Raw genomic sequence first — 66,706 nt, 5'->3', positions numbered from 1 at the left:
GAACAACAGTCTCAAGGTCACATCTAGATAAAAATGGCTTTACGCTTTAAGCCAAACGTCTTAAATGATAAAATGAAGAGGATTCTACAGTACCCACATGAGCATTCATGCAGAATGCACTGTCCATCTTCACGCCAAGGTTGACTGCTGAAACACCCAAATTGGAGTTCAGTTCATCACAGTCTACGTTTGAAAAATCAACATGTCCACTCGGACCAAACAACAGTGCCTCTGTTTTTTCCCATTGAGACACAGGAAGTTTTCTGCCAACCTTATCTTAATTTCTGCCAGACAATCCAAAAAAAATTTTTATTGTGTGATCACCGGCGCCATCTAGAGGTAAGTACAATTGGCAGTGGTCGACATAGAGAAGGAATCCAATTCCAAACTTTTGTAAAATGTCACCATATGGGAGAATATAAATTGAAAACAGCAAGGGTCCCAGTATTGAACCCTGCGGTATCCCCCAAGGCAGATGTGAGAAGCCCAATAAGAAACCACTCATCCTCACACAAACCCTCCTGTCACGTAAATATGATCTAAACCAATTTAGGGCTTGCCCAGAGATTCCCACATATTATTCAAGGCGATGGAGCAACACTTCGTGGTCTATGGTATTGAAAGCTGCTGTAAGATCCAATAGGACCAGCAGCACTGGACTGCCACCGTCTGTTGCTAAAAGAATGTCATTAAAGACCTTGATAAGGGCAGTCTTGGTACTATGCAAGATTTTAAAGCCTGATTGGAGGGTCTCTAAAATATCAAAGTCCTTAAAGAAGTCCATGAGTTGAGTATAGACACATTTTTCAAGCATCTTACCCAAAAAAGGGAGCTTGGAGATTGGCCTATTATTCACTGGTAAGGAAGCATCCATCCCAGTTTTTTTTAAGTGGATGAATAACTGTTTTTTTTTATCTGTCGGTACAAAACCAGAAGCCAAACTGTTATTGATTATGTGCAAAATCAGTGGTGCAACTGTTTGAAAAACTTCCTTGAGCAAACACGGGGGTAAAATGTCTTCTGGTGACCCACTAGGTTTAGCCTCTTTAAACAGACTGGTGAACTCGGCAAGTGATACTGGATGAAAAGAGACCAGCCGTTCCTCAAAAGACGTAGAGGAGCTTAACACACTAGATTTAGGCAGGGCGTCTCGCAGCATCGTCACCTTGTTGATAAAAAATTGTAGAAAACTGTTACACACAGAGTCGGAGGCCTGTACAGGTGAGTGATCTTCCACATTCAGCACAGAGTTTATAGCTGCATTCAAAACCCGTGGTTGGAATAATAGGCAGTCTTTGCGGATTTGACAAGATCCTGATAAGATTTACAACTTTCTCCTACTTTAACCCTCCTTTAACCCTCTCAGGCTCAAAATAAGTTTTGATAAAAGGATGAACAACTAAGTCCTCCAGGGGTATTTCTGAGTTAAAAAATGTTCATGAAATACGTATTTGGAGAAACCAGGTAGGTAGGTTTTAACGTTGCAAATCTGCAATGCCCGCCTCCAGAGGGTTAAAAATAACAATTTGAGAAATTAATTAAACCAAAGTAGAGCTGTCTTAGATAAACCAAACATATACAATTAATCCAAAAGCAGATAATGATCCACCATATCAAAAGCCTTTGACAGGTCAGGAAAAAAATATATATATATATATTGGCAGAAAACTTCCTAATGGGAGTGTGTGGTAGGTCATCGGTTATCTTACTGGGAGGTATTTTGCACACTAGCGAATGTTCATAGACTTTGACCACTCTTTGCAAACGACCACACTGACTTTGCTTTTTCAAAAGCATGTATGTGTGAAGTTTGATCATTTTGACTTTTCACTTTCTGTTTTGTCTCACACCATAACTAATGTAGCTGTGTAATAACCATGCACTTGTTCTTTTTGCACACATATTCACAATAATAGAATTCAGCATACGTGACGAAAATGAAGTTTCAACAGTTACTAAAAAGGTCAGAATAATCCTCCTGCTGTAGTCTAAGGTTTTCTGCCTTGGGAAATGCTTTGTGAGGAAAACCTACTGTCAGCATGAGCTTCGGTCATCAGGAAGTGCCCATCTTGTTTCTGACATCACTCCACTACACCCTCTTCCTTTAATGCTAACACACTGGCTATGAACTGCATTAAACTGTTTGCAGGCCATTATTTCTACGATGGCACCTATAAAAAATAGGGTTTTGCAGCTGTACTCATTTACCAACGAGTGACAGAAGAGGTTCAGAAGTCAAAGACAAGGGGAGAAAACGTTTAACCTTCTCTAATAAATCCTCTCTAGCACCTGTTGCTTACTGTCCCCTGCTGGCTTGACCACACACTGAGACTCTTGTGGACAAACGCTGACCATGCACCTACATTCCTAAACAACATTTTTCTCCGAGTTAGAGCTGCGTCTCTGTCTTATATAACAGCTCATCTTCTACTCTACTGCAATCTTCAGCAAAGTCTCAGTCTGTGTCAGACTTACTCAACGAGAGAAAATTTGTGCAGAAAGTTATGAGAAAAGAGGTTAAAGTGAATTGATCTGTGTCCGTTTGTGGTCATAAAACCCCCACAGAGAGGGAAACTCAGCTGTCAGTTGCTGTCAGACGCTGGGTCTCTCTGTCTCCCTTTTCTTTTCTTTTCTGCTTCTGCTGTAGATAACCTCAACCCCCCTTCTCTTTCCTTTTCACCCTTCCTCCTCCTCTCTGCCATCCAGCAGCTGAGTCTGAGGTTGAGGTGGAGGCGCTTCTCGTTACAGTGAGCGTGTTGGCCAGAGATAAGGAAATATGGCACAAAACCAACAACTTTTCAGTGTTGGAAACACACAAAAACACACACACACAGAGAGCAAACAAGTGTCAGAAACATTTTGGTTAAAGGTCATCTTAGTTATTTTGTAATGTCTAGAGTGGCTCAGATGCAGTGGAAACATTTCTCTGCAATGCTTTTATTTCATGTTTGGTGGTAGTGAAACTGTGTGTGTGTGTGTGTGTGTGTGTGTGTGTGTGTGTGTGTGTGTGTGTGTGTGTGTGTCATAGGCATGAAAGTGACTTCTACAGCTAGGTAAAATGTGGGGGTAGGACATGTGATGTTGAGTTGTCAGAGCCATCATTGACCAGTTTCATGCCAGTTTCACCACAGAGGGGGGTACTCATGTGCAAAACAAAAAATATTTTGGTGCATAACAAAAAATAGTAAAAAAGTAAAATGTGATAATTATGCACCTAATTTCTGTTACAGTCAGGCTCAGGGTTATTTATTTATAAAGCACCTTCATATGGTTATCCGGTTTGAGCTCCATATCCAACTTCACCCCCAGACGAGTCGACTCCTTGTGAGCCTCCGTGACTGCTTGTCAGGCCAAACAGGAAAGACTCCATAGACTCCATACACAGATAGGTTTGAGACATTCGTAGTTTGACCTCCTCCAAGCAGTCCAATAGTGACTGAAGGGAGCCCGTGTTATTACGTCTTAATGAGAGGTAGACTTGACAACCTTCCACATAAAGATGAAACTTGGCATTGTGCTTATGGAAAATGTCACCCAGAGGTAACAGATAGAGGAAGAAGAAGAGGGGGGCCAGGATGGAGCCCTGGGGTACTCCCCAAGGCCAATCAGCCCTAAGAGATGAACAATCCCCTAGTTTTACACAGAAACACCTTCCTGAAAGACTTAATCCTCTGGAGTACCAAGCCAGTGTTCCAGTCGGCCAATCAAGATATTATGGTCCTTTGTGTCGAATGCTGATGTCAAGTCCAAAAGTATTAAAATCACTGCTCCAGAATCGTTGGCCAGTATGATGTTGTCTAAAACTTTCAACAATGCTGATTCTGTACTATGGAGAGACATAAACCCAGACTGAAAAACCTCTAAGATCAGTCATGCTGTAAAATAATTTTTCATAATAAAACACCTCATAGACATTAATACAATTTTTATCTGTGATTTAAAGAAAGGAAAAACCCACAATGGTCACTGAAATAACTTAAACTTGACCAATTTGATAATAAATAAAAATCTACCAATATTAATTAATTAAATTTTTGGCATTGCTTTCTAAAATAATATTTGTAAAATCAACCAAATACAAACATTATAATAGAAAAAATAAAGAATAGGACAGAGGAGACAAAACTAAAGCTTTTAGTGAGTCACATCACTTCTTTGTTCATAGACACAAACATCAAGCATCCAATGACAAAAACAATTGTTCCTACAGAGAAACATGGAGGAGGGTTGGTTCTACTCTGGTACTGCTTTGTTGCATCTTCCAGAAGGTGTGTTGAATCTGTGCAGAGTCCAATGAGAAGAGACCCAGGACTGAAATGTGCTGGCCAGGGTCCAACAGGACAACAGCCCCAAATACATCTAAAAAGAAGTATTAACCCTCTGATGCATGAATTATGAAATCTTCAACCACGATTTTTTAAACAATTTTTTTCATTCGTCTTTAGGTGTGAATGAAACAAATTTCAACAAACATTTTTTGTAAAATTTTATAATTTACAAATAATTTATTACATGTCCACCTCAGTGGACAGTGTGCATTCTGAGCATGAAATATGTTGGCTTGGCTTACTGAAGTCCAAATGGAGAGGCTCAAATGCAATAAAGTCTTCAACAGCTGTGCTTACTAGCAAAAACAAATAAATAACAATTTTGAGTACCTGTCCACTGTAGTGACCATTATGCATCAAAGGGTTAAGAACAAACCATTGGTGTTTTCTGAAGTGGCCTAGGAACCCTCATCAAAACCCAGTTGAACATCTGTAGAAGGTGCTGAAACACCTGGGGATGGAATCTCTTCTTGGTGATCAAGTTTCACATGAAGATTCAGTAACCTTTCGATCGCTGCCAATGGCTCAAAACGTTCTCCAACTCACTAGATCTTAACAGCTTTTCCTCAGTGGGGTCACAGGGAGCTGGGAATGATCTCCAGCAGTCACCAGACAGGGAACACCCTGGACAGGTCAAACACACTCAAACATTGGGACAAGTTTGGATTGCCAGTTAACTAAACTCATGCTTTTGGTCCGTGGAAGGAAACCAGAGAACCCTGAGAAATATCCACACATGCATGAGGGGAACATGCTAAAACCATGAAGAAAGGTCTCAGCTGGGATATGAAACTGCCACATTTCACTGCAAGGCAACAGTGATACCAATTGTACCACTATGGAGAGACATATGACACGTGCTTATGGTGTGATACCAAAACTGAAGCAATTCTATATAGACATCAGCTCAGTTTCCAGTTGTTTGTCTTTTATAGTCCCATCAATACATAATCATGTCGACCCTGAAACCCGTTTAAGCCGATGTCCTCTGGCTTTTCTTGTTATCGCCACCCTCTGTGGTGGTGCTGTGAGAGGTGGAGGTGGCCCATGGAGCTGGTGAGCAGTGGCTGATGGGTTACAGGCCTGCTGTCAGATTCTGTCTGCCACAGCCCTTAAAACTCACACAGAGAACCACAAACATTTCAGGCTTTATCACACATACCCCACGGCTCTGCTTTAGCTATTTTCAGCAGCTCCTCCCACTTCTCATTGTCCATCAGAGCCAATAAAATAAAACTTGACTACCACTGATCCTTTGTCTGGCTCTTGGTTGCATAATGAATTAAAATGTTGTTAATTATTTGCAGGGGCGGCGTTAGGCCCGGCTACTTGGGCTGAAGCCCCGGATCTTTCATGATAAGCCCCGGATCTAAATCGCGGAAGTAACATGCAGTACCAAAGTCACACAGAGAGGACGCAGCTGGCAGTAGTTTGTAAAGTCCCATTTAGTCGTCACACACACAGGTGTGTGGTGAAATTTATTCTCCGATTTTGACCCATCCCCTGAGTTGCAGACACGCCGCGCTCGGGAACTATTTGGTGGTTTAACCCCCCAATCCAACCCCAATCCAATGCTGAGTGTCAAGCAGGGAGGCATTGGGTCCCATTTTTCTCAAAATCTTTGGTATGACCCGACCAGGAGTCGAACCCCTGATCTCCCGATCTCCGGCAGACACTCTACCACTAGGTTACTTAGTCAGTATACAGTTTACCTGAGACTGAAGAGAAGCCCTTCAGCAGCTGGCTTCTGCAGTCTCTGTCTGAAACGCATGAGTGAAGATGGATATAAGGACGTTTTTTTAGACCAAAAGTACAACGACAGAACCCCAGCTCTGATGAGACTGGTGTTGACTCAGGTTTGTGAGTCTTATTTGAAAATATTTGTTGTGCTGCTGGTTTGCCTAAAGTTAGCTTACTATCAGGTAAAGTTGTTGGAGAAAGAAAGGGAATATTCACTATCATCTCACACTAAACACTAACAGGAACAATACTCTGCCCTGAATATGCTGAATATGTAGCTTCAGATTAAACATTATGTGGTACAAGACAAATATATATGATGTTGACTAGTGCGTGTCACGTGTGTGCGCGCATGCGTGTGTGTGCGCGTGCGCGTGCGCGTGTGTGCGCGCGCGTGTGTGTTAAGCCCCGGATCTTCTTCAGTCCTAAATCCGCCCCTGATTATTTGTCAGGTGAACTTTCTTCGGGGAAAGAAACTTGCCCGACAGAAAACAGTCTGGATGGAGGCCTGTACACTTTGTTTTGTGTTACAACATCTACAGGATGTGTACCTTCATGTCCTCATGAATGTGTGTATTGACAATAAGCTGAGTTTCTGACGGTTTAACTACCTGCTCACAGTATTTACCACAGTGGTAAAGTGAAACCCTCTGCTTTTGTTGTCTTCTAAAGGAACTCTACATCCCTCACTCTGCCAAAACTGTAATTCCACAAATGCAAATGACGAATGTCTACATGGAAGAGGCTCTGGTATGTGTCTAGTCCTACTTGTTAAACCAGCTCGATTCTTCTGAACCAATTTTTCAGTTATCTGATCTTTGCTTCCTTGTTTCTTTTCAACTGCATCCAAGGATTGTGGGAAGTCTAATTAGAAGCTGCTTTACTTCAAGAAAGCACTAAACTCGCTTCTTCGTGTAAAGAAATAGTTTGCAGCCTCTCAGCTAGTGTTGCTCTATCGCCCCTTCATCAGAGTTAATCTCATTAGTTTCAGAGCTTTTGGTCTGACACAAATGCAACAGCTACATCAGTATTTGCCCTCAAATCAAGTCATCTTCCAACCACTGGCTTTCTCTGTGGGACCACTCAGATCTTTTAAAGTGAATTTCTATGGAAAAGTTGTGAAAATTTTATATTTTATGCAAACTTATCAACATAACTCTCTGGGCCATTTGCAAATATTTATACACATATAATTTTAGTCCTTTGCAAGTGAAAACACATCAGTGGCAACCAATACATGTGAACCACAGTGATGGCAGTAGACCGATGTCAGCTGTCAAAAAGGTCCTCAAAGGGTGAAAAACATTTTCCTTAAATTCCAACTGACATCACATTCAATTCATTTCAACTCAATTCAATTTTATTTATATAGCGCCAAATCACGACAAGAGTCATCTCAAGGCACTTCACATAAGAAACATTCCAATTCAGGTCAGTTCATTAAGCCAATCACATGGTCATGTACCCCTGATACCGGAATGCGCAATGACAGAAAACAAGAGACCACATAACATCTGTCACCGTTTTCTAGGTCCAAACCATATTGGACAATTCGTGTCCATAGGCTCCAAATATAAGTTTTTGTGCCAAAATGGGAGGTTCCCACCATCACCATTTTGACCGTGTCACAGGTTCTGTCAAGCCCAGACAATTCCAAAAAAGGGAAAAGAGGTGGAGCTGAGGGTGGGGCTGTAAGCCTGGGATCAAATGACAACACCCGTTGAACTGAAGCTAATGTAGCTACAAGCTAGCCCAAAGCTAGCGCGGAGGTGGGAGCTAAGCTAACGGAGGTAGCTTCCTAGCTACAACCAGAGTTAACTGTGCACAACACCAGAGCTTCTGAGTCAGAGTTTTTTTAAACTCCACAACATATTTATAGCTATATTAGAACGTTGTTAAGAGGACTGAAAAAACTGTTTCAAGCTGTTTTATCATTGTCTAGATATTCCCAGAACATCCTTGAGTGTTACTGGTGCTCCGACATTCTTCTTTGTTGTTTTCCTCGTCCACCATGTTAGCAGTAGTTTGGGCCAGTGTTAGCTTGACCTAGCATTTTCCTGCAGTTAGCATTACCACGGCCATCCGTCTACTCATTGTCTATGTCCGCTTATCCACACATGGATTACCATGACCAATGTTTATGTATCGCCAAGGCGTGTCTTAACTTATGACATGTTAAACCAGCTTTTCTCAGAAATGTTATGGGCCTAGGAAAGGGGGTCGGAGATGGCATAGAGTTTTTGATATGCTAGGTTAGACATCCCAAGCTGCCTACTCAAGAACAAGATAAATATGGTTTTAAATTCTAGAAGACTTTTAAACTAACAATAATCTCTGTTTAAACCTGTTAAAATCAGGACATGTATTTGATATACAGATTAAAAATCAACACAATTAGAGGAAATTTGATCTTAAAGTCAAATATTTTCAGACTAAGTTATTAAATCTTTATATTTTGATCTATGAAGTCTCGTTCACACCAAATGTGGATTGGATATGGTCCAGTTTTCATACAGCTTCCGTAAGGACTGTCGTTCACACTGACTGCAGTTTGTGTGCTGAACGTCTCCAGATATCTGCTCTCACAAGAGCACCAGACGATTAAAAATTTAACATAATGGGTGTAAAGATATGCCTGCAAAAACAGTGAGAACCATTACCCACTGTGGACTGACAGAAAAGGCAGAAAAAAATGTAACACAAGTTGTATTTTCAAACACAACGGATGCACTTTGCTGTTCCGCGTTTCACTTCCTGTCTGACTCATGTAAATTCATTATTTTCATGGCAGTCCACATGCGGAAACTTTCCAGAGCTCCACCTTCAGATCCGATACCGATCCGCGCCACAGCCGGTATGAATGCTCTGGATGGACTCAATGATCTTTGAACAATGCTGAAGCCGTACAGAGTCCGGACCACATCTGTTCCACATTCAGTGTGAATGAGGCTTTAGTGAGATTAAATAATTCACACTTTCTTGTGTTGTCCAAATACGTAACAATATCATTTTGATAATTTACGGCCAAACTTCTTTATGTGGTTTCCAATGTCGGGGTCGGGTCCCCACTACGGGTCACAAAGCATTTAGTTTAAGGTCTCAAAAATGTCCTAATACGACTGCAGCATGCTTGAGCACTTCTAATGAGCTATCTGCTACAGGTAGGATATAAATTATTCGTCATTTTTCCACAAAGTCACACTTAAAAAAAATCTGCTTAAACTCCAAGGTCTTTTGTACCCGCTGTCCGTGATTCAGTCGTGAACCTGGCTCCGTCCAGACACCTTGTTATCTGTGTTATCTGAAAACGGTTTTGGTGTTGAGTAAAAGCAACACAGGACAGCATGTGATGGGTTTCTAGAGTCATTTCTAAAGAGGGGCAGGATAAATATAGTCCAAAGCTTATCAGAGGCCACAGCACCAACACTCCCCCAGGCTGGCCTGTGTTGGGCTGGACTCTCAGACATGGGAGGCTCCACAAATAAGACCAGTCAGGTGTGACAAGCCTGGCTTTAAGGTTCAGGGAAATTTAATATGAGCGTGTGACAATTTGCATAAAGTCAAGTGAATGCCAGGTTACATTAAACAAAGCTCTATAGCTTTTAGGATCTGTGAGGGAGAAGAGGTACAGCAATACTTAAATATTTTGTTTTTAAAGAGTTTTAGGTTTGTGGAGCTGTTGGAGATTTAAATGTTTGTTTTTGTTAATTAGACAGAAGCTTAAAACATCTTATTCTGTTCAGGCGTAAATTAAAAATATCATCATGGTTTGTTTTTTTCATTTTTAAATGATCTTTATTCATTTGAACGGTTTTGCTTCGAATTATTTATTTTTTATTTTTGGTCTAATAATCATATTTTTTATTGATTATCTTTGCAATGTCTGTGATACAAATACAACTAAACTTTACTTAATTTTTATCTTTATGTATTGTAGGACAGATTAATATAATTGACAATGATAAGATATGATTTAGAGAATAGCTGACAGTTACTGAAATGATCATGATCCAAATAATCAAAACATTTCCTTCTTGATGCGTTTGTGATCATAAAAACAAGTTCATCTTTATTTACATTGAAGTTAAGCTGCTATGTGACAAGGGACCGTCTATTGTGGACGTCAGAGTTACACGGCATGGTGAGAAGCGTGCAAGGGGTGAGACTTGACCTGTCTACTTGGTATGTACACGTGAAAGTGAGGGGGGTGGGGGGGCGGGGAGGGAGCCCTTATGGTGACTCAGCATAAACACGGTCTGCTGGGCCTGTGTGACCTCGTTCATCAAGTTGACACCCGGTTCTGTTTCTGCTCTGTGATTCACAAGGAGAGGACGAGGGAAAAACAGAAGAAAGAAACAGGATGGAGAGAGCTGAAGAGGGGGGCGGTCAGGGTGAGAAAATCCACAAAATAAGTACAAGTACAAGAAGTAAACACACGTGTGAGCGCGATCACAACCAGACTGGATGGGCCGAGATAGCGGGAGATAAACAGTGGCAGCGTGACGAGGAGAGGGGGGGACCAGAGCCGCCTCGTTTCAGTATGCAGTAAACACATCCGCACACACACATCCATTCTGCTGAGCCGAGTGTTTAAAAATCTGACATGATTCAGCTATATTTAAACCGCTACTTGTCTTTAGGTGTTGGCATCCTACAACATGTCCCAACACACAGCGTGGCTTCCATCAAGCTTTTGTGTCTACGAGCTGTAAAGTCAGCGTGTCCTCTTTTAAACACAAACACTCAGCTGTCAACATGAATGATGCAGATGTATTAAACACTTTCACTGACTAACCAATACCGGGGGTAAAAAAAGGACTCCTAGCTTTAATTTTTTTAATTTCTACTACTTTTGAATCTGCTACTGGACTTGACCTCTGGATGCTACGTTTTCTTGCTGATGGTGAAAGTTTTTCATATAAATAATGCTGTAATACTGCAAACTTGAGCAGTTTTATTTTACAAAACAATTATTACTGTTTGACGAGAGTATGATGCATGCTGTTTGGACTAGCCGTTAGCTCATCAATCCCATTGGAGGTAAATATGAACAAAGCTTGTCCAGGAAGCTCTCTGCGATGGGCAAAAGTAACTTAAAAATTACGTTTGACAGATCAAGAATAGAATCAGGTGAGTTTAGCTGAAAGAAATCTTGACCCCATGTCTGAAAGCAAATGATCCCATGAACTGAAACTCCCTGTGAGGATGGGTTAAAGGTCAGCGTGGAAAATTCCTGGAGTTAAAAGTCTTAATGAACATTAATCCAAACAAAAGGACCACAGGAACGTCTCGTCAGCTCATGGCTGTGGATTAATTACAGCCCATAGAGGACACACAGAAGATGAGTTTATCGTTTCTCATAACCCCGCCTCTGTTTTTGCCTGAAGTGGAGCTCAGAAATGAGGCGTCGTGTAAAGAAGCTGATGTAAGCACCGCCGTGTTTGAACACTGGTGATACGGAGCCAGATAAGCTAGTTAAGCAGTGTTGAAAAATAAAAACGTCTCAGGGCTTCAAACCACTCCACGTGAACTTTATCAACTTTTTTTTTTTCTGTAAACACTAAAGTCTGAGTGAAGTGTGCAAGCCAAGGGAACACCCAGCTTCGATGCCAGGTGGTGGTGGTGTGGAGTGATAAAAAGTCAGCCCCCCCCCCTCTCTTATGAGCTGGATCTGACTGCACAAACAACCTAGAAAACACACACACACACACACACGACGAGCTTCATCGGTGACCGAACCAGGCACGGTGTTAGCCTAGTTAATCACTAAAAGAAGAGATATAAGGATCTTTATGTACAAATTTTATTTTATGGCTTGTTTGAACGAACTGTAAAAAGACATTTTTATTGGACAGAAAAAAATGAATCCAGTCACAGAAATTTACGAACGAGCACAAATCGACTGGTAACATAAAAACAAAACACTTGTTCCTGCAGCTTTGAGTCTGCAGATTGAATGACATCAAAAAGCCATTTAACTTCGTACCATTTATAAATACCTACATATAAATATTGAAAATGTGTTTGATGACTGAGGGTGACAGTTTTAAACAATCTCAGTGAAGAAAATGAAAAGGAACAAAACAGGTGTTTGAGCTCAGTGTTGACAACATGAAGCTCCTAATCCCCACATACCACCTACATCCATCTGAACCCAAGGTCAGTCACATCGCTGTGGACTAGTCTCAGCACTGAGCTTCAGTAAGGCCTCTTGAATTTTACTACAATAAAATAAAGTGTGCAGTCCTTAACAGATGTTGTTAGGAAACTTTAGTCCTTGAGGTGAGATCTCTCCCCATATTTCTGCATGGAGCCTAAAACCTGAAGTTTCTTTATGAAGCAGGGCTCTGCATCATCGTGGAGACGAAGCCTGATGGATTTCCTCCTTGGTCGTTTCTCAGACCGATAACAGCAGCAGTGTCCGTCAGATCCAGACCAGACCCTTCGGGCTGGGAGTAAAACTGTGTCAAGCGTCCCAGATCTGTCCTACCAACAGGCGCGACTTCCTCTGACTGAGCCAAAACATGCCAACATGGATAATTGCATAAAAAACATTAATACAATAAAATAATAATATTAATAATAATAAAAATGAAGTGTCATCTTCTGGAAGCCCTTGGAAACATCCACATATTGTACGTCGTTTAGCTTCCCAACTCCCAACAGTCCTCTCTACCCAAATATCAAGGAGCAAACAGCTCACACTGATCGTATAGTGCAATCACCCCCCACCCCCGCCGCTCAGGACAGCCGTGTAACTCTGCAGGAGTTTCACCATCCTCCATCCAAAAGTCTGCCTCCTCCTCACTGCATGCGCTCAGGCTGGATGTGCTGCTGTGGGGCGTAGTGCAGGAAGGCGGGGGCTTGGCCCGTGGCGGAAGGGAGGGTTGGGTGTACGGTGGCGGGGGCGGCTGGGCAGGCACTGGCTGTGGGGCTGGTGGCGTAGCTGTAGCTCAGGAAGCCAGCGGGGGAGGCAGCGTACGGGTACTGCTGGTCCAAGGTGGCGTGAGCATACTGGCTGTAGGCGGTGTTGTAGTCCAGGTACGGGCCGGTGCCCACTGATGCCGACAGCTGAGTTGGGAGCACCAGGCTGGGCTGAAAAAAGGCTTGGGGGTAGAGATAGGACTGGGCCAATCTGCACACAGATACAAGAAGTGGAGGTTAGACCAAACTCCCAGGATCTGGCTTCTATTGTTTACATGTCTCACAGAGGACATGTGTTCAGAACACAGGTAGCCTTTGTCTCCACTCATATTTATAATGAAATATTTACATTATGAGCAAGTGACAACAAAAAGTAGAGGAGGTTAGCAGACGGAGGTGACTCAACGCTCTGACAGTTGGTGAAACCTACAAAACCTGTTGGGTCGGAGCTGCTGGGCTAGACGGGAGGGAACAAGTGGGGTGGGGAGGTTACTGGCAGGTTCTCAAACTCAGCAGTCAGTGTTTTAACAGCTGCTGACACACACACACACACACACACACACACACACACACACACACACACACACACACACACACACACACACACACACACACACACACACACACACACACACACACACACACACACACACACACACACACACACACACACACACACACACACACACACACACACACACACACACACACACACACACACACACACACACACACGTTTGGCCTCAATGACTTTGTAATGCTGCCACAGTCTCACAGGTGATGGGGAGTATATTGGGGGGGGGGGGTCTAGGGAGCTCATCACTGCTAAGACCAACTCGGGCAAAGCTGATGAACGCTGTGGGGGTGAGGGAGTCACCAATCAGATCGCCTGAAGAGTGTAGCTGTTAAAATCCCACCTGTTGTATATGGCTTGTTGAACAACCTCAGTTTGGAGAAACAGATGAAACCGACTTAATAGAACTAGCATTACTGATAAATGCCATTAGGCTCAAACCGATGCCGTTTGACCCTTTAACATCATCGGTCTCATGTCCATGTCTGGCAGAAATATTACAAAATGATGTCTTCAAGTGTTACAGTTGTCATAAGAGTTAGTTATGTGCACCTGTTGTTTATACCCAAGTTCTTGTTTCTCCAAACTGAGGCTACTCTCTGAAAACCCTCCCCTCCGAACCAGTTTGGGCTTTCGTCATTTATCAAAATATTTGAGATCATAAAGTCAGCTTTAAACAAAGTTGTTTAAAGAAAAAAAGAAGCCTCCTTATCTGTTCAAGTTTCACTCGGCAACAAATCACAAAAGAGCAAATTTCACCAAATGAAAGAATGAAGCCTCTGTTACCAATCAACTGGAACATGACTAGCCCATGCCTCATCCACCCAGGCTGTAGCCATTGGAAATTAAACAAACTATTTTTTGCAAACTAAATTCAAGGATTTACAATTAAATGCTAATAACCTTCAACCAAAAGCCCATGAAGAAGTCTAAGCTATCCCTTTAAAGGTTCTCTCTCCCATTCCTCCCTAAACACATAAGACACAAAACGTTTCATATCAAGGGTAACGTCGCTGGCTTTTGAGAAACCTCGCCTCTTGATTTCAGAAATAAATCAGCTTAAATTCATAAATACCTTTTGTTTTCTAGTGATCCATTAAGATATGCGACCTAGAATTCAACAAAAGCAAAATACTGAAACATGCATGAAGTTCATTACGCGGAATACACACACACACACACACACACACCTTTATCCCTGCCCACACACCAGTTACCACAGCAAACTTAAAACCATGCCATAATAGGGAAGGAGTCACACCACAGTCAGCAGAACCTCTTCTGTTCATATCACACAGATAAGTAAAACAAAAGAGATGAAGGCACTCCAATCCATCACAGCACACTGCACTCTGAAGCCATCACTGGCACCTTGTGGCGAGGCCGGCTGGGAGGGAGGAGGGAGGCCAGACACCCTCCCTCCAGTCCCGACATCATCTGATCCTCTGCTGGAGCTCCGGTCAGCTGGTCAACGACGGCAATTGTGGCACAAAAAGGTGGATAAGAAGAAGGAAGTTAAAGCGATTTCTGTCAGCAGTAAATATCAGATCCACCAGCAGCATCACACTTTTTAGAGTGTGTGTGTCGGGGGGAGTCGTACAGCAAAGCAAACAAACTGGACTTGGACATGAAACTTTACATGACCGTCTACGGAAACTAAAGAAATAAAACAAAGAAGGCTTTAAGAATCCCCCACCAACACAATCTACACGTTACAACGGCTACCACCCCTCTCACATGTGCAATCACATGTGAACTAGTTGTCTTATAGGGTTGGAATGTTTCGCCCACTCTCACGTGAACATCCAATCCAGACCGAGTTTCCTTTTTTCCCCTGCTAACATACCTTAAACCATAAACCTCCAACCTTGTGTGGAACGAGGTGCTCGTCTCTTTGTGAGAACAGAAAGGTCAGCTGCACATTCAGCTTTTATCTAAAAGGAACTTGGGACAATTTGGGGATGAGCGCGAGCCCTGAAGCTACGGAGTTGGCAAAAATACAGCAAAACCATGGCAGGAGGGAGAACGTGGATGACAAGAGGAATATCGTTGGTCAGCTGGTTTTGTGCTGACGGATGGTGGGAGCGTGCTTTGACACCAAGCCGCCCTGAGTGGCAGGCTGAGCCACCAGAGGGACAGGAGCTGACCATGAGGAGGAGCTGGAATATTTATCATTACACAGACACGTAGTGAGTTCCTGTGAAAAGCCTGGGCGATGTCACACGGAGCAGCTAAATATTTCTGCAGGATAACACAAATGACCTTCAGCGCACGATGCAATGCAACGCTAAGTGTGAAAACAAATAAGACCAGCTTGGGCTGGGTGGTGGGTTTAAACGCCTCCCAAGAGCAGGACTCGAGTTTCCTGCCATCCTCTAAATAACTCGTGTTGCTAGACACCTGCAGAGGTGAGGTCTCCACCTCATTATACAATGTCTAGAAACCTCCCCTCCCCATGACTCTCCAGCCCAATCCCCTCGGCTCCCTCCAAGTCTCACAGAGGTGTCGGTTTTCAGAGTGTCTGACTCAGTGATGGTGGCAGCACGCTAATGCAGACAACGATGATTAAATATCTACAGGATGGAGCGCAGGACGTGATGCACAGAGGACAACTCTTCAGCTCTGCATCAAAACAAGGTTCATGACCTGAGTGACCCCCCCCCCCCCCCCACACACACACACACACACACAGCAAACAGCATCTGCCGACTACAGTCTCACTTGCTGCTTGGGTGGACCTCCCAAGGGACTAATCTAAACTACACCAAACCTCTAAAACCAAGCTTTAGGGTGGTTAGCGATGTGAGGACCAGCAAAATGTCCCCACAATGTGGAAATGTCCACACCTTACAGGTTCAAGTAAAAAATTTGTACACACACACCTGTCCAACCCCAGTCTTCCTCGCAACATATGTCCACAAGTGTTGGGAGGAGGAGGGAGGGGGGGCTAAATGAAAAGCCACTTGTTGGCTCTAAGTCTTAGCAGTCCTCCCCCCCCCCCCCCCACACACACACACACACACAGAAGAACCTCAGAGACAGGAGAACAGGTGTTCCAAGTGCCTTGTTGGGTCTCGGGGGTGGTGGTCATAAGAGATTAAGGGAGGGGGCGTTGTGATATGAGCCAACACCTGTCGGGCACACAGCAGCACTGTGCACCACATTTCAGGGATTTGGCAGCCTTCCACGCTAGGGAAGGGAGGGAGTGTAAGAAGGGGCTTTCCTGCGTCTTCCTATGGACCTGGGACACGACGGGACACGTCCCTCACAGAGCTTTAGAATAGCCTAGCTTAGCAGTTTCTAGTCTCATCTTATTAAATCAAGTTCCCTTTTATAATTAATCTCCCACAAACTAATAACTACGTCTAAGTTGTTGATGTGAGTTTTTGTTGTGTATAAACACCAACTCATTTAAATAAATACACCACGTTCCTATTCGAAGTAGACTAACGAGTCAATCAGCTGTTCCCAAAAACATCAGCTAATGGCATCAGACTGAGACCGAGGTTAAAGGACTTTACCTGAATAAACAGATGATAAAAACTGGTCTCTTTTCCACACATTTAAAAGCTCAGACATATTTTTAAATGTGTTTAAGTGAAAACGGTGTGAGCGGTTACCAGCTCACCTGTTGCAGCTTGCTTTTGAAAGGCTTTAGTTTGGAGAAACACAGATTAGGTCTCTACTGCCTACTCTGATTCTGTGACCAGCATCAGCGTTCCTGCTCCTGCAAAACCAATCTAAAAAATAATTCATAGCAGTTGGTGCCAATTTAGTTATATAAACTTTTCATTGTTTTCACATGACACAGTTATGGACGTAGAACTGAGTTTATTAGCAGCTGAATAGAATAACTGGTTAGGGAAATCCCAGTTTATGATTCACCAAGAAATGTGAATATATAAAAAAAAATTCAACCTAAATAGTTTCTATTAAAGGTGCTGTAACGCTTTTTCCAAACAAACTAGGCCAGCTAGCTAGCTTACACCAACACGGTCCTAGAACTCTCACCCCTCCCATCGAGTATAATCATTAGGCCGTGCGCCTCCGGATATGTGAACGTGCTCTGCCACGGTGAACACAAAGCAATACACCGGTCGCTGTTCCTGTCAATATGGCGGAGTCACCGGTAGGTGAAAAATAAACAAACATCTAACTTTAATAACTTGTTTTAACTTATTCATACGGTAAAGAAGTATGTTTTAAAATGTTAATTTATTGATCATTTTCAGTACAAAGAGTAATAAAACGCATGGTAGTCTGCTAGTAAGCAACTGCTTACTGCCTTTTTTGTCTGTCAAATATTGTTGTGGCCGCTTGTTCGTTACTGAAATGGGTTCTTTTTTTATTCTTGTTTCAACATTAGAGCTTCCATGATGAGAGCCTCGCAAGGTCCGATACGGAATATATACCGGAGCCAAGAGCAGCTGTTCGAACTGGAAAAGCTCTTCAAAAATCGCAGCAACAGACCAGAGGGAGGAGAACCAAATCAGGTGTGAGAGGACTTCTTGGAGAAAGACGGTCTATCCAAGACGCATGTCGAGTTGGGGAGTTACAACAACAAAGGATTGCTGAAGAGAGGGTATATTAATTTATAAATTATTTATCTTTATGTGTACTGTTTTGCATAACAGAGTTACCTGCATGTGAAAAATAAATTATACCGTTCCTGGTGAGAGTAATCGTGAGTTCAGACATGCAGCACGCAGTCAGTTTGTGGTCTGGCAATATGGAGCATTGGGACATGGCAACAGGAATACCAAGTTGCTGTGTCTGGAGAATTAGAGACAGATACCCAGACCCACATGGACAATATAGTAGTTTCATCCCAAGCAGAATCTAACATTACACAAAAAACTAATAAGACTGTTACAGATACTACTATAAATTTTACCATCACTGTGTATATATGTTTTTATATTTTGTAACTTGTATGTTTTTTCTAAATATTTAAATTTGTTATTAAAATTTTATATTAAAATTTTTCAAAAATCGACTCTTGGGTTCTTTCTTCCAAACAGCAATGTCAACACACTCATATGACCAAAAAATTAAATAAAAATCAACTCTATGTAGTATTTAAATTTTTATTTACAACCTAAAATGGAGATTTTTTCCACTTTTCTCATGAGACCTAGTTGCTTCTGCTATAAACATCAGGTAAGTGAACAGTAAGAAGCCACTGTGCAGCTGAGATGTTTGAAGAGCTTTTCCAGCTCTAACAGTTGCTCTAGACTCCAGTGTGTTGATCCTCAGAAGCCGATTGTCTCAGTGATGTGGGAGAGTGCATCCTGAAACATACAGAGAGAGAGAGAGAAAGAGATCAGTTTCTTTTTTGTTTTTTCTACAAAAAAAAAAATAAATAAAAAAAAATAACACAAATGTATTGTGAGTGACAGCTCCAGTACGAAACTTAACATAAAAGTCTGAGGAGATGCAGCTGTCTGTATTTGTCCACACCAGCTGAGTGTCACTCATTAAGTGTCCAAGCTAACAATTGTGAGGAATTTTGTTTTGGTTAGTATAATAAAGATTTTAGTGTGTTGAACGGCGAGTAAACCAATCGTGATAAGTATTGATGGAGCAAAATATACACAGTAAACATTAAAAAAAAAGATAATCTTGAATAAAATAGAGCAAAGCATCTTGATTTGTAATATTAAATACAAAAATACACGTATCAACAAGTCTTTTTTACCCGTCTGTCTTCCCCACTTGTTTCTGTAACTGTGGCTGGTTAAGTGTATCATCGGGCCTCTTGAGTTCTTCGCCTTGGTAGTCCAGCTCCAGAAGTCAGCCTCCGCTGCAGGATAGCAGCCTGGATGTCTGAGATGTAGCGATAGTCCTCGTCTACTTTTAATGTGTACAAGCTCCAAATCTTGGATTTCTTGTTGAACAACTTACAGTACCTAAAATAACATTTTAAGAATTTACATTAGTATGCAATTATTCCTATGAAAAAGGTCATTGAACATGTAAACTTTTTACATGTCAACAACTTCAGATGCGACACAAATAGTCAAACACGTGTACACTCTCACATTCACACACTTGAGGCGACAAGATACCCGTTAGCCACAACTGCCCTGTTGCAAACTTACACAAGTGAAGCTGTAATAGACAATTTGTGACATTCGATCTCCCAAAAAAATAGTAGCCACGGTCATTTAATTTGCGTACACAAGGACACAACAAGTTGGATGGAATGGAAATGATAATGGCAACCACAAATCAGTAGCTGTCCTTGATCACACATGACTTTTTTTGTTAAGGTTATTGCATCTAACTACAACTTTCCTAAGTAATTGAACAATGGAAATAACATGTTTAAACTATGCAGTTGAGAGTTGCAATACATTTTTTCTTTTAATTAAGGAGAATACAATGAGATAGCAGCAGACATTTCTGTTCTCACATGCAGCTAATTCACGCAAATTAGTACTACTGTTGACATAAAAGCATACACAATCTCCAAAACATGTATTAGAATTACTTACACTCACCGATCACACTCAGACTCAGAAAAAATGGCAGAAACCGCTGGGGCTGGTGGTTTTTTCATACCATGAATCAGTGGAGTTGAAGCTGATGCATGATCGCAACTAAAAAAACAAAAAGTAATAACATTAGAAGGGAAATTACATGAATGACTAAGATGATCCTGACGTGAATGTCAACAATTATTTTTTACCATAAATAAGTCTTTACGTAGCATTAGCATAACGCGCTATTTGTGCTAACAAAGAAAAGTGCAAATAAAGTCATGCTTAACTATTAAACTAAGCTAGAATCCAGTTCAATCTTTAGAACCCAAGTAAAATAATGAAACAATGCCTTTATGATGCAAATATTTTGTAATACGAAGCATGTATTACCTGTCCAGAAGAAAAATGGCAACCATAGAATGTTTTCAGGCCATGTCTCCCGTAAATGTCGCCATCGTTGAAACGCGACGCCAATATTCATCCTGGTTACTCCTCTTTCTGCGTCCAAACGTTTTTTTGTTTTCCATTAGTGCAAACAGTGTTTTTCTTTAGGGACTCTTTTTTTCAAAAGTTGTAGTAGGAGCCGGCCGTTTCCCCTTTTCTGCCATAGTTCAGCGCGGAACCTTTCACTTCCGGTTCACGTCTGCCGTCTCACGTTAGGTTGTGTGTTCTGCTGAAAAATGAGACCGTGCCCAAAATGTAAGTCACGGGGAAATGCGGATATGCTGAGGTTCGGCGAGACGGACAAACGGGTGGTTCAATCATCGCTTTCGGATTGGCTGAGGTTTTTAGACAAATCCGAGATAACTACTTTGATTTTTTGAGGCATGAAAAAAAAAAAATGTTTTAAGCCAATTTGTTTTCCAAATTTGCTACATAACCTTTAAATCGTGACAAATGGTTAGCTCTGACCATAACTATTCTGTCTCTCCAAACTGAAGACACTCAGAGCGACCCACAATAACATGGTTTCCACCAAGTTAAAAACAGACACTATTCCTTTAAGAGTTTTCATGTAAAACCTGAACATGCCTGAACTGTAGCTTGAAGCGTGATATCTGAGAGCTACGGGGCGGGGGGGAGCAGAGTCAAAACAGTGAAAGGGTGCTCATTAGCTGCTCGCTGGACCAGAACGTAGACGCTATAAGGATCGTCTCTACAACATGGCCATTTCTAGAACCCCCTCTCAGGGAACAAAACCCACTCAGGCGGGTCCAGAAGCGGAGAGTCTCCTGACAAAAGTTAGCACATGAGTCACAGATTCACCTCTGAAACACTTCTATTATCACAGATATGCGAACCATCTCCCAGACCAACCAAACTCAAATATGCTAATGGACGGCTCGGGGAGTTGCATGTGGACACAGAAACTGACATGGAGCTTCCAGAGGCCCTGTGTCAAAGAAATGGTAGCCTGGTGGTAATGCACACAGAGAGCATAACAAGCGGTCACTCCTACTCACTTACCCATACTGCCTCTGGATGAGTGCTGGGTGAATGGGCTGTACTCCGACAGATATGCCTGGAAGAGAAAAGGAGAGAGGGGGCTGGCTGTCAGACACACATCTGCATTTACAGAGGAGGACCAGAGAACAATGCACAGAGGGCACGGCGAGACAGAGACGGGCTGTTTCCAACCTACCACCAAACAACTATTTCAAATGTGCAGTAAAATATGTATGCAGTTGGAGAGCTGGATGTGATCCGGCATGTAAATATGAGTTCTGCATGAATCGTGCTCACAGACACAGCTGCGAGCGAAGGTCATGTGTCACACATTAAACTCCAGAACAACCAGAAGTTTGTCTGTCAGAGATTCTAAACAAGAAGATTGCTGTGTTGTCGTTCTTTAAACGCTCACATTTAGCTCAGTCCTAAAAACTTGTCTTAATTTGGTTTGAGCTTCTGTGAGAATGACGGAGTGGTTAAAACAGAAGCCCTAACTTGCCCATCTCACCTGTCTGCATGCTGCGGGGCTTGGCGCCCAGGTAAGCCAGGTTGACGTTGGCCTTCCTGCCATCGATGATGGGGTTGGGATCCTTGCAGGCTCTCTCTGCTGCTCCTCGATCTGTCATTGTTACCTGGCAGCCACAAACATGACATGACGGTATAACAATTTATTTTTACAAGACCTGATAGCTGTGGTCTGCTACTGGTCAGACATTCATTTGCAACTTATCTTAACACAAACGGGAAACAACCAACCGAGCAGAATGATGAGCTTTAAAACTGCCCACAGCAGCATCAGCCAGCTTCCAGACTGCCCATCAGCCATGGGCAGAGCTGCTGAAATGGATCTGGGCAACAAGGAGCTTATCCAATTAGGAACTAAATAAGTAGATTGGTATTAGTCCACCCCTCCTGAATCCTCCCTGGCATTAGATGAGCCCTTCTGTTTCGATTGCCACCTTCTGCCAACTCTGAGTCACCTCTGCAGGTGGAGCGAGTGGTGGACGTAGGCCACAACCCACTTTGTTAAGGGGACATTTAAGTTAAAAGCTCATAAGTCTCTTTAAAGTGGAACGATGTGGAACAAAAGCCCGCTCCAGGGCCTGTGTTGTGAACACAGGAAGGAATCAGCCCGTGTTTACACTAGTGAAGAGTCATGCTGTGTGTGTGTGTGTGTGGGGGGGGGGGGGGGACAACTAATCCACCTCAGAAGTGTGTTCAGACGGGGAAAAGGTGTGTTTATCCCATGGCTCCTCCTACAAGATCCGTCTGATAGAAGGCTGTAAAATGCTGACCCCCTCACTATTGCTGGCATAATCCTGGACAGCAACCCCCCCCCCCCCCCCCCCTGTTTAACCTGAAACACCGGCCTCCTTCCAATACCTGTTCGACTCACGGAGCGGCTTTCCCTGCGACTTGATGAGCTGTGGTGTAAACAAAGACCAATTGTCCTGCTATTTTTCCCTTTAAGAGGTAAACATTCGTGCATAAGAGCGTTCCAGTCCTTCTTTGACTTGACAGTACTTGGAGCTTTCTGAACTTCTGGTAAATATTTGCATTTTTTTGTACTGCTTCTGTTCTTTGTGACTTCATGTGCCAGGAACTAGGGCTGCCTAATAAATCCAATTTGAATTTCAACTTAGACTTCAGCTCCAAGTGATCACAACAGCAATGCATATGTTTCGTCAGGACTGTATTTATAGTTTGCCTGTCGTTAAAGCCAAACACTCCAGGGTCTTGTGATGGTGGTTTAGTCAAGATGGCAGAAAGAGGGGAAAACACATCAGCAGCATGACTCCAGACCCCCAGATAGCTTTCTGGACATCGTCAAACAAAACATTTTCATACTTTTCGATTCCCAAGTGACTTAAACTGGTTGGTGTCCACATGCATTTTTAACTAATATTTGTTTATTATTATCTGAAATTGGACAATTTTAGGCATTTGTTGATTCTACTATGAAAAAGTAATTTAGGGCTCATAATTTATACTTTCATAAGTTTCAAATCACAACTAAACAATAAAATCCTGCTACTTGTGCATAAAGTTGTGTCTGAAGTCCTTTAAGACTCCAAATGGTGTGTCCCAACTCAATTCCTACGATTTTTTTTCCCCTGCATTTAAACAGCAATATGAAGAATACAAATGTTTACTCTAGTCAATAGAGAGTAAAAAATGAACGTGTCATTTTTACACCCCAATGATGCTTTGGGATAATACCGGTAGGCTATAAAAAAAAAAAAAACACTGGGTATGTTTTTGAGTTTACAATTCCCATGAAGGATTCAGATCAGGGGAGATGAGATCAAAGGAAAATGCAACAACTTTAGTGGAAGGAGACGCTTTGTTGATGTTCTCCGAGTAAGCAAAAATACATGTAAATCATGTCCTCTGGTCCCGGACAATGGAGGGGTAGGGGTGTGCAAGGTCAACCTCCACACTGCTGCAAAATAACCATATAAAGCAAAACTACGCACACACACACACACACACACACACACACACACACACACACACACACACACACACACACACACACACACACACACACACACACACACACACACACACACACACACACACACACACACACACACACACACACACACACGGAGGGGTCTCAGACATGATAATCTTAGTTACACATCAACTTTTGCGATCATTCATCCTTATTAAACGTAAATAGCAAAGCTGCTGAGCAACGATGCGCGTCGGCCCTCAGAACAGGGGGACCTTTCTGACGCGCGCGGCCCGAGTGACTACACATAAAACAGCACCAGGTATTAGAGCAGGGCCTCTGGATCGTTTGAAAACAAAGTTTTGCGTAATTAACTTGGTGAATAAGAACGGTCCGCTTCATACTTACGAAGCCGTAGCCTCGGGATTTACCGGTCTGCCTGTCCGTTATCACCACAGCCTCGTCGATGTCCCCGAACGCTTCGAAGTATTTTCTCAGCGAGGCGTCGTTGGTGTGGTAGGGCAGCCCGCCGACGAAGATTTTGGTATAAGTGGTATCTTTCTGAAGCGGTGTGGGAGGCATGACTTCCAAGGATCCGTTCGCGTACTGATGTAGGAGCATTGGAACACCGAGCCGCTAAAATAAAAGTTTAACAGTTTCCCGACATTTAAAAAGAAAACGCAGCTCTAACCTCCCAGCACGCTTCGCGGTAGATGTCTAGTTTGGTACAACTTAGCTGAGGTTAAGAACACCTGTTAGCATCTATTTTCTGGACTCCACAAGCAGATTCAATACCTTGTTGCGGTTAGCTGCTACGCGACAACGTGCCGGGAGCTTTTATAGCCCACTACATTGGCTCCACCTCTAGATAACTATTGACCAATCAGCGTAGATCTTTGATACCGAACTGGAAAACGGGTCCTCCCATTGGCCCACCCTCTCCCGGTGTTTTACTACACCTGCTAGACTTTTTTTTTCCACACAAAGAACACCGCACTGTACTGAAAAACACGCTGCTCCGAACAGGGAAGTCAATCTTTGTTACTTCTGACCCGATCTCTCATAAATATAACACACAGATGTCCTATTTAGATTTTTTTTACCGTCACTTCATTTTACAACCAAGGAAGCGTCCGTCTGAAAACTGTAGAATGCATTACTGAGACTTGTTCAAAGTCTTAAAGTTACTGCAGCTTAGTGCTGCAGGTACACAAGAACAAACGAGTTTCATCTAAACTAGGGCTGCAAGATTTAAACTCATGTGACCAAAAACCTGACGTTTGTTCCAAAATTAGCCAAGTTATACAATTCAAAGAATAGTATTATTTAGATATTGGATATATTGGCTGTTTAGGGGCTGGTCAGCAACAGGTTATTTCCTAAAAACATTTCATAACAACTTTATAGGTGAATTGATTTAATCATCCAGATGGAAAAGCTGAGGATCCTATAGACCACGCCCCTTTGAAAGCCTCCAGGAGAAAGCGACATACCACCCCAATGCTAAGTATCCAGGGTCAGGCTGACAAAGAGGTGACACCCTAATGACCTCAGTAAAAAGGCCCTTTGCTCACACCTTTTACAGTATGAACTGTTTCACTTTTCACACATTCCCTTTGAAGCAGCCCCTGCTACTATATTCAGATCCTCTTAATCACCTGCAATTCCCCATAAACTGGGATCTGGACAAGTCGTCCCACAGCTTTGATCCCATTTGTCCTGCTGAGACCCCGGTGAAACAGAGGAAGGAGAACACCGATGGTCAACATGCTCCCTCTGCTGGTTAACTCCCATCAAACATTAACTGTTGAATTAAAATTGTGGTGAAGTTTGTAGGTGATGTCCTGCATGCATAAAACAGTTCTGAAGTCCACTCGCTGTAACAAAATTGAATTGTTAAGCTCTAACAGTATGCACTTTTTTTAATTTTACATCCAAATATTTTAACAGAACAATGGCAATCATAAAAAAGGGGAGCTGGACATGTCAAAAAACCCAAAACACCAAGATGAATGACAAATAAAACCCATTTTATGATGATTTCTAAGACCAGAAATATCATGCAGCTTTGTCAGGTTCTTCTGATTGATCCATGCACCACACAGAGCTGTGGCATTGGTCCTGGAGGTGGTAGAAAGCAAGGAGTCTGTCTGGAGCGCACACACACACTAAAAGCAGCAGGTCTTCTGCATTTCCCCACAAGAGATGCAACTTGGCACGTTGAATCTAGAGACAGGAGGAAGCAGTCAGTAACAGAGTTACAAGATTTAGTTTTTATTTCTTTATTTCCTAAAGGATCACCTTTTAGCACATAATCCACCAATTAATGGTCAAAAGATAAGTTCTTACTTCTGCAAAAAGAACTATTTAATTATTCATTACCTAAGTGTTATATTACACATTTAATTATTTGTTTACAAGTAAGTATTTTTAAATACTGCCTTAGAAAGACTCGAGGAAAGGCTAAGACTGAAGGCTCCGCCTCACATGTTTCTGATTGGATAAATCACTCAGGCTGCAACAGCAAAACTCCTGTCAAGGCTATAAAGTGCTACCCCCAGACACCTTGGCTGTGTGAAGGGGTAAAGAGTCACAGGAGCTATCAGGAGACAGGGCAGCCCCATCCAGTGACCACGGTCTCCAGGGTAACAGGCAGCTTCCCTTCTCTCACCATTTCTTGTTTCGTGGCTTCAGCTCCTCTGCTGCGTTCCTCAGGAAGATGTAGTTCTTCTTCTGCGGGTTGTAGTACTCGTGGCCCTGAAGGGATGGAGTGTTTTAGGTGATTCCACGACCAAAAGATGGCTAATCAACGTCTCTTATTTAACAACACGCACCTTGGACCAGTCGTAACTAGATGCATAAGCAAAGATGTTGCCGTTGTGGTTGAAGCAGCAAGCTGTGATGGGCTGGTCCAGTTGTTCCGAGGTCTTCAACTTGGTGCGAGCGTCCTTGTCCCAGAAGCTGAAGCGTCCGTCTGAGCCCACGGTAGCCAGAGTGCCATGGACAGGATGGAAGGAGATGGCGTTGACCTGGAAAAAGTAATATAAATAATCGAGATAACTGTGTCCAATTAGAAAGAGCACGTCTGTTAACACTTGCTGCTGACGACAGATGGTCATTGTTTTTGCTAAACCTATCCACATAGTGTTTTTTTTTATTTAACTAATGCAATACAACAAAGCGAAAGACGTGCTCCTTTTAGCATCGAAGGCATAAGGAAGCTCCTACAGCATAAATGTCCTGTGGCGTTGTCGTGTTGGTTCCGTTGGACCTGTGGCACTTGAAGGTGAAGTTATCTTTGGCTCTGCAGAAAATCAGAGCAAACATTTCTGAATTACCTCCAGCAAGAACAACTTTCTTATTAAATAATAACAACATTTGACTTTCTGCAAGAAGCATGTTGATTCGATGCCTTACGGGTTGGGAGGATTGATATAGTGAATCGCCACTCGGCCCTCGATGCTTCCAAGTGCAAACCCTGTGGGCTTGTTCTGCTTGTCCTTGAATATAGCGACGCAGCGGTGCTGCAAGATAAGAGCAGGACTGGCTTTATATGTTCGATTCAGAGTCGAGGAGAAAATCTGGTTTAAAAGGATCTATTAAAAAAAACTGAATTAAACAGTGGAAAACGTACCTGATGTTTGAGAGGGGAGTCTATTCTGCGGAACTCAGAGGGCTGGTTCTCCAGCTGGTAAACTATAAGTCCTCTCTCAGCTGTTGCTACCACTGCCATAGGGTACACCTACCAAACAGCAGTCACGGAACAAAACAAGTCAGTAAAATAAATACAGCTAGCTTTAGAATAAACCTCACGCTTTTATGAGATACCTACAACATCTGCACAGTAGCATCTCTCAGGCATCTGGAGGGACATCATTGGATTGGGAGAGCGGGTGTCCCAGAACTAAAAATATAAACAAAGAAGCAGGCTAAAAAATGTCATTCAACCTGGATTTTCCATCATTCCATTTTTAAATGTTTAACATTTGTAAATGTAATAAACTAAACATTTATATTATGAAGCATCTGAAGATGGTGCCTGCACCTTCAGCGTTTTATCCCAGCTGCCAGTCATGATACAGCTGTAGTTGGGGGCTTTTATCCAGTGGATTGACTTAATTGAACCTTCGTGCTGTGGGGGAAAAAGATGAGCAGAGTGAGAGGATTCAGCTTCATTCGTGACCACACCTTTAATGCAGCAGAGTGTCATCCAACCTGTGCGATCTGCATGGCTTGGTTGCTGTTTAGGTCCCACATCTTGGCCGTCTTGTCACAAGAAGCAGTGAAGACTTTACTGCCATCCTGGTTGATGAAAACATTGATTCATGAGTTTTTCTACAAGCCAACCACCAGTTTCCACCGCTGTACAGTGAGAATGAGCCAGTCTGAGAAATCATTTAGCTGTGTATGATGCTTGCATCAGCATGTTATCGGAATTAGTGCCACATAGTGACCTGGGTTGGATTAGAGCTGTTCAGAGTGACTTTCACAAAAATACTCAGATATGGGTCTAATAAGGGAAAGGAGTCACATTTGATGGGTTGTATGCCTGCAGTGTGAATGTAGCCTAATGCAGTTTATCCTATTTTGTATACCGCCACCTACATCGCTCCAGCAGACATCCAGAACTGGGCCTGTGTGCATCTGTTGGGCTTTGGGGACAGTCTGACCGTTGTCCTGCACCTCCCAACACCGAACCTGAAACCACATGATACAAACATGTAAAAGAAAGAACAACCACACTTATGATGTCGTACGAAAGGAAAGTAAAAACAGCAAGGATCTTGTTATATCAAGAAAACAATACCAGCTAAAAGATGCAAGAATTAAAACACAAGAGGTTTGATAAAAGCGACAAGCATCATCAAGCAGCACACTACTTTTTAGCTTCAGTAAATAATTCCATTGTTTTTCAAACAAAGTGTGATGTAACACAGCTTTCCAATTTGTTCCTCACAGCCGAGTGTGGTTTGATTTCAATAAGGGTTCAGAATGTTTGTACAGTAAATCTCTACTTTCTCTTTTTATTTCTTATACATAATTTTCTAACCCATATCTGAAATGTATGAATAACTCACATCATTAGCCCAAGATCCTGCGATGAGGAAGTTTCCTGGCATGGTTGGGGGGCTGAAGGCCAGACAGCTGATGCTGTCATCTGGAGGTGAAGTCACTTCAACATCCTAAAAGGCAACATCAAAGCAGGCGAGAACAAAGAATAATGGGAGAAATCGCCAGTGTTTACATCCCATGTAAAAAATAAATAAATAAATAAATAAATAAATAAAGAAGCTTTATTGGTTTTACCTTCATGGGGTTATGGGTGTCTGTTGTCGTGCTCCCAAATACTCCAGTTCCTCCTGTCCCAAAACCAGAGTTTGCTCCAAACAAACTCATTCTGCATTAAGGTTATTCCTAATAACCACCTGGAGGAAAATCCAAAGCCGTGGAGGGAAACCAGGTTATCTTTAAACCAGTTTAAAAAAAAAAGCACACCTCAATTTAGATAACAAGTATTAAATCACTTCAAATTTATGTAGATTTTTTAGATAAGTTACTAAAATAAAATACGGAAACACTAATATAATTTGTTAAAAAGTAAATTACTTTCACACTTTTTAAATAAGTTGTTATAAATAAAAATGCCATGCAACAACAAGAATGCTATTATTTATTTTTAGAGGGTTTAGGGTATGCTTTTGTTATATGTTAAAACGGCTTGCCAAACAAAGATGATGCATCGGATTAGAACATTTATCATGTTTAAACTACAAACACGCAGCGATGGAAAGCAAAAGCGAAGTACGAGTGTGTTTTAGCATCACCCTGACACTGAAGTCTTGATGCTAACCATGTTTATTATACCGTTTGGCATCAGCCTAGCTTCACAGCTAGCAGTAGGAACCTTGGAAATTGCCGCCGATTGACAATTTGTTCAAAAATAAACTTTAGAAATAAAACTACAAATTTAAGACGCCTGTCGTGATTTAGTAATAAAGACCCGTGTGTCAGTACTCGACTTTTATGCGTGAGAAAATAAATACGATGAACTATTCGAAAGCTAATGTTAGCGTAAACGCTTAACACCAAACACTGGCAGTAGCTTGAGCTGCTGTGCCTTCAGACTATTTAACAAATAAACCTCAGATACCTTTCGCTCAAGCTGAGGTTAGGAAGAGAACAGGAAAAACTCCAGATCACTCAAAAATGTGGCGTTTTTGCCGAAATGTGCATCAGCAGCGTGATGATTTCTTCGGTGGTATTGATTGCAGGGTAACGATTTTTAGTTGCATTGCTGCTCCCTCCTGGACCGAATATGAATGCGCTTCAACGACCAAGATAGTACACGAAGACCAGTTAAAAATAAAACGTAACTAAAAAAATTAAAAGAAGAAGGACACGATGAAAGGGGATTCAAATGTGAACAAATAAAATCTATTAAAATATTTTTATTTTAAATGCCATTTTATTAATGTGAGAGCAGGAACATCAACCACAAAAGTATGCACAGCACCAGTTGAGCCACACATTTCAAGACAGTTATAGTTTTGAAAACGATAACATAAAGAACTGAAGTTTTTTTTAAGCACTAAGCTTTAATGATAATGTTTTATTGATTCCAGAACATCTGAGTTGGAATTATGGTTTAACTGAAGTAAAGTTTATCATATGAGTCCAATTCAAATGAGCCTTGTGAATTCTGATAGTCATTTTGTAACTTGCCTGTAGGGAAAACAACCAAGCAAACAAAAAACAAAACAAACAAACAAAAAATTATTATTATTATAAATATTGTTTTGATGAGTTTTCTTCATACAGATCAATACTTTGTGCACTTGACAAGAACATAAAGGTTTTATTTTTTGGCCACTTGAAATGTGATTCTCTGTCAAATAATCTAAATAAATATTATTAAACTAATTGTTGTAGGTAGCTTCATGAACACTTGCAGTTTAGAGAAACAGAGTTTACGTACAAGATTGTTAAACTAAGCCAAGACCAACTAAACATCTCAAATCCCAAAAATTCCAAACTAATTCTGTGGTTAGTCCCCAATATCAGCAGCTTCTCCAGTGCATATTAGCTTGATCAAAATAATGATTGTGACCAAAACAACAAAAATGTCTGATTTCATTTCAGTTATGATCCTTTGAACTTTGTTCAACAGAACATCTTTGTCATTGTTTTCATTCAGATGTGCTCAATTTTAATCCATATACTAGAAAAGTCCAACAAAAGTAGACATAATCATATATAATCCTTTATTTTACCAGGTAAAATCTAATTTTCTATATGTTCACCTTGTAGACCTAGTATAAAAGGGAAATATGCCCTGAATGATAAACTCAGGAACTGAAATGTTGGCCTGTTTTATCTCCAATCCACCAATCCTCTCACATTTGTTTTCAAAAACACTTATTTTAAATTTAATCTTAATCCCACTTATTCTACAAATTGACTGTTGTATAAAACCTTGGTTTTGGTTTGACTGAGAGAATCTACAGGAATAAAATGATAATCATGCTGTAGATGAGCAGATCTGACTGTTTACTAAACAAAGATATAAATAGATTTTTGGTGGGAAAATGGCTGAAAATGAAACTAAAATCCAATTAAATATTTTCATCTCTTGATGTGAGGGAGTGGTGAGATTTGCAGATGTTTGTGGTGGGTTTGGACGACTCTTGCTTTTATTTGCATCTGCAGGGATGAGTCATGTAAGGTGACCTGTGCTGAGATAAACATCTGTAGTGTTTGCTGCTGATGGAACTCAGATTTCCTTTTCAGCTGGAATTACAATAATCCAGCTGATGTAATAAAAGCATGAATTACTGTTTCAAAATCCTTTTTTGACAGCAAGGTCTTTATTTTGGAGATCCTTCTTAATTGATAAAAACTAGATTTAGTCACAGCACTGATCTGCCTGTCCAAAACAAGATCCCCATCCAGCACAACACCCAGAGAAGTCACACTCTTTTAAGAGTTGCCAGTTATGGATCAGCGCCACAAGATGTGTGTGCGTGTGTGTACTGTCTAGCCAAAAAAAAAAGGCCTGACACACACACAAATGTTTCATTAGACCACCCTTAGCGTCATCTGCCTCTCTTCTTATCATGATGTGCTCTGGACTGGATTAGGGTACATTTGGACTCATCCAAAAAGATACAAGGCAACTGGACTTTTTTGTTTTCTTGACGTTTTGCTTCACATCTGAGGAGCTTTGTCAGTTCTGACTGGAAAACGGGAGGGTCAATCTTATGTTTGTTGTAGCTTAACGAGCAGAAACTCACTCTAAAAACCCCTCCTCTCTACCCCGATGTGTCGTTAGCCTCTACTGTTGAGGGAGTCATGTTGATTTGGGGCAGGAGGGTGTGACCTAGACTGAAACAGGAATATGGTTTAGAGCTGCATTACAGGTGCTGGAAAAGTGCAAACTATCTCCTCCCATGTTTATTGTAGGGTTTTCCCATTTGACATAAATATCATCCTTCACTCCTCCATCAAACCATCTTCTTCTCTGTCCAGAATGTGTCCAAATGTTTCTAAAACAAGTTCCCTTGAGGGCTGATCTCCAGCATGTTTTACTGTGTGACAGGCCCTGGTTATTTGAAAAAAAAAAAAAATAGATGCTAAATTCACTCTGCAGCCAGCAGCAGCTGTTCCGTCTAAGACAGATTAACTACACTCTGTCTACAAATTTCTCAGAATATTAACAATAAGACAATTTAATACATGAAAAATAATCTTTATGGGAGATTTTACATGTCAAATTTTAAATATAAGCATTTTAAAGAATGTCATACATAAGTTTTTTCAAGTTTGATTCAAAAGAAAGAAAAACATGGATTTTTATGTTACTACAGTGTGTTCTATGAAATATTTCAATCAAAATAAAACAATATTCTACTGCCTTATGTTAGACTCTCATTTTAGGGTTTTTAAAATGAATAAACGCTGAATTAAAACAGAATGTAACAAAGTGCTTTAACTATGATGCTGTTGGTAGAAACAGCAGGAATCATTCAGTAAACTAGAGCAGAAAACGTTTTTCAGACAAAAGCCACACAAGACTTCACACACATGACCACCAAAGCTTTCTGCCGCCCACGCTTTTTGAATTTTTCAAATCGGTGCAGTACTTTTCGAATAATGATGAGAAGTTTGACAGGTCCAATTTCACTTCTGAAGGACAGATTTCAAGGCTGCCAACTCTCACGCACTGAGCGTGAGACACACGCATTCGACCCTCTTCACACGCTCTCACGCCACATCTCCAATCTCCCCAAACGCGCATCACACACAGTGCGTAGGGCTTAAACGTACAGTCTATGGCTTAAACAAACAAACATTATATTAATTATAGCATTAGCTGCTTAACAACATGCACACAAACAACACTTACGTAATACTTGAAATACTTTAACTGGCGTTATTTCACACACAAAATCCCATCTGTGTAATCCAAGCCGATGGGGTTTTCCCGCTCTGGTTGTGAGATGGGCGGAGCGGTGAGCTCCACCTGCTGTTGATGGGACGGGCATGCCCGGTTCTTTCTCCTAGAACCGTGAGCGCGCCACCAAAATGACTTTAGAAATGCAGCCGCGTCGCGGTCGCCAGCCGATGTTGACGGAACTTCAGTCCCGAATGTTTTTCTTTTGTTTTCACTCATCAGCCACAGATCCTTGCTCACAGCAAGCTGGGCTTCCTACCGTGGTGACTCACTCACATGTTCCCTCTCCTACATTAGTTGGTGACGCAGTGAATTAAAACATTAGGAATCCTGGTATTTTAATTCACCGCTTCACCCCACCATGTGGTTTTTCCTGTTTGTGAAACGAACCTCTCCTCCATAACCAGGTTACTGGTACGGAAGCCTGGAAAGGCCAAAATTCCTCAAACGTTTTTTTCCCTACTGGTTTATACGAATTAATGTAATAAGAGTACATTTTATTAGTCCCACAGTGGGGACAACCACTCATTACAGCAGCACACACACGTAGACACACAGATTACAGGTAAAACTGATTCCAGCCATGTTTGCTTTGATAACTTCAATAACGTCATGCTAATGACCCACATTCCTCTGTTTAGTGGATGCAACTACATCAATGAAGTTAGCTTAACATGATATATTTTTTGGAAGGAAAAAAATATAACTAACTAATAATAACAGGAGGCATCTGGTCAGGATGCCTCCTGGACGCCTCCCTGGTGAGGTTTTCCGGGCACGTCCAACCGGGAGGAGGCCTAAAGGTTGACCCAGGACACGTTGGAGGGACTGTCTCTCACCTGGCCAGGGAACACCTTGGGATTCCCCCGGAGAAGCTGGCCCAAGTGGCTGGGGAGAGGGAAGTCTGGGCCTCTCGACTTAGGCTACTGCCCCTGCAACCCGAATCCGGATAAGCGGATGAAAATGGATGACTGGAAATAACAACTGATAATATTATGAATGACATGATATTGCCCACCCCTAGATGGAATTAAAAAATATTTACATTAATTATAATTAAAAGTTCCTGTGACGTGAGATGATGATAGATAGATGGATGATAGATAATGTGAAGAAGAGTTGGATGTTAAATTGTCCTCACGAAAAGAAAATTTGTATTAAACAAAGGTCAGTTCCCTCTGTAAAGTCAGAAGTACGAAAGAGGATTAGGGCCACAGAAAAAAAAGAATTCTGACTTTTCCCCTGAATTCCCTGTCAGAATTCCGAGATTAAAAGTCATAATTTTGAGAAAAGTCAGAATTCTGAGAAAATGTAATTATTTTCTTTCTTTTCTTGTCAGTGGCTATAATCCTCTTCCATAGAGTAGAAATAAATAAATAAAATGTAGAGCACAAAATGTCTCAATACTAATTTCTCTATTATTCACTTACTTTTTGTGCTTTACTTGGTTGGTACTTTTTGCTTCTACATCTTCCAATACATTCAGCTTATTTTGACAGTTTTGCTTAGTTTCAGCTATTAAGCTGATTCAGCTACAGTTTAAGCTATCCAGCAATCAAACAGCATTTCTGCAAGAAATGCAATTTATCGAGTCATTATATCTTTAGAGCCAAGGTATTCACAGAGACATTACTGGATTGTGTTATCTTTTAATGACCGTTTAAGCTCACATTATTTATGAGTACTTGTCAAAAGAATGTGGTGTGTGAAATTTCCTATCAGATAAATAATGAAAATAGGTGTTTTTTCCCCACACTTAAATGGTACAAAATGAAGAACCCAATTCAATGTTATTGCAACTAGCTTTAGATTAAAAGAGTACCACTTTTATCTTAAAACAGACTTTTACCAGCATCACAAACAGACTGATGGCAGAGAGACCGTGGCTTGACTAATCCTCAGATTCTTCAAGATGCGCTGCTGTTTAAATCTTTCTTGCAGACCAAGCTCCCACTCCTCCAGCTTGGGCCGTGTCTCTTCCTGCAGAACAGCTGGGAGGGTGAAGGCATACAGGCAGCATCTGTGATGGGGGCCATCTGCCTGCCATGACGCTGAAGCCGTTCTCACCATCAGAGGAGTCATGGACAGACAATTTTCAAAGCTCTCGGTCTGATCGAACCAGTAAGTGACAGGGAAACCCAGTAAGACTCCAAACACTGTGCACAGGTTCCACTCCTCAGATTTCTTCTCAACATAAAGAGGCGTCTCAGCCTCTTCATGTTGTTTCAGAAGCAGGAGCAAATCCTCCATCACACCCCTCATTTCTCCTCTCTGTGAGTTAGAGACAGCAGGTTGGTCCAGCGAGTGGCAAACATCAATAAAAGCCACGCTGTCATCACAGAGCACCCGCTCTAGATTTGATCTGACCGCTCCTGTGTTGACGATGAGTTTCCATTTGAATCCAGAGTGAAAAGGGATTCATTTCAGACACAAGCTGGAGGGATTGCAAGGAGCTCAGATACTGCTGGACCATGCTGCACAAGCTATTACTGTCATAAAGAAGAGCAGGTTTAAACCCCACCTCCACAGCCGAGACATGCGCAGCAAGGTCCAGACTCTGAGGAACAGACAGACTTTCTACCAGCAGACAGATATTTGCGAGCTACGTCAACATAAAGGTCCTGAACTGACATGGCTGCATAAAATCACAAGTTTAAAGTCCTTAATGGCTGAACATCTAGCAGTCAGTCTGACTAAAAGATCACAATCACAACGATGCTATTTAAATGTAATTATTTGTTTTAAGATAATCAGAGGTGACATTTATAAAAACTAAACAAGTAAAGATGATTTGTGTCCAAAGTAGCACAATAAATATTTCTGTATTTATTTGAGTTGTTTCTTCTTTGTTGGTTTAAGATGCCTAAAAGACAAGAAGCATGTCAGTTAGAAATAAAGCTTTTGACTTTTACAGTAACTGGATTGTTTTAGTGTAACTGAGAAGATAATCACCATCATCCTGGCTTAATTTTGACACATTAGGTCACCGGCTGAGGAGACATCAAGTCAAAATCGGAGAGATTTCTTGCAACCCAAACGCCTGCAGCAAACAAGCCTACGTTGACCAGAAGATTCCTAAAAATGTAAACAAGACATTCAAAGATCGCACAGTAATTTATAATAACCAACAACAATCAGTCCTCATTACACATTTAGGACAGCTAAAACTGCCTGAAGCTTGAGCAATTAGTTTCTGGAACAGAAACTACAATTCAATGAGGTTTAAGAATGTTTTAAAACAGATGTTAGTTTTGTCTTAAATTATAACATAAAAAACTAAAAATATAACATGTTAGTTGATTTTAAAAATACCTAATGACAAATAAACCCAGAGTAACAAATATGTAAAGTTTACTTTTAGATTTTCATTTAAAACAGTAAACTCTTTATACAAAGAATAAAAAACATCATTAATAAGTTAATTTAAAATCAAACTGTCATTTCTAAATGTTTTAGCAGAGGAGTTATATTAATCTGACTGTGAACGAGTGCAAACAGAAGTGTGTGCTAATGCTAACAGCACAGCTAGCCAACGCACAAACGCACTAGATTTTACATTTCCTCAAATTTTGTACCTTCTGAAGTCATTTCTGTCCGTTGCAAACCGACAGGCAGAATAGACCCACTCAACCACCTTGGAAGAAGAGCCCTTTTTGACATTTGGTCCACTCATCGTACTGACTCAGGCAGCAACACAGCGAAGAGCAAATTGAAAAGAACACACGCGAGATCCCAGCAGAAATTAAAGGGGGGGACAGTTAAGATGTGACACAAGTACGGTGTCTGAAAAGGCTCAACCCGTGAACGTCCTCGTTCGCGTAAATATTACATGGCCAAAGATGTCTACGACAAGATATCGTCGGTTTTTAAAGCTGTGTGAGGAATGGCCCCGAGACGAGACCAAAAAGGCCCGTGATTTGGGAAAATTTCTGCGGCAGAGGGTCGCTTCTGCGTTCCGCGAGAGCGAAAACAAGCAGGTAATGGGCTCGACACACGGGAGGCGACATCGCCTCTCCTCCATTCATTTTCAATGAGACATGAGCGACAAAGCGATAATCGCGGGTCTCCCTCCTACTAAGCGAAACGCGAAAAACGTGCGTGTGAAAGTTTGCACTCGTGCACGTGTCGTGCACGGACGACCCAGCGACGCGATCCCAGAAAGTTTTTTTAAACTTTTTTTTATTTAAATCCTTCAATCAAACAGTCAAAGACATACACATATGGAAAATAATAATAAAAAGATGTAATACATACACAAGAGAGTAAAAGGAAAATAAACAAAATAAATAAACAGAAATGAAGTAAACACAAGAGTAATTAAACAAGTACATTAAACAGCGTACACGTATTCAGAGTTTTAACTGCTTTTTTGTTCTGTACACAAGAAATAGTGGATATATATACTGTTCCAGTTCTGCTCTTAGCACAGGAAAAAAGGGTTTTTTATTACAGAGTTTAGATTTATGGATATGGAACTTAGCAACAAATAAAATCAAGTTTATCAGAAAGAGTGCATCGTTATCTTTACCACTGCCTCCAAAACAACCAAAAATGAATTTTTTATAGTACAGGGAGAAATCAGGAAGAATGTTGTGAGTTAAGAATGAACTGACGTCTTTCCAAAATTTGTAAGTAAATTTGCACGTCCAGAATAAATGTGAAGTAGTTTCAGGGTGTAAGTTGCAAAATGAACACTTTACATCAATATCCTTCTTAAACCTACTCAAACATACCTTCGTGGGGTAAAACCCGTGTAGAACCTTAAAAGAGATTTCTTTAATTTTGTTGGTTAAAAGAAACTTCTGTGGTAGGGACCAGCAGAGGTGGAAAGAGTACTAAAATTTACTACTTAAGTACGAGTACCAATACTTTGATAAATTTTTACTCAAGTAAAAGTAAAAAGTATCGTAAACAAAATGTACTCAAAGTAAAAGTTACTTGGTTACATTTTTGTCAGCGTAAGGATGGCTACATCTAGGTAGTGCTAAATCACAACGCCAGTTCACAATTCGCTCGTATGTGCGCACACACACAACACACACACTCAAACACACACAGCTTGAAGAAGGGATTTCTATCCAATCGGTGAGAACAGGACGTGCACAGTGACTGGACGAGGTTTTTCTAGGATGGTAAGTTTCAATTGTGGTTAAAATTATTCTTTATTTTGAGAAAAAATAATTTTTTAGATGCCATCAGTATGTGAGGTATCTCAATGTTCTCATGACAAAACTCTAACATGAGACTGTGCTCTAACCTGCCACATAACAAGCCAAATGAAAGCCAAACATTTCAGATGGACCGTATGACAGCTGCTAACGTTGGCCCTGCCCTACTTTACCTCTACATTACAGTTCCTTTATCCATGTCCATCCTAGAGCTCCTCTCTGACCTTCATGCTTATTTAGAGCAGCTGATTTTTAAAGTTAGCAGAGTTCATCCTTGGTAGTGGGTTCACTCTCATTTAACCCTTCACCACTGAAATCAGTTTGTTCATCCCAATCCTCCTAAATAATCCTCCAATCGTCCAACTGGAATCCTTAAGGGTCCCGTAACGTCCATCCTGTCAGAACATGCCTTGGGAGCCCAGGTGTTACTAGAACTAATAGTGTCTCCTCACCAGCGTGAGCCTCCAAACTGTGAAGGTTGGTCTCCAAACATGAACTTTAAATTCATGCATTTATCTCCTCTTGTAAAACTTTAACATGTTTTAAAAGGCTATCATGATAAGTTACACCTCCCAGACCAAAGATAAGGTAAAACATTATCGTAAACACTGCAGAGACGTCATTATTTATGAAATGTTTTTTTTTCCTGAGCCATTACTTCAGCCAAGATATAGGATGCATGGATTTGATGAAACCACGCTGTCTCATGCAGTCCTATATGTGTAACACACACACACACACATGCACACACTGCAGCATGTTAGAATCTTTTGAATGACTAATTTAACTACACTGAACTGTTTTTGTAATAATGTAATCTCTTATTCTGGAGTAAAATAAAAAAACAAGCTAAATCATCACATATCTGTGGCATCAAGGAGCATCTTCTGAGTTCAGACACAGGGATGGAGCACAATGTTTACACCTGAACAGTATCAGGATGTTTTAACTCACAGAGGCCTGCAGGTCTTCTGTTTTATGAGCAAACCGCTGATAATCCGCTTGTTAGGAGCGCTAAACGTTATTTTGCTGCTTCCGTGCGGAGCGGCAGGGAAACACATTTCAAACACGGAACCGAGTGTGGTTACCGAACCGAGCAGAATTCTGATGACGTCACACTGGTGCGTGAAGGAGCGGGATCCAACTCACAGGAGAGGAGGGAGAGAGGAGGTAAACAGCGAGTTGAGGAACTGAACCGATGTCTTTGAGCAAAAGTGTACCCCCCCCCACACACACACGGTTTAGACGCGGCACTCATGCAGGTGTCTCATTCCGTTGCAACGCTGCTACACATAATATTTTTAATTTATTAAGCCTATAATTTATTTTTACTCAGTAACAGATATGATTTAAAATGTAGCGAATTACAATTCTTTTTAAAAAACTTACTCAAGTAAAAGTAAAAGTACAGCTTTTAAAAACGACTTAAAAAGTATAAATATACAAAAAAGCTACTCAATTACAGTAACTTGAGTAAATGTAATTCGTTACTTTCTACCTCTGGGGACCAGACTTTTCCCCAGTCTACGTTATGTCCAAACTTGTCCCAATAGACAGTTGCAGATGAAATAGAGACCAAGTCAGCCTGAAATAAAGATCTAATTTTGGAGTTCGATGTTTTATAGGTAGAAAAACAGACTTTGCCTAGTGAAGCTGAGTTAGATCCGAAGGTGATGCTGATAACGGAGGACAGACACGAGCCGTCTTAAATAACATACGAAGACCTGAGGGCACATCATCAAATACTATAGAAAATTCTTTTGGGCTTATTGGAATTTTATATTTGGCAAGAAATTCTGAATAACTATATAGCAGTCCATTCTCATTAAAGAGCTGACTGACTAGTATAATACCTTTGTTGAACCATTTTTCATAAAAAAGAGACTTGTTCTTATAGACAATATTATAGTTGTTCCAGATATAACATCTCTGTGGAGAGAAGTTGTGCTTGTAAAGCATTGCCCACGCTAAAAAAAACCTGTTGGGGAAAGTTGGGGAGTTTAATTGGAATTTTCTGTATTTTGTAATTACAGAGCAGAATAAATTTTAGGCCACCTAATTGTGAAAAGACATGATGAGGAATGAAATCCATATGGAAGTAGGATTTTTGAGATATTGCTTGATCCAATTTATTTTGAATGTATTATTGAGGGAGCTAAAGTCTATAAAATTTAAGCCCCTGGGGTTTCATCTTACCAGCAGACCAGGGCCGTGCAGAGACCTTTGACGGGGCGGGTGCTCAAAGTAAAAAAAAGGGGCACTTATAGAGCAATCCAATAAGTTAGAAAATTCAGATAATGAGACCCTTGGGTTCAAACAACATAATAAAAATATATAAATTAGTGTCATTAGTGTTAATGTTAGTTCATAAATAATAGTTTTAGTTTTTAAAGCTGACTTATATCTAGAAATGTTACAACCACATTTTTGCCTCTGATCTGAGTCCAAGTTGTTTTATTTTTGATTATCTTCCAATTCTGAGTCCTGTTCTGATACCAGGTGGTGATGCAATGCATTAGAAAAGAAGAAAGAAGTCGTCCTTCTGTCTGTATTTGTCATTTTGTTATTTTAGCCTGAAAAGGTCACTCATTCAGGAAGTACATTTAACAGGAATCAAGATACTTTATTGCTATTACACAGGTGTACAACCAAAGATATGTTGTGCTTACTAAAGACACCTCTAGTAAGAGGTAGTAAAATAAATGTAAAATAAATGCAACCACAAAGACTTATCCATTGTGATCTACGGCTATGTTAGCTGAGATCTTTTTCCTGTCAGTAGAAAATTCTTGATCCCATTCCATGATCTCACTGAACTTAACACTAAACATGAGAGCTCTGCTACCAACCTAACAACAACACCCTTTACACAAAGGCACCATCATCCCATGCATGGCAGGAGTCTCAGAGAAACTTAGAAGCATCTTCTCCAAACACAACATCCCGGTAAACTTTAAACCCAACAACACCCTCAGACAGAACCTGGTCCATCCAGAAGACAAAACACCCAAACAGAAGCTCAGTGGGGTCGTTTATGCAGTCCAGTGTAGGAGCACTGTCCAGATGTTTACATTAGAGAAACTAAACAACAATTACACAAGAACATAACACAACACAGGAGAGCCGCCTCTTCAGGTCAACACTCTGCAGTCCACCTTCACCTGAAGGACAAGGGACACACCTTTGAAGATGACAAAGTCCACATTCTGGACAGAGAACATAGATGATTTTACTCTCTCAAATCATCTATCTATGTCAAAACGTGAAAACCCCACTTTAAATAGGGGCGGGGCTTAGATTTCACCTTTCCAGAACCAATAATGCAGCTTTGGTCAAGGTCAAGGTCAATTTTACTCACAGAGCGCATTTACAGCAGCAAAGCTACACCAAAGCGCTGTACAAGGTAAAACAAATCAAGATACAACAAATCAACAATAAAAACCTAAAATAAGATGAGCACACAACGGTCACAATCTATGATAAAAACTGTTAAAAACTATTAAGATGCTCAAGTCAACCTGCATTAAAAGCCAAATCAAAAAATTGCATCTTAAGAAGGGATTAAAAATGCTCTACATTCTGTGTGGTCCTGATGTTGAGAGGTAGCTTGTTCCACAGTTTGGGCCCAACCACAGAGAACGCTCTGTCGCCGCGAGTCTTGTGGCGGGTTTTTGGAACTGTTAAAAGAAACTGAGAGCTGGACCTCATGGTTCTGGCAGGGATGTAAGCGGACAGCAGCTCAGAAATGTAAACTGGGGCCAGGCCATGAAGGGATTTAAAAACAAAAAGTAAAATTTTGAAACGGATCCTGTAAGAGACAGGAAGCCAATGGAGAGAGGGCAGAACCGGGGTTATGTGATCCCACTTGCTGGTTCCAGTCAGCAAGTAAGCCGCTGCATTTTGGACCAGCTGAAGTCGGTGTGGGGAGGACTGGTCCAGGCCAGAATACAGGGAGTTGCAGTAGTCCAATCGGCAAGACACGAACAGGTGGATGACATGTTCGAGGACATTAGCAGGAAGGTATGGCTTCACCTTTGCTATCTGCCTTAAATGATAAAAACCTGATTGGACCGCTGCACTCACCTGTCTGTACAGATTAAAAGATTAAAACACACCAAGGTTTTTAACACAGGGTTTTAGAAAACCAGAACAAGAACCAAGAGGACTAAACGTTGTTTAAAAGATTAGAACTTTTTTTGAATCTCATTCAGTTTCAGTCTAGGTCACACCTTCCTGCATCTAATCAACACGATGACTCACCATCAATAGAGGCTAACGACTCATCAGGAGATGGAGAGGCGGGGTACTCAGAGTAGTTTCTGCTTTTTAAATAACAACAGAGCTACAGCTTATGAGCTTGACTCTCCCATATTCCAGTTAGAACTGACAAAGCTCCTCAGAGGAGAAGTGAAATGTTTTAAAGAAACCAAAGAAGTCCAGTTGTCTTCATCTGAACTCTTTGGACTAATATTCAATAATAAAAAATACATAATAAAGTAATAAAACGTATATAATTATGCTCACATTCACTTTTACCATCTCTTTGTGGGAGGCGGAAAATTTATCAGGTTTAACCCTTTTATGACCATAAATATAACAAGTATTTTTGTGTTTTATGGCTTTAAAATTGTAATAAAAGTGTAAAATGTTTGTAACTCTGCTCCTTTTGTCAGAACAACCTCAGCTTTCAGTGTCTGGTTTGTATTTGTGTTTATGTTTATTAAAGTCTGTAAAACTGCAGCTTAAAGAAGTGGTAATGCCCCCCTCAGAGACTTACTCCACCCACGTATCAATTTTAAAAACTGCAGCATTTGTAGGCGTTGCCTGGAGGACCGAGAGGGCGGAGCCGCGGCAGTGACAAAGACGATGGCTAACTAGACGATGCTAGCTCCCTTCACTCTGAGCAGTTATTAGAAGTGGAGGACGTTTCTCCCCCTCCTTACTCAGACACTCGAGAAGAAAGGGACCAAGTCTATTTGGAGGAGACAAGCGGACCTGAGCCTTATTGTTTTGAGCTTGTGAGTTGCCTGAAACTAGCAGAACTGACCCAACAGAACCAGCTCTCAATGGTAAGTAGCCATAGCATCAGATTAGCTCCACGGCCCTAGAGAGCTAGTATTCAGCACGTTTTAGAGGTTTATCTGCTTCAACACACCTGGTTTTAATCAGCAACAAATAGCTGAGTGCAGAGGTCACCACTGGCCACTAGGGTGTGCTGCGATCAAGCCTCGAGGGTGTGCTGCGATCAAGCCTCGAGGGAAAAAGTTGTATTCACGGACGTGCCGGAAGTCACGTACATGTGACGATCCCTCACTGTACATATGCTGCTTCTCATTTGGGTTACTGCTGCTCAACCATCACACTGCTGTCTATCCATGCTACTGTTCGACTTTTATCTGTAAGTCTTCACCTGCTTGTTAAGCTAATGTATGGTTACATTGTCAGTATACACGCTAAGCCGCGCTGCATTTATTTACCCATTTTGTCGCATTGCTTAGCTTTGGTCTTCAGCCCATGCTGCTGATTCACGCTGCCGTTAGCTTCTGCTCACTCAGCTTTGTATGTCGCCGCAGGGCTCCTTCATCCTTGTCAATAAAACCATTTGACATCGAGGAGTGTATTTCTTCATGAAGGAGCCATGGTGGTCGTCAGATGCTCCGTTCCAGCCTGCACGTTCGGCACCGATGACGTGTCTGAGGCTCTCGCCGTGGCGCTACTGGCAAACCATGGCCTAGCCCATCAGAGCCGGACCGAACCTGCTGCGCCCGTTCGGGCCCCGGACCTGCCTGGCCCTGCGCTGGATCGACCGAGAGTGGATGTCGGCATGTCCATCGAGGAATGGAACGTCTTTACTGAGCAGCTTAACAGCTAATCTAACCTGTTAAAGCAGGAAAACCACTGAAACGTGCTGGATAGCAGCTCTCAAGGAGACTTATGCTCAAGTTAGTCTGCTGCATAGAAAGTTATGAAAATACCCCATGAGAAAATTATTCTGTAATGTGTTCAGCTCACTAAAACTGCCCTGATTTATTTATTTACTGATAACAGCTGCTCTCTTGGTTCTAGGTCCTCTGGTGTCTGCAGCTGGTCTCTGGTGTCGTCAGGATCAGGAGCTTCCGGAAGAATGTGCCTTTCAATGACTCTTTCCCCCTTATTTGTTATATTAATTAAATAAATCTCAATTTATATATTTCCTGTTTTTGTTCATGTCCATAAATACTTAAACATGCTTGAAATTAAAACGAGCTTTTAACAGTGAGGTGCTAGTTTAATTCATCACAATAGAGCTAGTTAAACGTGCAACAATGTGATAATCAATGTAATTTATAAATATCCATTAAAATATCAAAACTGGAATCTAAATGAGATATTTGGCAGCACAAAAAACTTGTCAAACACAATATTTATTATAATAATTGTAGGCAGACAGGAGACAGAGCTGATGGAGGTTCTCAGTCATCGAAGGAAGGCTGAAGGCTTTCCAGGAACAGGAGATGTGGTGTTGTCTCTTCTCTCTCTATTCTGCCAGATGAGCTGATAGGTTACAGGTGTGTGAGGACATCCTCATGCTGTCACAACCAGATGACAGGAGTTATCAGGTGATCAGCCAGGCTAATGATGAGATGCAGAAAGAAAACAAATCATGCAGAAAGAAAACTAATCCAGGACAGTGTACAGTAATATTAATATGTGGTGTTGCTCACCTTATGTGCTCTTATAGAGTATTAACGTGTGCCTGCCTCATGGTGTAGAGTCCATATTTTGCTGAGTGTCCTGCAATAATGCAGGTTATTAGTTAATTTACTTTTGATAGCAAAAACAAAATATTTAATGTAAAAGTTATTTACCAGGTGAATCAGCTCACACGTCACCACCAAGTGTCACAGGAGCAGAATCAGTAGCCTCCTTCATGATGTAATCACATACTTATTTAATTGTTAATATCTTAAAAATTCTGAAATGTTTTAATTTTTTTTTACCTTGAACAGTTCACTGAGCTTGCACTGTCACTGAGGTGGAAGCTGGAATCAACAGCAGACACCTCACATCTTGGTCTTTTCAGGGGTGTGGACGCTGCTCTCGGACTTTCTGGAAGATGAATTTCCGTCATGGTCCCTGTGTCACAAGACACACTGCGGCTGTGAGCTCTATTCTGGCTGACTATGTAAAAACAAAGTAGCAGCACATTTATAAATGTTTAAAAGAGCATAAAATCACGTGTAACAATAATCTGTAAAACTAATTAAAACTAGAAGTAAAATGTTTACATAGAAGATTATTAAAAATAATTCACCTTTGCTATGGGTAAGGCTTCACGTCAGCCTGGACAAGTGCATTGTTGCATCTAAATCAGTATGACAGCCAGTGTCTTGGGTAGATTTTGCCTGACAAAAGAAATAGAAATACATTGTTGTTGGGAGTTTATAAAGTCAGATAATATACAAAAGAAACTGTCCTATATAGGCGCTTTATAACATTCCTAGTGTGTGATCGTTGTTATAACGTAAAAGTCAGTCACATATGATGTGGAGAGCCTGAAATGCGACCTCCTGAACAGAATTCCTTACAGAACAGGGTCACAAGCTGGATTTCATGCTGTAATGCTGTCTGTCAACTAGTGCTGCGTTAGTTAGAGACACTGTTGCAGAATTACCGACTGACTAGCTAAAGGAAGTGAACCACGTCTCTCAGACTTTGCATTTAGGTAGGGAATTGTCTTTAGAAGATGTCAAAACTTTTATTTAGGTTACTCACCTCAGACTGGAGCCCGCCATGGTGGGGGAGCAGAGGCGGTGGGCTGCATCTAAATCGCGGAAGAGCCACGGTGGGCACAGCCTCCCTCTTCAAACGGAGACGTGCAGAATCGCAGGTAAAATGCTGGTTGCAAACTACAGCACCAGGCGGGAGCTGAATATTTTCCAGACACCGATTGCGTGCTACCACTGGCGCCTAATTTGTCCAGCGGAAAGGAGTGCAACCCCACAGAGCCACCGCAACCATACTACACTACACCTTCTCACCATACTAACACGATATGGAGCACTAAACCCAAACTACTTTCCTAATTACACTAACAGCCAAAGACCAACTAAACTACAATATCCAACAGCCAAACTAACACTAAATATGTATTTATAACACTAAAAACTATGCTAAAGACTAGGATATGCTAATGCTATATGCTAATGCTGAACTACCGCTAACCGTCCTACACTCACTTGCAAATCCAACTCCCAACTCGCCACAAGGCGTGGCCGAGACGCTCGATGCTTTTATAACTTTGACACAGAGCTGCTACGTAGTACTCTACTTGTTTACGTAGTATCTTACTCTTTAGCCATTGGCTAAAATTTATTCAAAATGAGTCAAATTCTATGTTTTAAGCTGAAGGTGGCGCAATACTGTGGTATTCAGGCAGAATTTTTAATTTTCAAAGAAAATGCACCAAAATGCTAAAATAATGAATACACACATTTAAAACACTATTAGACACTCATTTATACAGTCCATCAGCAAAAAAAAGTTAATTTAGACATTAGTTGCTCTTTAAATGAAAAAAAAAACTAATTTGAATTTTCTTTACATTTATTACTAAACAGGAACTTCAAAATGACTTGAGCAAACTATGTCAAAAGAACTATTTAAACTCAGAACTGTGTTGCAAACACTCAGAAAACAGTGTGACCCCTGACCTCATGTTAACCAGTTTAATGACTGCAGCCTGTCTGTGACCACAGGTCTACGCTCTGGTCCAGAGAACGGGATACAGTAAAATAAATACTAGGTATCATAAAATAACACTCATGGGCTACTTCACCACTGTAGCTGCATTTCTACCAGCATTATGAAGATCAATAAGCCAGATAAAAGGTCAAATCTAAACATTTCATTACAAAAAGTTAACTAATAAAATTCTGCACTGATAAAATGATATTTTCAGCTAAATAAATATTTATTGTACGTATAAATAATGCTGGAATGAAGCTGAATCATTTAGTAAACAGTGGAGTGTTCAAATAAAAACCAGTGTGACTTTAATCTGTCCCTCCTCATGTCACCATCTACAGAAACAGCCTTCTGGGACACCTGACCAACCAGGTGGATTTTATTTGTGATGTTTCCATAACTTTATAAAAGTTGCTGATGGAGAGGATCAGATCATCTCCTCCTTTCGGTTCTCGCTCTCCTGTCGTGGTTCGCTCCGTTTCTTTCTGTGACGCTGCAAAGCTGGTTTTCTTCTAATAGCGATTTTTGGAGTAACATGAATTACATCATGTAATACCTCGTTGGAAAGCTTGTTTTATGTACTTTTAGAAACTGTTTGAATTATTTTTATTCGATTAGTATTTCAGAAGTTACGACCCGGAGAATCTAGAGTGAGACACATCCGTGATTCTTTGAGTTTCTGCAACACTTCAGGAGAAGTCTCTCTCATGTCTCATTTTCTGTCCCAGACATGCAGCTACCTGACTCTGCTCCACACACACTAACCACGGACTCAAACGCACGTAAACAAAAGCTCTGATATTAAAATCTATCCAGCTGACGTGAAGCAGGCAGAAAAAAAACTTAGTTAGATGAACGCAGACTCCTGTCCGCAGGGAAAACACCGGTCTGTCGTCTCCATGGCTACAAAGTAGAGCGACAGCAAGGACAACCAATCACACGTTAGTATGATGCGGCAGAGCCAATCAGTGAGCTTGTAGGCGGGTCTAAGGGAAAATAGCCTTCAGCTTGAGGTGGCTGCCTCCGCATGGTCCTAGTGCCCGATTTGTATCACAGTATAACAATTTTGTACGGTAAAATCTGACGAACGACCGGAAAAATGGCACTTTGGGCACTTCGGACAAAAGGGGCAGGGTCTCAAGCACCCTCCGCACCCCCCTCTGCACGTGCCTGCAGCAGACGTAGCCAAAGTGCAGCCAAACAGACGCGACAGATAACTAAAGGCGAAAGTTCAGTTTGTTCACTCTCTAACTATAGAAAACAGTTCGGTTTGCGGAGCTCAGCAAAGCACGTCCACTCAGAGCGCCATCTTGGTCGCCATAATACGCAATCCCAGAAAGTTGAAATATTTTCAACATTTCATCGCTGTCGCTCGGGCGAGGACCAATCAACGGAGGTTTCATTCACTGACCAATGAACGGACAGGATGCTCCGCACATCTCCGAGCAAACTTGGAGGAGAAGTTGATTATTATTATGTTTTATATAGTAAAATCAGAAGTAAGATTTCACATAACTCTATTAGCAACTTGTGAAACATCATATCTACCGCTTTATTAACTCTGAACCGCTTAAATAACCTTAATTCCCTCCAACCTGACACAGCCAAACAAAACAACAGAAGTTTCGATTTCGCCATGGAACAGAACGCGTAGACGGCTCTGCCGCTGGCCGCTGCCGCGGATCGCCTCCCGTGTGTCAGGTAATAAAAGCGACACATTTCGCTGATCGCGGTCGTTTGTCGCCTCCCGTGTGTCGAGCCCATTACTGCACACTTTTCCCAAGTGCACTTAGCTGAAGTCTGCAGGGCACGGTGCGAGTATTGAGACTGTTTTGGTTAGCTGAGCGAAGAGAGTGCATAGGGGCATGCACCTGAAGCAGCCCAGCCCGGGTGGGGTACCACCATTGAGGGAGCGGAAGACGAACAACAAGACCTTAAACTTTGCCTGGCAATCCACAGGGAGCCAGTGTAGGGGAGCCATGACAGGAGTAATGCGTGTTGTTTTGTTCGAGCCTGTCAGGAATCTAGCTGCCGAGTTCTGAACCAACTGCAACCGCTTCAATGCAGCCTGACTCAGCGCAAAATACAGTGTAGTAATCAAGTGGTGATAAAACAAATGCATACAGGACGAACTCCAGATATGTCCTAGACAACATTGGCTTGATTTTTGCCAGATTTCCACACAATCCAGTCCTGTTTGACCATTTTTTGATAAACTTTGAGTTTATCATAACTTTATTTATCTAAGTTTTTATCTTTATTATTTATCAAAGTTTATATATTTTTCTCACTTATCTGTTCTACTGGTTTTCTATTTTCTGATGTATGTTAAGGTCCCTCTCAAAAACCAGATGTTTCATCTCAAGGGGCTTTATCCTCGTAAAATATCTGAGCAGATCCATCAGGATTGGGGGGGGTGAACTGGAGCTCCCAGAGAAAAACCCCCATGCAGCACAAAGAGACACAAATATTATTTGGACGAATACTTTCTGTGACATAATCCTTGTGTTGCTTTTTTTTTTATTACAGATTATTGGGTACACGTAGTGGTGCTGTGTGCCAGGGAAGGGACGTGATTGATAGTCACCCTTGATGGAAATGCTTTTCTAATTTATCTAAAAACTAACAATGAATGCTTACAGCATTCAAATAAACACCGGGCTAAGTTTGATTTTTTTTTCAGAAGTCACCCAAATTTAAGCTTCATTCTGTTCTTAAATTGCTGCCATTTCAGCTTCAGTTTAACGTTTATTCCAGATGGGACCAATGTGTGTCTTTTTTCTGGTGGAATTGATTCAGGAAAACTGGATAGGGTCTTAAAGCAGAACATCCTGGGAAGAACAGTTTATCCTGCCTGGGAATACTGATTGGAATTTTATTGGGTGGCATGCTGGGAAGAGTAGTTTCATCATTTTTTCTTAACTTATTTTTACACAAGGGAAGTCCAAAATTATCCGCCCATCTAAACGATTTCCTCTTGCTGTTTTGGGGCAACAGGGAATGTTCTGATGTGACAGATTCTTGATCTTCACTCTTTTCTGAAGACAAATCATCATTGTCTTCACTTTCAGAACAAGAGCTAGAAGAATCAAAATCACTATCGTCTGAAGATGGAAGGTTAGCATTAAATTGTTCAAAATTCTCCTTTATAAGTGACAAATCATCAGGTGTAAAAACACCTAACTTCTGCAGCACAGAAGGATCGAGTTCATATCCACTTAAAGAGCAAGTCACCCCCAAATAAATTTTTTTTTGCTGATATTCTAAATAAATGAGTGTCTAATCATGCTGCAGACACGTGTAGTCAATAATTTGGAACTTCAGTGCATTTTAGTTAAAATTTAAATATTCTGCCTAAAACTGGCAGTGTTGTGCCATAGTCAGGTAAAAACTCTGCACTGTATTTTAATTTAAATCTGCCACCGCTATTGGCTAAGAGGTATGCTATGATGTAAACTGGTACATTATGATGTCACAATGCTGTCGTGAGCCTGAGTGTGTGTGTATTTGTTAGCGGCTCCGCCCTCTCGGTCTGCCAGGCAACAGCATTTGTTGCATTTTTCAAACATGAAGTGGGAGTGGAGTTAGACTCTGGTAGGGGTTGACTTGCTCTTTAAGTCTGTGCTTTCATCTGCAGGCTTGTAAGAAAGTTCATTGTCCTCTGCAGTTACCGACGCTCTTTCAACTGAACTCTCTTGTAAAGCTAGGGCCCTTTGAATCGTTGTCCTGTCCTTATCAAGAGGCCCGATCTGAAGTGTCTCATCACCCAGATCCAACACATTTGTTTCAACATCTCCTTCATCCAAAGCATCTTCATCTTGATTGAGTTCATCCTCACTAAATTCACCCTCTGAAACTAAACATTCAGCTTCAGTTTCCTCTGAAGATAATAAATCGTCAAAAATATTTTCTTTACTATCAACGTTGCCTGAAGCTGATGTTTCCTCCTCACTAAATTCATCCTTTGAAACTAAAAATTCAGTTTCTGTGGCCCCTAAATTTTCTAGCATGTGTGGAACGAAGGATGCTTCATCCTGACCTAATCCATCCAGAATTACGAGTTCTGCTTCTTTTAGTGTAAAATTTTCTTTTAAATGGAATAAAACTTGAGGGTCGCTTTTATCTAAAGACAGCTCAAGATTGTGATGATTCTGACCAAACAAATCCACGTTGACGTCTTCATAAGAGACAGATTTGTCATCAAAGATTTCCTGTGAAGCCAGAAAGGTGTTTCTTGTTTTAGAGGTAATTTCTTCAGAAAATAAAAACTTTCTGGCTGTGAAGCAAACAGCATTGATGTCTGAATGCTGGTAACAAGCCTTACAGATTTACAGAGAGGACAAGGCAAAAAAAAAAAAGAAATAAAATAAAAAAATATAAAATAAAGAAAAGAAAATAAAAACTGAATAAAGTCATCTTCTTGATCGAATAAATTCATTTCCCCATCACTATTTTGTGAAGCTGGTATCTCGTCTTCAGTTTGACCTAAATTTGAGTTTGAAAAGCGAAAAACTTGAATTCTGCTTTCATCAAACGGCAACATCTCAACAACATCTGCTGTAACTTGGGATTCATGTTTCCAGAGACATTCTGTTAAAGTGACAGCTGTTCCTTCTAAGTTTCTGATATTTTCATGGTTGGACGCCTCTGCAGTCTTACAGCTGGCTTTACCCGATGCACCGTAGTCCAGCAGAGAAGAGAATTCTCTTTCTGAGTCAATAAGTGAATGTTGGTCATTTTTCTGGGCATCCGGTTTTTCTGTGGGGCTGACTAGGGATTCATAAAGGCAACCTCCCATTTCCTCAGGGAAATGTAGCTCTGAAATCTGAGATTCATCTCTCCCAAGATAAGCGACTGAGATTTCTTGTAAATCTCTGTTTCCATGACTGTAAGGTGTCTCTGGAGATTTAGAAATCCTCCCCTCACCGTGAGAAATAAATGGATTAGTTTCTCTGTCAGAGTTGGTTCTGGGTTCAGGTCTGACGTTAAAATTATCACCAGAAACTGACTGAAATAATTTTTCTGAATCTTCATCAAATTCTTCATTTTCTTGCTTTTCAAAGAAATAATCAAAGGTTTTTCTAACAGTTTTAATAACAAAGTTTCCCAAAAGGAAGCCTGCGGTTAAAAAAGGCATCTTGCTACAAGACTCGATGTGCAGTGACTGGTCTCTTCTGTGTGCTCAGAGTAAATGAGCTACCGCTGTTCTATTTCGTCTAGTCTTAGCCCTTAAGCGAGCTGCTATTGGAAGGATGATCTCCGCATCAGCCAATCATGAAGAGCTTAAATGTACGCCCACCAATAGTGGGCCCCCTCGTGGTATATAACCGCAGTGACCCCACTGCTCGCCTCCTTTTTCTCTTCATGCCAAGCTGAGAGCTTCTTAAAGAGCAAATTTATCCAGAAAGAGCAAGATTATCCGAGAAGACTTACCAGCCATGTCCAGCGACGCCAGACCCTGCCCGACCTGCCAGTCGGGCTCCATTTCCAGCGGAGACCTGCACGCTAAGTGTGAGGTCTGTCTCGGGGCTCACCACGCTGGCCTGGCCTTGACCCCGCAGGCCTCGTGCCCGTTCTGTGCCGCTCTGCCCGTGGCAGAGAAGATTCGCCGGGTCGAGTACTTCACTCCCGCCGCCGACGAAGAATTTCCGGTGGCTGACTCGTACCCGCTGGACAAGGCGTTGGATTTCTTCGACGCCGGTCAGGAGCCGGCTGGCTTCAACCGGCTGGATGACGTCACCGACAGCGAGAACTACGACGAGGCGGCATCCCTCCTAGACATAACGGAGGTCGATGAGCTCCGCCCAGCGGGTCCTTCTGCCCCAGTGGCTTCTCGCTCCTCCCTGCCAGCAGTAAGAGCACTGCTCCAGGAGCTGCCCGCCATCATTTCTGCGGCAGCAGCCCACAAGGGGCTAGCTGTGCCAGAACCAGCCCCGCCTGAAGCTCTTCGGGGCAACTCAGACACGCTGTCTAGACCCTATTTGGCCGCGCTTCCCTGCTGCTATGAGCTGCTGGTCTGCCGCCTTCTCCGAGCCTGCCAAGCTCAAGGCACCAGTCTCCACCTTTGCGCCCATCACCAAGGTCGAGGGGTTTTCCGACCAAGGCTGGCCGTCCGTTCCTCCGCTAGAGCCGGACTTGGCCTCGCTGTTTGGCGCCAAGAACCACCTCGCTGGCCCGCGAGCTGTTCCCGCTTCAAAACATGACCAGCTGCTGACGCGGCTCACCGACCGCGCACATCAGTGTGCCTTTCAGACCGGCGCTGCAGGGAATAACATCGCCCTCCTTGCCTTCGGCGTCTCGAGGATGATGGAGGAGCTGGAAGCCCCCGAGGAGTCGAAGGCCGTCATTACTAAGACTGCTGATGCTATCCTCAATTTGTGTGCTGCTGTGCTCACCGGTTCTGCTCGCATCGCTGCCTGGCAGACCCTCATCCAGCGAGCGATCTGGCTCAAGGCCCTGCCCTCCATTCCGGAGCATCTGCAAAGGGAGATGCTGGACGGCATCACCACCGATGTTCTGTTTGGTCCCCATCTTATGGGCGTCATTGAGAGGGCTCAGAAGACGGCCGAACTATCGGCTACGGTACGAGACCTGGTTCACCCTCGGTCAGCCTCGCACTCCGGCCGTTCTGCCAGAGGATGGGACGAACGGCGCGGAAGCTTCAAACGCCCAGCTGCACCGTCCGCTCCACGGAGCCGGCCTCCCGCTTCGGCTCCACATCAGCGGGACCAGCGAGATGGCGGGCAACGGTTCCGGCGGGGCCAGCAGACGCCGTCTTGGCAGTCCCAGGTGCACGAGCCTCGCCGAAAGCAGCCACGGAAGTGACTCTTTGGGGGGAATGTGTGTGTACATGATTGTAATGATGTTGATGTTGGTTTTGAAATAAAACCCAAAACATGTCACTCAAAGAGCACAATCCTACAGTCCTCCGCAGAATCTCCTGCCGAGTTCTCACACATGTTCCCCACACCAAGCACTGCTGCACGCACACATGTTCCTGCAGGCAGTCATAATATACGGCCAACCGTAAGGGTGCGCTCCATTGGCGCTCCGGCCCCAGCATCCGGCCGGGCCCAACTCTCACCACGTCGTCGGGTGGGGCGAGATGTCAGGTCGCTGTCTCGACCACGCGCGGTGGCACAGTGCGCGGCTTCGTCCGCTGGCACTTTGTCGCCCCCGTGCACAGGCTCGGCTCCCACTCGTCCTTCACTTTCGGACTCCACGCTCCGCAGTGCGGACCAGCCTGTTCCAGCTGTTTCGCACCCGCCCTTTCGAGCGCAGCCCTCCATGGGTCGCCCCCAGTTCTCTGGTACGGGCGACGGCGGTAAGGGCGCATGCACAACCCTCAGTCGTTGCTCACGTGACCGCGCACACGCGTCCTCTGTCGGAACGCGCGCACGAGTGGCGCCGCCTTTGTATCATGAGCAAATGGATTTCGGACACCATTCATTGCGGTCACACACTTCATTTTCAGGTCACTCCACCTCCCTTCAATGGGATCGTGGAGACGACGTTCACATCGCAAGTACAGTCTCAGGCCCTAGAGCTGGAGTTGCGGGAACTTCTGTCCAAGGACACTATTTCACGAGTCCCTCGCGGACAAGAGCTCTCGGGCTTCTACTCCCGCTACTTCATAGTACCGAAAAAGTCGGGAGGAATGAGACCGATTCTCGACCTGTCCCTGTTCAACTGCTCCATAGCAGTAATGCATTTCCGCATGTTAACGATGAGACAAGTCCTGGAATATGTGCGCCCCGGGGATTGGTTCACGTCAATCGACCTGAAAGACGCATACTTCCACATACCAGTAATTCCGAATCACCGGAAGTTTCTGCGTTTTTCGTTCAAGGGAGTTCAATATCAGTTCAATCGCCTCCCTTTCGGCTACTCGCTAGCCCCGCGCACCTTCTCCAAATGTCTGGAGACCGCGCTGCAGCCACTGCGCACGGAGGGAATGAGGGTTTTATTTTACTTGGACGATCTTCTCCTGTGCGCTCGGTCCAAGGACGAGGCGTCACAGCAAACCAGGAGGTTGACAGAGCATCTGTCGACCCTGGGGTTTTCTATAAACTGGGAAAAGAGCTCCGTTCTTCCATCCCAGTCGATTGTGTATCTCGGGGTGGAGTTGGACGCCTCCCTGATGAGAGCACGTTTGTCGCCTGCAAGAGCGGCAGATCTCTCCACGGTGATCTCCCGTGTACAACCCCGCAAGATCGTGAGAGCCCTGTTAGTCATGAAACTCCTGGGCATGATGTCCGCAGCCCACGCTGTGGTACCGCTAGGCTTGCTGCACACGAGGCGCTTGCAACGTTGGTTCACCCGCCTCCGGGTGCACCCGATACGTCAGAAGAGACGTATGTTGAGGATTCCCCCTTCAGTGGGCGGGGACCTCGCTCACTGGGGGAACCCCTGCATCCTCTCACGCGGGGTTCCCATTGGACGTCCTGCGTCACACGTATCTGTGTCTACGGATGCGTCACTGTCGGGGTGGGGGGGCACGTGCTTGTCCCATACGGTGGCGGATCGTTGGCCCTCCCACACGCACGAGCACATAAATGTGTTGGAGCTTATGACAGTGAGGAATGTGATCAGACACTTTGCTGCCCTTCTCGAGGGCCGTCATGTCGAAGTTCACACAGACAACCAGGTGGCGGCAGCCTACATAAATCGCCAAGGGGGAGTTCGATCCCTCCCTCTGTTGCGTGTCGCCACAGATTTACTGTGTTGGACACATGTCCACCTGCTGTCCATCAGGGCCATCTACATTCCGGGGGTCCTGAATGTAGCGGCAGACATCCTGTCGAGAGGGGGACCCCGCGACTCCGACTGGCGTCTGCATCCCGCACTGATATCACAGATCTGGATCAGGTTCGGGGAACCGTCTGTGGATCTGTTTGCGGCTCGCGAAAACGCTCAGTGTCGCCTGTGGTTTTCCCTGAGTCCCCGGGACGGACCCCCGCTCGGGGCGGACGCCTTCTCACACCAGCCCTGGCCTCGAGCGCTCCTTTATGCGTTTCCACCAGTCCCTCTGATTCCCCGTCTCTTAGACCGAATTCGGTCGGAACGGCTCTCGGTGATTCTGGTGGCTCCCAGGCGCTTGTCCGCGTCATGGTTTCCGGACCTGCAAGCGCTAGTGTCCGGCTCCCCGTGGAGGCTCCCGTGGAGGGCAGACGCCCTTCTCCAGGCGGATGGGATAATCAAACATCCTCCGGAAATAGGCCAACGGCTGTGGGTCTGGCCGCTGAGCGGTCACGCTTAGAGGCTTCTGGGCTGCCGCATGATGTGGTCGCCACGATTCAGAGTGCGCGGGCGCCCTCTACCATTGCGTCTTACGCTGCTAAATGGGCAGCTTTCCAGAAATGGTGCACAGAGCGGAATGTTCAAGCGCTCTCCTGCCAGCTGGCGGATGTCCTGTCGTTTCTGCAGATACTGATGGACAGGGGCCTCGCCTTCAGCACTATTAAAACATATGCTGCAGCCATCTCATCCTGTCATCAAGGGTTTGGAGATAGATCTGTTTTCAATCATCCCCTCACAAAACGTTTTCTAAAAGGTGTCAGGAGGAACAGACCTGTGTCCCGCCCGCTTTTTCCCCAGTGGGATCTAACGGTGGTTCTGCACGGCTTATCCAAAGCCCCATTTGAACCCTTGGACCAGGTCTCACTCAAGTTCCTGTCACTTAAAACTGCATTGCTGCTAGCGCTAGCATCAGTTAAGAGAGTGAGTGACCTGACCGCCCTTTCAGTGGCTCCCGCATGCCTCAGGATCCGGGAAGATGGCGGGTCTGCTGTTTTATGCCCCAATCCAGCCTTTGTGCCCAAAAGCATTAATGCTTCCTTCAGGTCCAGGTCAATTTCATTGGCTGGACTTTTTCCTCCTCCCCATAATTCTGAGGAGGAGGCGGCTTCTCACCTTCTCTGCCCGGTGCGCGCGCTTGTACGGTATGTGTCACGCACTTCAGGGATTCGTCGTTCACAAAACCTGTTTGTGCACTACAGGGAGTCTTCCCTTGGTCAGGCGCTGACGGCCCAGCGTCTTTCACACTGGCTGTGTGACGCCATTTCCCTCGCTTACACGTCATCGGGGCAGGTTTCCCCTGAGGCACTCAGGGCTCACTCAGCCAGGGGGATTTCCTCTTCGATGGCGCTCCACAGTGGTGTGTCGATGGAAGACATTTGTCAGGCTGCTTCATGGGCTTCACCCTGTTCCTTTACTCGTTATTATTTACGGGATGTGTCTTCAGGTTCCATCACTCGTTCAGTGCTTGGACCCCAGCAGGCTGAATGAATGCTTACGACGCCTCATTGGCCTTGCTGAGATGGATTTCATCCTCTCGTGGATGATGTTTTTTTAGTGGGGGCTCTTCTTTTATCGTGGCTGCCTCAGTCTTTAAGCCTGGTCTGAGGCTGAACCTCCCTCACTAAAGGAGATTGATTGGGTGTGTCCATTGGTTGTGTTAACCAGTGTGGCGTAAACCCATCCAGCTGCGCTTTATTCCAATAGCAGCTCGCTTAAGGGCTAAGACTAGACGAAATAGAACGTTGGTTACGTATTGTAACCCCAGATTCTATGAGTCTAGTCGCAGCCCTTAAGCCACTTGGCCCCACTGGTTATGATGGAATAAGAGCCATTGGAGGCGAGCAGTGGGGTCACTGCGGTTATATACCACGAGGGGGCCCACTATTGGTGGGCGTACATTTAAGCTCTTCATGATTGGCTGATGCGGAGATCATCCTTCCAATAGCAGCTCGCTTAAGGGCTGCGACTAGACTCATAGAATCTGGGGTTACAATACGTAACCAACGGTCTGGTGTCCACCTCATAAAGACTAGACGGTCACGTGACGTACCTCATAAAGACAAGGCGGTCACGTGACGTAGTGACGTCATCAAAGGAAATACCCACGGTGTCGAATGCTTCCTACGCAAATAATAATAATAATAATAATAATAATAAAAAAAAGGAAAAAAAAAAAAAAAAGAAAGAATTCTTCCTACGCTGATGCTGACACGACAATGGTGCAGCGTGGCGCTCTGGACCGATGCGTGCGCAGGTGGCTGCATCGATGCCTGATTACAAAATTTAAATAATAATAATAATAATAATAATAATAATAATAATAATAATAATAATAATAAATACTGCGAACAAGTGAATTATAAATTATGAAGCTTCTGATTGAAAGGAACAAAGTTTGCAACTTTGTACAAATCTGCTGTGAATGCCTTTGAGCCCAATGTTATCATTAACAACAAATTAAACATGATCTAAAATGATAAAGTACCGAGTAAGAAATCGTCCAGTGATACAGCAGTTCAACAGGCAATCTAGATTTAATCAGCTGTCTGTCAGGATGCCTGTATCACTAAAGGATGCCTCTATCGGTGATCCAGATCTGATGTTTACCTGCCTGTAGATCCTAACTAATAAAGACTCAGCTGGTTTTAACCCTGAAGACCATTAGCATTTAGAGTACACTGGTGGAGCTCAGATCACTCGGGCAAAGGGGAGCTACTTGACATCATCAGTAACACAGCGCACTGCAGAAGTAAGTGACGTTATTAAAAGAAAAATAAAATTATGTGAAACATCGGGGGTGCTGGTTTTGTGTGCACACGAAGCGGTACAAGTGATAACGATGCTGGATTTCATAATTTTATCCTCAGCAGCAGCAGCACTGCAGGTGCTCTCTATGCCCAAAATGTGCATAAGCCAGGTCCTTAGTCGACTTAATGTTGCGCACATTTTCCCGCTAAGTTTTCTTTTATAAATCCCAAATTTTGCTGGAAAGTTACACAGTTGTCCGACCCCGTTTTGTGCGTAAGCAAGCTTTATAAATGAGCCCCCTGGAGGTTAGTATAACTAAGTGCAACAATCCCAGCCAGCATATAAAGGTGGGATCCATATGGATATACAGTTGAGCAAAAAAGTATTTAGTCAACTACCAACTGTAGACCTGCACCAGGCTGGGTATTTTTACAGATAGACTGACATGTCAAATGTTAATTTCTTTAATTTGGATGATTATAACTGAAAACTAATGAAATTCACAAATGCAGTATCTCAAAATATTAGAATATTGTGTAAAGGTTCAATGTTGAAGACCCCTGGTGTCACGTGGCGACTGTAGCTGATGTTGAAGCTTTGGACAAACGCTCGCTGTCGACCTTGTAGCGTTTTTTAAATGTCTTTCTTTCTTTCTTTCTTTCTATTTATTTATTTATTTATTTATTTATTTATTTATTTATTTATTTATTTTATTAACAGTATATGCGTATTTCAATGTCTCGTGGAGACAACAACACACAATGAACATGCAAGGCATCCTTAGGAACAATAAAAGAAAAACAATGTGAATGTGGTATTTACCCATAATAATAATAATTTTAATTAACGATGAATTATTCCCATTTAATTTAGAATTGTAAATAAAAATATATTCATTTGTAAAACGTTCAAGTTCTCTTTTTTTTTTTTTTTTTTTTTTTTGTTAACCAACAATGGACTTTTCCCCAAAATTCTAACAAGACAGCTGAAAAATAAGTGTTCTACTCCTTCAGGGCTTTCCTGACAGAATTCACAAGGGTCAACTTCAAAACCAAACCTCTTCCTCAGTGTCTCTGCTGATGGATAGTAGTTGTTAAGAATTTAAAATAGCATTTCTTTTACTTTGGGTATTAATGGCCATTTTAGAAAATTTAATTGTTTTTCTTCAATGATTGGATTTCCTAATATTTTTAGTTTAATCTTTCTATCATAATCATGATAGATATATCTTTTAAAGGCTCCATTTAAAAAATTATTTTCACATTTTCTTTCTGTGATGTTTAATACTCCTAATAATACATTAGAGAAGAGGATTATGTTTTTTGTCAGTTGTATCAAAGTCTCTGGTATAGCCTTACATACTTTCTTATATTCCTTAAGAGAACATTGAATGCTATTAAATTTGTATTTAAAATTCTGTAGCTGTAGTATTTCACCATCTTTATCCATAATATCGTGTACAAAGATAATTCCTTGGTCAAACCACTGCTGGTTAAACAAAGACTTTCTGTTTGAAACAATTACTCGATTATTCCACAAGGTGGCACAATGTGGGGTAAAATTATGGGTAAATACCATCTTTCAATAATACAATACTTATTTATGAAATTCAGATCATTTAAAAGGCAATTTAGTGATTTCAAAGTCACATTTCAAAAGAATGTTTAGCCCACCAAACATCTTGAAGACATTTTTTGGAATATGAAACCAAATTGACTCTATTAGAAATTCTTTCAACCACTTTGTTTTAAATGTTCCCAAAATTGCTTCAAAATCCACTGATTTCATGCCTCCATTTTTATATTCTTTAACCAACTGGGATCTTTTTATATAGTGGGTTTTATTTCTCCATATAAATTTGTTTATAATAGCATTAATTTTTGTTACTGTTTTTGGAGCGATATAAAGAGATTGACATGGATAGATCAGTTGGCAAATACCCTCAGACTTGGACAATAAATTTCGCCCAAAAATAGAGAGATCTCTGCTAAGCCATTGGTTCAGAGCTTTTTGTATTTGATCAGTTTTTTCTTTCATATCGATTTCTTCTCGTTGTTTTTCATCTGCAACTATCTTAACTCCTTGCAGCGTTTGTTGATGTGGAAAAGACGCAGCTGCAGCAATAAAACTGCACTAATATACTTTACTAAATTAATACTATACTATATTAAATTGTATAATACAAAAGTTAAAATTTAACTGAAAAGTATGTCTAGTTATTTTTCGCAAACATTTAAAATTTACGACTGAATTTTTATACTCATGACTGAAAGATATTAAGGTTATTATTCTTTTATGACACTTAGTTAAAATAGATAATGCATTGGCTAATATGAATGTAAATTATGCTTGATATATGACTTACTATGCTATCTTTATATATTCAAATAATTTATTTTAATCATTTGCAGTCAAATATTTTGCTTAAGTAATTTGTAAACCACTTCCTTCAGCTTTCATTTGCATCCAAACAGAATTAAAAGCTATTCTATTAACAGTTCCGTCTTTTGTCACCTTTTCAGATTGCAGATCCAGAGAAATGTGACCAAATGTATGAAAGTTTGGCTCGTATAAATGGAAACGTGTACAGACAAAGTGTCATGTTGTGGGCAAGCTGTTTAACCCAGGACATGAAGAACCACATGAAAAAAACAGGTAAGTAAAATAGTAAAATGATTTATTAACCGAGGATAAGGAAAACTAAAGGCGCTGCTCCAGAAAAACAGGAACAGGACGGGACTGGAATCTAAAACGAAGAATAAACAATCGTGAAACTTGTGCCGGAACCAGAAAGCCAAGAGAATAATCTATTTCTGGGTAGAATTCAGGCGCATTGCAAGCTTTTCAAAAGTGTGGGGGATGTTGTCTGTGCCTAAAATAGTTTCATTCATGTTATTCATCTTGTTAGTTTAATTTCCATAATAGCGGAGCAGGTGCAAATTTTAGACGCGTTACGCATGTCTCCATTTTATACATGTTTAAACTGTTCAGAATACAAATCCAGGCTCTGTCTCGTTAGATTGGTGTAACTAAAGTTTGTACTGAATGAAACTTTACATTAAACCATGTTGAAAAGAAAAGGATCCGATTAAATCGTTTTCCCTCTCATTTACAGTCACGACGTACAGCGCAGTGCGCATGGCTCTGGGGTTAATCAAGTTTAATTGTTTCTCTTTGCAACAATCTTCACAAGAAGTCAAAACAGTTAAATGGCAGGTTACAGATATTTCCATTTGACTGTTTATTTTGACGGATAAACTCAAGGATGTTGGTTGTTTTGAAAGAATTACCCCAACGCACACTGATGCGCATGGATGAGCTGACATTTAAATCGTTACGCACATCGCGGAGGTAACTAAATCAGTCAAGGAATGATTCCCATCAGAACATCAGAGCTTTATACTGGACACTGTGCTCAGCGCAGCTCGCAGCGCACACGGTGGACAGTGAGCTGAAGATCTGTAGAGGGGTTCGCAGCGCAGTGCAGAACCACAACGATGCGGTAAGATTTCCTCCCACTGAAGCGGTCTGGAAACCCGGTCTCTCTGAGGGATGTGTCACTTGGAAAAATGCTCCTGTTGTCCTGGAAAAAGGATTCGAACTTTGCTAAACTAATCTTCAGATTCATGAGTTGCTGAACCAAAATCTTTGATAACACAGGGAAAATATAAAGAGGTATTTCTGCAGTTTGATCAAGTTATTCAACCCAACAAAACATAAGCAAATTTTTTTATGCATTTACTGCAGATTTTAAGTAATTAGTGACACTTTAAATAATGTAATTGTTGCTTTTTTATTTTTTATTTTTTTTACAATGTGTTATTCCTCCATTTAGTATAAGGCAGGGATAGGCAACCATGGTCCTAGAGAGCTGCATGTTTTCCAGTTTCTAATTGGCTGAACACACTTGATCCAGGTAAACAACAGCAGGTAGCTACAACAAAGATAGTAGGAAAACAAGCTGTGAGACTGTGGCTGTCTAGGGCCAGAGTTATCAGAGACAAAAATCCTGATGACCAACCTGAGTTTACATAATCGAACCACCAGGGGGAGATAGAGTGCTACAGAAACAGATTACTGGAGCGAACACACACTTCAGATTAACACCATGTAATTTGGCACAGGAACAGTGACACGTCAGTCACACAAGAATTAAACTCTGGGAAAAAATGGGAGAAAATTCCACGTAAGGCCTCTGAAAGTGCAGCAGCAGGAAAAATGTCTACATTTTTGTTTGACAGCTGACTGGTTTATCCACACGTTTTCCATAAGAAGAAACGTCAGTGAACAAGTGTAATCTTTCTGACTAGCAGAAACAAACGTTTGCTTTGGAAACCATTAAAGCCACTCTATAACACATCAGGAAGCTTCCTTTGGTCCGTGTCAACAAGGAGCATTGTGGGAAAAAGTTGGCATCGAGCAGATGACCTTTTAGTGACATGATGGGGTTTCTGTGGAGTAAGCTTTCACAAGTTAGCTTGACTCTATCGATCTCAGCCAAGTGGACACATTTATTGGTGTTTTTATCCATTCGGGTCTTTTTGTATGTTTGTGGTTTTCTGATGCTACTCATAAAACATCACAAACGGGCAACTAAACAAAACGTTTATGTTTCCAGGCTGAGCTCATCGTTTATCCAGTTTACTGACTGATCAAAGAAAGCCCTTGCAGTCTTACAAAGCTAAAAGCTTTTTGGATCTCTGTTGATCCAAACTTTTCAACCCTTTGTGTGTTGTCCCTTTTAGTCTGAAGCTTTTTGGTTTGTCTGATGTAAAACTCTGCTGTAGAGAGGTTCACTCATCAATTAAAATTAGGCTTAATTAATCAGTTTTAATCTGTGGAGGTTCATTAATCTGTAAAACAAAAGAAAGACAACAAAACCTGTTACTCACACTGTTTGATTTCACTTTATCAAAATTATAGTTAAAATCAGATGTCCAGCATTGTCAGTTGATGAAAGAATCGATTTCTATCACCTTCCATACCTCAAACTTAAAAGAAACACCTGGGACCAGCACCTTTTCCCCTTGATGTTTCTATTCTTAACAAATTCAGGAGGGAGCTGAGCTTACAGCTTTGACTCTGGTCCTCCTCCTCCTCTGAGAGGATGTTTATACATAAATCCGTGGGCCTGTGTGTGTATGTGTGTGTGTGTGCATGTGTGAGTGTGTGTGTGTGCGTGTGTGTACGGGTTGAGCAGAGTCAGAAATTCTTTCCATTACCCTCAGCAAATCAATGCACTCCTCCTCTATCTACTGTCCCCATGAAACCACATGATGTCCGTCTCTCTCTGAGTGTGTGTGTGTGTGTGTGTGTGTGTGTGTGTGTGTGTGTCACAAAGTCTGATCAATAAACTGATAGGAAATGTAATCAGTAAAAAGTGGGACATTCTGGGTGTTTGATGGTGGCTCAAGATAAACTGCTGCTGATGTTATTCTACAGTACACAATGAACAATGAGTGCAAACTGAATTCTTGCTAAACTTGTTGATCTAAATTTCAGGTTCTCTAAAACAGCAATGTGGAAAGGAGGCATGGAATAAATAATATTAGACGTTTTTTGCTCCTAGGAAGATTGTAGCTCTGCCTATCTAAAATTTAAATTGTACCTGTATAGTCAGGATACCTCCTGGACAACTCCCTGGTGAGGTTTTCTGGGCACATCCAACCAGGAGGAGACCTAAAGGGAGACCCAACACGCTGGAGGGACTATCTCTTGGCTGGCCAGGGAACGCCTTGGGATTACCCAGGAGGAGCTGGCCCAAGTGACTGGGGAGAGGGAATTCTGGGGTTCCTGCTAGGCTGTTGCCTCCATGACCCAACTCCGGATAAGCAGAGGATGGTGGATGGATGGACAGTATACATTTATGTCCAGATATCCAGTTTGAACTAGTAACAGCTGAATCAGAGTTTCTCTTAGTGGGATCTCAGTTTCTACTTCCATTCCAGATAGGAAGAATGTATCTGTGGATAGGAGGTGCTTCAAACCCCACACGCATGAATAGGAAATGTGATGTCAATTGTCCTAGAAAGATGACATTTTAGATGTCTGAAATGTTCATTAAGTAATAATGTTCTCATAGAAATCTGGAACATTCATTTCTAATAGGAACAATAGAATTATAGATATGTGGAACACATATTCAGTCTGCATAACAAGTGTTAAAAAGGCCACCTCAGGTTTTTAAGGCTCTTTAGATATCTCAAACGTAATCTGTACTAGTGCAGTTGTTATTATAGATCTCTGTAATTATACTAAAAACAACATACATGTTGATATCTTCATTTGCAATTCTTGACTAATAGGAAAACAATTAGTCCAAGGATAAATGATATTATTGCCATAAAATATAGGAACTACAGATTGTCTGATTGTTGCCATGAGCTCAGCTTCATCTTACTTCTCTTCTTGCATCGCTGCAGCCTAGTATCTGCATGACAAACGTTACCCAGTTCTCCTGTTATCCAATTGAATATTTGGAGCAGCACAACGTCTACAGCTAATCTCTACAGGTTACAGGGTTGATTTGTAGCCTGAGAGGCCAAACTCAGGGCAGGAAAGCCCCATTGGAAGACAGACACCCGGCCTGCTTTCTGTCAACCAGATGGAGGTGTCAGCATCGGACGACACTGCCATGACGACGGGTCAGTAAACAGCCTCTCCTTCACTGTTGAACAGCTAATCTCCACGGCAACGGTAAACATCCAAGTATTCTGATGGTGTGTTTATACGAAGTGGATTAGTGTTGTCTAATTTACTGGGCGCCACTTGGAAAACACATAAGTAAAACATTTATTCATAGTATATAATATAGTAAAATACTAATTATCTAAAAATGCAAAGAATGTTGCATGTTAAAATAATGATGTCGGGGAGTGATTCACCGTTTTAGCATCGCGTTGCAAATGAGTTTTGTAAAGAGAAGTCCATTAAAACTCAAGAATTTGAACATTTTAATAAAATCTGTTGATTAAAGTAAGATTTAATGGAAAATAATTATGCTTTCATTCTACTTTTTACCTATGCTTTTTTCAATTCAATGCCCAAGAAAAATGCTTCATTTGTCTTGATAATCTCATCTGATTAAAATAGCATGTTTTTGCAGCAACAAATGTATAATATGAAATTAAATCTTCTGGTTGGCAAAAAGAAAGTTGTAAATTTGAAAAAAAAAACAATCTCAATTAATAAATTAGCTGTTGAAATGCTAATGATAATTCATTAGCATTCTAAATCAATTAAATTAGAGCCCATAAATGCAACATTATTTCTCATAAATCTCTAAAAAATATTTGTGTTTTAATTTTTATTTTGTATAAAAATGTCAGACTGTGTCCTCTTTTGCAACTTTTGAATTATGTTTCTGTGAGAAACGTATTGATCATTTAACCATTGTAGATTGTTTCATGAACAGCCCCTGTTCAAGGAAATTGAATTTACACCCCTCAGGACTGATGAGCTAACAGCTAGTCCAAGAAAAGCAGCCAACGTAAATAAAGGATGTCTTGAAGTAACTATTTATGTATTTTTACTCAAATTTTAAAAGCTTTCTAGTTATTTATGATCATAACCTAAAGCATAGAAACAGAGCGCTAATTCCTTAATATTTCTGCTAAAATAAACAGGTCATGTGAAGGTGATCCACGTAATCTTTTGTGCGTTCATTCTGTGTGTCTCTTAACTGCAACCCTTGGTTCTTTTTTTTTTTTACCACAGAAAGGAGTTGTTTCCATGTAATGGTTTACAAAACTAGATTTGCAAAAACTGCTGTGAATTTTAAGACATTATAAAAGGAAATTGATGCAACACCAAAGAGGATTTAAACACTATAACCTGTTGCTTTCAAAGTGGGCTT

At 41.9% G+C, this 66,706-nt stretch overlaps 3 protein-coding genes, 1 long non-coding RNA gene and 1 pseudogene across 6 annotated transcripts; 1 reads left to right on the top strand and 4 right to left on the bottom strand.

The window, feature by feature from the left end:
* Nucleotides 1-12,667: 12,667 nt before the first annotated feature.
* Nucleotides 12,668-24,757, bottom strand: LOC107384941 (RNA-binding protein 38). The gene is made up of 4 exons (XM_015958470.3): nt 24,367-24,757; nt 22,009-22,132; nt 21,519-21,573; nt 12,668-13,203 (listed from the first exon to the last, which is right to left on the bottom strand). The coding sequence occupies exons 1-4, from the start codon at nt 24,577-24,579 to the stop codon at nt 12,873-12,875; spliced, it is 723 nt and encodes a 240-aa protein (XP_015813956.1). The 5' UTR covers nt 24,580-24,757; the 3' UTR covers nt 12,668-12,872.
* A 1,105-nt stretch (nt 24,758-25,862) lies between these two features.
* rae1 (ribonucleic acid export 1) lies at nt 25,863-33,499 on the bottom strand. 3 transcript variants are annotated; one of them, XM_070549543.1, is made up of 13 exons: nt 30,110-30,246; nt 29,266-29,384; nt 29,037-29,141; nt 28,564-28,656; nt 28,174-28,260; nt 28,004-28,090; nt 27,791-27,862; nt 27,593-27,700; nt 27,376-27,482; nt 27,187-27,262; nt 26,793-26,987; nt 26,630-26,715; nt 25,863-26,184 (listed from the first exon to the last, which is right to left on the bottom strand). In XM_070549543.1, coding segments are annotated over exons 2-13 (1,107 nt in total). In that variant the 5' UTR covers nt 29,356-29,384; nt 30,110-30,246; the 3' UTR covers nt 25,863-26,183. The 3 variants fall into 3 exon arrangements, with proteins under 3 accessions (XP_070405644.1, XP_015813954.1, XP_015813953.1); XM_015958468.3 differs by lacking the exons at nt 25,863-26,184; nt 30,110-30,246 and adding an exon at nt 33,362-33,499 and having other exon boundaries at nt 26,626-26,715; XM_015958467.3 differs by lacking the exon at nt 25,863-26,184 and having other exon boundaries at nt 26,626-26,715.
* Nucleotides 33,500-35,042: 1,543 nt separating this feature from the next.
* On the bottom strand, nt 35,043-36,264 carry LOC107384943 (UPF0739 protein C1orf74 homolog; annotated as a pseudogene).
* An 848-nt stretch (nt 36,265-37,112) lies between these two features.
* On the top strand, nt 37,113-61,590 carry LOC129153249 (ubiquinol-cytochrome-c reductase complex assembly factor 2-like). The gene is made up of 2 exons (XM_054732565.2): nt 37,113-37,386; nt 61,374-61,590. The coding sequence occupies exons 1-2, from the start codon at nt 37,249-37,251 to the stop codon at nt 61,512-61,514; spliced, it is 279 nt and encodes a 92-aa protein (XP_054588540.1). The 5' UTR covers nt 37,113-37,248; the 3' UTR covers nt 61,515-61,590.
* On the bottom strand, nt 45,069-45,655 carry LOC129153250 (uncharacterized). The gene is made up of 4 exons (XR_011520145.1): nt 45,558-45,655; nt 45,426-45,483; nt 45,282-45,351; nt 45,069-45,146 (listed from the first exon to the last, which is right to left on the bottom strand). It is a non-coding gene; the product is annotated as an uncharacterized lncRNA (long non-coding RNA).
* Nucleotides 61,591-66,706: the final 5,116 nt, after the last annotated feature.

Source organism: Nothobranchius furzeri, chromosome 3, assembly GCF_043380555.1.
Source record: "Nothobranchius furzeri strain GRZ-AD chromosome 3, NfurGRZ-RIMD1, whole genome shotgun sequence".
NCBI classification, from domain to species: Eukaryota; Metazoa; Chordata; class Actinopteri; order Cyprinodontiformes; family Nothobranchiidae; genus Nothobranchius; species Nothobranchius furzeri.
This window is presented reverse-complemented; position numbering and strand designations above follow the sequence as displayed.

Bases quoted from the DNA above. Each gene is read 5' to 3' on its own strand.
- LOC107384941 (XM_015958470.3), bottom strand. From the start codon at position 24,579: ATGCTCCTACATCAGTACGCGAACGGATCCTTGGAAGTCATGCCTCCC. The intron at 22,133-24,366 runs GTAAGTATGAAG...TGTGGCTGCCAG, and splicing joins AATCCCGAGGCTACGGCTTC to GTAACAATGACAGATCGAGG. The intron at 13,204-21,518 runs GTAAGTGAGTAG...ATCTGTGTGCAG, and splicing joins CTCATCCAGAGGCAGTATGG to ATTGGCCCAGTCCTATCTCT.
- rae1 (XM_015958468.3), bottom strand. From the start codon at position 29,355: ATGAGTTTGTTTGGAGCAAACTCTGGTTTTGGGACAGGAGGAACTGGA. The intron at 29,142-29,265 runs GTAAAACCAATA...GTTGCCTTTTAG, and splicing joins ACACCCATAACCCCATGAAG to GATGTTGAAGTGACTTCACC. The intron at 28,261-28,563 runs GTAGGTGGCGGT...TTCATCAACCAG, and splicing joins TGGATGTCTGCTGGAGCGAT to GATGGCAGTAAAGTCTTCAC.
- LOC129153249 (XM_054732565.2), top strand. From the start codon at position 37,249: ATGTCTACGACAAGATATCGTCGGTTTTTAAAGCTGTGTGAGGAATGG. The intron at 37,387-61,373 runs GTAATGGGCTCG...TCACCTTTTCAG, and splicing joins GCGAGAGCGAAAACAAGCAG to ATTGCAGATCCAGAGAAATG.